This window comes from Silene latifolia, chromosome 3 (genome assembly GCF_048544455.1).
Source record: "Silene latifolia isolate original U9 population chromosome 3, ASM4854445v1, whole genome shotgun sequence".
Taxonomy (NCBI): domain Eukaryota; kingdom Viridiplantae; phylum Streptophyta; class Magnoliopsida; order Caryophyllales; family Caryophyllaceae; genus Silene; species Silene latifolia.
The window spans coordinates 145,207,030-145,279,118 of NC_133528.1; the positions used below are offsets into that span (position 1 = coordinate 145,207,030).

Genomic DNA, 72,089 nt, shown 5'->3' on the forward strand with positions numbered 1-72,089 from the left:
TTTAAAGTAAAGTCAGGAACATTATCACGCAAAATCTTCCATCTTTTTGAGGAAACGGAAAACAATGCATATATATGTTGAACAATACCAAAAAATGAAACAGTTCTAGTACAAGAATGTGCCATATCGCTAAGAGCAAGATTCAAACTATGACAAGCACAAGGCATATATAATGCACTCGGGTTCACTTCAAGTAAACATTTTTGTACACCTAGATGCTTCCCTTTCATATTGGAGCCATTATCATAACCTTGACCTCTTACATCTTCAATATTAAGATCAAGAGACTTTAAAACCTTTTGCAATTTAATAAAAAGTCCCAATCCCGTTGTATCAGTAACTTTCTGTAAATAGAATCTTTCTTAGAGTAAATATCTGCTCAAAATAGAAATCTTATGAAAATAGTAATGTATGATGTTATAAATAATGTCATTCAAGAAGTTAGAAAATATAAGTTATTATCTTATTACCAACTTGGGTAAACCCATTTTAAATACTAATCCATTATTTAAAATGATAAAATAATTTTAGTCAAATACTTCTTATAAAACAGGCTCTCAACACATTCTGGAATCATATGAAAAATTACCATAATACCCTTCTCCATAAATTAACTTGAAAACCATTATTTACTCGGTTTAACCAAAACAGTGTTTTATTTTTATAAAATAGATTTTAACTTCGATACTCATGAATTTAAAGTGAGTACTTTTTATAACATCTCGGACCAGCATGTAAAATTTTGTAAAAATATATGCTCATTTGATATATGAACCGAATTAAAAACCAGATTATCGCAAAAACCGCAAAACACCATTTCAGTTATTAAAAAACGTTTCTGACCAAAACGATTCCCAACAAAATTTGTAAAATCCTGTAATTAAGTAAAAACACAAAAAATAATTTTCCCAACAACTAAAAATCGTAAATACTATTTATTAAAATTGGATTCCAAAAATAGCCAGAACTGTATTTTATTTATTAAAATTATGATTCCACCCAAAATAAATTTTATCAAAATTTATATCATTCCATAATGAATTATCAAAGTTAATAAAATAGGTTTCTTGAATTAGAAAAATCAAAAACGAATTAATACCTAATAAACACCAAAACAGCTGAAACATTGTATAAATCATAATAATTACTAATAAGACTAAAAGATCGAAACTTTTATGATCCTACGTCTTAAAATTTATCATAGGACCAGAATAAAATTATAAAGACGAAATTATACAATGATTAGTAATTTAAAACCCTAGAAATCGATATATTGCGATTATAACAACAACAACATTAGATCTAATAAAAACAATACTAAATATGATAAATTTATAAATAAAATATATTTTGATAATAATTAAATATCAGAAACTTTTATGCCATGAGAACAAAAATTAGAAATATATAAATTTAATATCATAATTGATTAAAACAATGATAATAATAAAAAACAAGCAACTACTCAAAAATAACTAATGAAATTCCGAGTCAAGCCCTTAAGAGTTATCTCTTATTCGCGTTCCAAGTCGATGAAATACTCTTCCTCGTACGCAAAATCTTCCATCTTTTTGAGGAAACAGAAAACAATGCATATATACGTTGAACAATACCAAAAAATGAAACAGCTCTAGTACAAGAATGTGTCATATCGCTAAGAGCAAGATTCAAACTATGACAAGCACAAGGCATATATATTGCACTCGGGTTCACTTCAAGTAAACGTTTTTGTACACCTTGATGCTTCCCTTTCATATTGGAGACATTATCATAACCTTGACCTCTTACATCTTCAATATTAAGATCAAGAGACTTTAAAACCTTTTGCAATTGAATAAAAAGTCCAAATCCTGTTGTATCAGTCACCTCCAAAAATTCTAAAAAGTACTCTTTCATTTTTATTTTTTCAGTTGACATATTCACGCATCGTTTTATCAAAGTCATTTGTTCTTGATGAGCAATGTCAGGAGTACAATCAAGAATAATAGAGAAATATTTTGCCTCTTTGATAGTTTTGATTATTGAACTTTTCACATTATAAGCCAAAAGAAAGATCAATTCATTTTGAATTTTATGTCCAAGATAATGATGATGAATGTCATGATTTTGAATCCTTATAAGATGATCTTGCATTACCACATCAAATTCAGCAATCATTTCAATTAATCCTAAGAAATTACCATTATCACCTTGATATAATTTTTCATTAGATCCTCTAAATGCCAAGTTATGAGTAGCAAGACATTTCACGGCGAAAATATTCTAAGCAACACTTGCCTCCATCGATTTTTCTCTTTCATAATTGTTTCCTGCAAAGTTTTATCAATTGTTTCACACGTATCTAGCCTTACTCTCGTTTCATTCCAAGTAAACATGTTACTCATATGCTCGGTATTATTTTCATGTTGTTTTAATCTTTCAGTTATACGCTTCCAATCATGTAAACCATCATTTGCCAACAAACTTTTAGTAGTAATAGATCTAAACAACTTACAACAAAAATAAAATACTTTGTCAACATGTTTAAAATAAACCAACCATTTTCTATCACTAATCTCACCATTATTCATCGTTCTAGAAAACTAAGCATCCTTAAAATGTCTATTGTTATCATCAAGAGGGTAGTCAATATTCAATTCTCTTATAGGCCCTTTTTTAATTATAATATCTCTTGTCTTGTTATCAATATTGGTCCAATTCATAGGATCATAAATATCAATAAAAGAATTGGATATATTTGGCACATTAGACTCATTTCCAACATTATTTTCGTTAACATCGTTTGGCACATTATTTGGCAAATTAGACTCATCTCTAACGTTATCTTCATCAACATCAATTGGCCCATCAAATTCATTTGGCGAATTAGACTCATTTCCAACATTATCTTCATCAATATCAATTGGAACATCATTTGGCATATTAGACTCATTTCCAACATTATCTTCATCAACATCAATGGAGTCATTATTGTGATCGTTTTCATTGACAACATTTCTAACAATAAATTTGTTCATAGCACCTTGTTGTGATTTTATTAACTCCTTGGTAAGTTTTCTTTTTTTCCTTTTCTCACATCCAGATAAATGCTTTTTAGGCAACATTGTAAACAAGAATTAAAAAACTGACTTAACAATCAATAATTAAAATAAATAAAAATTGAACAATAGCACAACAACAAGAACTGACTTAAACTTTAATAAACATCTCAAATTCTCAACAATACATGCCGACATGCTGTAAAACGGAAAAAAATTTGAACACACATACAACAAGTCAACAACAACACAATTAAATAATAAAAATTAACAATCAAGAATTAAAATAAATAAAAATTGAAGAACAAAAAGGAATTAGGATTTAGGACACCCTGATTAGCGGAGAGGCGAAAGACGGGCGGAGATTAATGAAATCAAGCAGTAGAGACACGGCAACACGGATACTTTACTCCTTACGATAATCCTAATTTTGAATAATTAAAGAGTTGATTTTTGTCTTTTTGAAGAACCCTAGAAATTTAATAAGGAAAATTGATTTGAGATTTGGGGAAAAAAGTATCAATTATTAAAAAGGACAAAGGAGAAGAAAAAGTCAAAAAAAAGTTGCCTTATTTTAATAATTTCTAAAAAGTTACAAATATATTGTGTACGCTTCCTTGCTTTCCTGCGTCTTTACAAATTTGTTATTTTTTAATTTTTTTTACATTGGGCCCATATCAACTTTGGGCTCTTGTCAAATGCCAACCTAAACGGGCCTTAGGGCCGACACTGAGAGGGAGGATAGGTTTTTTTTTAAATGAGTTTTTACAAGATATTTTAGATTATAGACTTTTTTTTTTATTTCTACATTATGCACAATTAAGAAATACAAATAGGCTCGTGCATCGCACGGGGGTTAAATCTAGTAAATATATATTTGAGGCTTTTTTTAAGCGACGTGATAGGCTCCAACTTTTTAAAACACTGAAAATAAATTATAAATTTACAATATTCCTATTAGAATTAAAAAAGAATTCTTATCTATAATTTTCCTAATAGAATTAGAAAATAATTAATTATTTATAATTTTTCTATTAGAATTTGAAAATTAAATTTACAGTATTCCTATTAGAATTAGAAAATAATTAATTTTAATATTTATGCCCTTAAAATTTAAAATTATTAACTTTTTCTAACTTTTTGATTAGAATTAGAAGATTGTTACTTAATATTGGTATTTATATACATATGAAAACTTTAATAACTCAAGTTTTTTTTAACAATTTTTGATAAAATAAAATGGAGGTGTTAAAGGAAAATATGATAGAAGAATAAAAAATTTAAAATCAATCGATAAAAAAAGATTAATAATTTTTTATTAAAAGGAAATGGAAGTATTAATCACTTAATGACAATGAAATAAAAGGGAAAAATGATATCCCAAAAGAACAAACACATGCAATAGATTTCTTTGATTAACAAAAAATAGGAGAAAACATGTATAAACTATATACTTTGTATTTACCATTACTTCTTACAAAGATTTAATAATAACTATTTATCTTTGTTGTAGTTTACTTAATTTAACAAAAAAAAATCAAACATAGGTTATTAAGAACTCTCTATCTCATTGTTCCATGCAATAATGGAACATGGTGAAACCAAGTTATTGTCAAGCATAAAACATATCTTGCTTCTTTTTTCCCTTTTTTTTCTGAAAAAATATTACAACCAAGAAGGGCATATGGTGAATTCTTTTATATACCTTTTTCATTTATGATTATTAATAATAATATTTATAATTTTTTAGAATTTATTTCATTGTGAAAATTTAATGCTCTTCGAATAGGAGATGAGAAATAAATTAAAGAATTTATCTTAGAAGTGACACAAAATCCTCAAAGGGGGTTATGTTAAAAAAAAATGGATAAATCGTGTTCATTGATTTCGTACGTGTACCATAGTGAATTTTATAGCTTGAAACATTTAATTTAGTTATAGATTCCTAAGGCTAATTTATATATTTATTTAAAATTCTGTTAATTTTTTTAAATAAGATAAGAATTATTGAATAAATATCAAGTGAGTTATAAGATAATAGTTTTATTTCCTAAAAAAAATTAATTATAAGAAAATATATATTTCATATTAATAATATTAAAAAAAAGTGATTTTTAGTTGAAGTTAACCTATAATGATAACATATACAAATATTAAAAATTTTAGGGACTCTAAATGAAACTGACCAATCCTTACACGCCATAACAAAAAATACGTCTAGACTTGAGTTACCCATACTAAAATTGCTCAAACCAATAAACCTATTGGCCTACTTCCTCAATGTTTCTTTATTGAATTGTACTTATTGATATCCCATGTTTTTATTTTGTTAAAATGGTACTTTAAAAGGATAAGCGTAAAGTCCGGTGATAGCACGACAACAAAGTCGAGTCCATAATACATAAATGAGATATAAAAGTAGGAGCATTGTCCCACCAAAGTATCCCATCAGCCACAACGTGGTCTTTCCTATAGTACTTAATTAATAAGAGTATATGTGATGGTATTAGCACATCTTGGATCAAAACGATTTTCATGCATATTGAGCCTCTCAATAATTTCCTACATAAAAAATAAAAAAAGAAGGTAGTTGAATTACTCAATATTTCAACACATAACACAAGCTATCATTAGATAGAATGATGTCAGAAAGGCATATTGAGCTGATAATGAAACATCTTACGTGATTGCACCATAAAGAAGGTTAACCTGAATGTCAAGTAAGTCCCTCCAAAGGGGATAAAAGTGGTACACTTGAAAGTCCATCATTCTAACCACCCCAAGCAATACCCACCAAGTATAAGTAATGCAAAAGGAAGTGATTATAGTGACTTTGTGCGAAAGGAAGCCAGAATGGGTCCAATAAAGTGGGATGACAGGTTTTTGAGGGCGGATTTCAATAGATTTGGCGAGAGACCAAAAAGAGCATTGGAAATGAGTAAAAGAAAGCCATTGTGCGTCCATGGAGTCTAACATTAAGTTGACTAAAGCCACCAAGTGATTAATAAAGTAAAGATCAGAGTAAATCAAGACGAGTTGGAGTGATTGAGAATTTTAAAGAGTCTAGGCTAGAGGTTAACTCAAAAGAGTAGAAAATAGATTCACAAAGAGAGTTCCACATTATATAAGTGAGTTGCTTATTACTCATGGACATTGAAGGATGTTTGATTGGAGTAAAGATTCCCGAGATTCATTAGCTCTTTTATTATCCAGACTGAACTTATAATGAAACAACCCATACTATTGTACCAGAAAAAAGGATGGCCAATAACCTGAATGTAAGTAGTTCGCTCCAAAGAGGTAAACATGGTACACTTGAAAGTCCATCCTCTAACCATTGCCTTAAATGATCACGGACAACCCAACTAACACCCACTAGAAGTAGTGCAAAAGGAGGTGACAATATTGATTTTGTGCTAGGGTGGAATCAGGAAGGTCCAATAGAGCGAGTTGACAGGTGTTTGAGGGAGATTTTCAAAAGTGTTGGTAAGAGAGCAAGAAGATCAATGAAAATGATCAGTAGAAGAAAGTCATTGAAAGTTCAAAACACTATTGAAAATGAGTAGAATAAAGTCATTGTAGGCTCAAGACACCGAGCTGACCAGCAAAGCCACCAAATGATTAAAGTAGAAAAGATCAGGATAAATCAAGATGAGTTGGGGTGATTGAGGTTTTGAAAGAGTTTAAACTAAAGGAATAGAAGGCAAATGAAGGTGACAAGAACCTTACACATTGTGAAGTGAGGGATAGTCCCACAAAAAAAAAATATGGATAGTGTTGATCTTAGAATGACGGTGACACATGCCACAAGTGAAATAGCAAACCCCGAGGGGAGAGGGTAACATTATGTGGGAGTTTATCCTCACCAAGAAAGCTACAAGAAAAGAGAAATACGGTGCTTAATACGAGTAAACCATAATTATTTAAGGTTGGACCGAGAAAAGAATGGTAAGTTGAGGTTAAGAGAACATTTTAGAATAAGAGTGCCCAAAGTAGAAACTTTTAAAAAGGCACTTAGAGGTGATATAACAGTCGAGTTAAAAGAAACATGAGTTACAAGAATATTTTGATGATGGAAATATTTAATAAAACTAATTAAACTCATTGTTATAAACTTTCGAACATCTATTGACAATAACAAATGACACAAAATCCGCGCAATTTTGTATGTCACACAATGATAAGTGATTTAAAGTATAATAAATTGTTATTTTTATTTTATTTTACCAACTAAACCCTTCAAAACTACTATCTAAAGAAAAAAAACGTGTCGTCTAAATGTCAATTAGTTTAACTAATAAAATCACAAGTTGAACCAATAATAATGACCTCTAATCAATTTATGTTAGCATTAAAATTGTCCAAAAGTTCTCTTTCCACAATAAAGGTTAAAACGTCCTCACACATTATATATTTAGCTTATTATTTTAGAATCCGTGCAACGCACGGGCAACACACTAGTAAATAATAAAACATGAAGAACAAATCTACAAATTAATCGGACTTTGTTAAGAACGATATTCGGGTTAATTCTTGTGTATCTTTATTCAATAACGACATCACCTTATATAGGCGTACAAAGCTAGTATCCTTCTCAAACAAGGACGGAATAAAAGAGATACAATTCGACAAGTATACGATTTCTATTATTGATAGAAGTTTGACTCAACTTCAATCTAATCCGTCTCGACTTGAGTTTTATGCCATCTCGACTTCTATTCCGTCACAGACTTCGTATAAAGTATGACAAATAAAGAAGAACTTTATACCTAAAATTAAAAGTAGTAGTATGTATCAAACTTGAATTTGGAGTAGTAAAAACAAGTTCAAACCTTATTACTAGGCTCGCCGGAGGGTTTTCATCAATTATTTTCCGGCTCTAAAAAAAAAAGAAACGGTCAATTTTAAATAAACATGCCTTTTCTAGACATTTTTAGTTGTAGTATGTATCAAACTTGAATTTGGAGTGCCTTGAAATTAAGGACGACAATGAGGCATTGAAGGGCTGAAGTGGCTTGAGTCGACTCTTGAGTCGAGTAACTCTAACATGGACACCGATTTCACACACCTAGGCATCTTAAATTGGTTAAAAGTCGCCCCATTTGATATTGCAAAATCCATCATCTTTTCAAATGTCCCGTTACTTAACACTCGGATCTCAAGTGGACCTATGCAATTGCTTTTTCGGCCCGCCTTGTAGTAAAATCCTAGAGACTCCTCCATTGCCAAACAACATTCCTCCAGGATGTTTGCGCCAAGGCCGGTCCCATTTGCTGGAGTTTTGGTTATGAGCTCTAGGTAGATAACATAGTGTCCTGGAATGGTCTCTGTGCATGAATTGCTCGTGTAGTCGAGGATTATTGTGTTAAACGGTTGGAGTACATTGGATGCCTTTTGAATTGCTATATGTAAATCAGATTCAGTTGTTTTGTCGACGTCAATGCTAAGTACCACATTCCTTCTCCTTATGAACTTAAATTGAGGTGTTGAATTGTAAAACCCTGTTAGGCGAATCACATCTCCCATTCGGTACCTTGAATTCATTAACAATTGACTAATGAATGCCAACATTGATATATAAAATCTACTTTGAAACGACTACTGAAATTTGGCCAGACCGAACTCTATCTACCGAAAGTTATAAATTAAATAGCCATGAATGAAATATATAGAATGATTCACAAAATCGTACCTATATAAACCGGTATAGGTTGTGATCACAAGCTCATACTCTTGCCCCACCTCGACATTTGCCATATCCACGGGTTCCGGTTGTGAGCCCGAAACATCATCTTCGGACGTAAGAGGTAAGAACTCGTAATAGGCCATATTTGGCATTAAGGTGTAAGAAATGTTATACGGGCCACACATCGGGTCCAAATTATAACCGAAATCACATTCCGAAGAAACATAAAGTAGAGTTACTAATGGCAATCCTCCACTATAATAGTTTAGCATCGGTATATATTGAGTCATGGAACCCGTTAGAATAGCCTCTATGTACTTTGCATTAGGCCAAATCGTTTGCAAAATCCCTTCCCAATTTTCTCCAATGCACGCACTTTCAATAAACTTGGCCAACTCTGGTTGTGGGTGTTGCATGAAGGTCTCAATCATGCGGGTACGTAGAGACAGGTCGGTTATTTTTGGGTTCAGGTTACCGGATGAGATGTCATGACATAGATCGGAGTAATGACCCTTTAGAAATTGAATGGCCCATATGAGATTTGAACCGAAGACGACTTTGACAGATGTCACATCATGACGTTGGTAAAACCCACATAGTAATTGAGTATAAATAGATTGAAAATGATCGGGACAATGGATGGCCTCAATAGGACTCGTATTGATATTGTAAGGATATGGATTATCATTGTAAAATTGAGGATTTTTTAATATGGCGTTTGTACCAGGCCGAGCAACTAGACCACCTGGTGTTATAGTTTCATCTCTTGTTAGTAACAAGCCTAACATCTTTCCTTTATCGGGCTTTTCCCCTTCAATACACCTACAGATATAGAAACAATTAAGAAGCTCAAATATGAAACCGTTCTACAATGTAAATCATAATTCAGAGACTTGTAATTCTGATAATAACAAGTCTAACAAAATTGAATATAAACCTCTAATCTTAAATCGTTTCTTAATGCCGTCTTAATTTGAGACGGTGTTAAATAAGAATTTACGTAAAAATATTTATAAGAATAAGAAACTGACTTTGTTAGAAAAGGGTAAACGGCATTGCGCAACCTAATTCGCCTTTGCATATCATCATTTGTTATTGGTATCATCTTGCTTTGTCCACTTGATGTTCCTGTGCTGCATGCATGCGCGCACGCACGTAAACCAAAATCATCGTCGATCATCACACTCATAATTATGAGAAAGTTTCCTTTAATAAAATAGATAGATACTTTACCTTTTTCAATATCCTTCATGTATTCAGCATCAATAATTTGTTGGAAAACTTAAAGAAACAAATTCTAATTGAAATTTTATGACGGAACATAATTGTTGAAAAGTTACATTTCTTTTTATAGAGGTGAACTGATATAATAAGACCGTCTCATAAAAATAATCACTATTAGATGAAATATTTGTGTTATAGCAAACGTTGTACATTATTGTACAAAGACTCGATCCTCAATTCTTTAACCAAAAATTTTCAATTATTTAACCAAAAATTCTTTACCATTAGATGAAATATATTACTACACATATTTCATAACTTATACACCTCTATTGTTATTGTTTTACACGAGACCATCTGACTTTCACCAAATTTAGGACACACGTTCACTTTGATCCCAATAAAAAAGACCCTGATGCCCTTAACATGAAAAGTAATGGTTGGTGGAAGTTATTTTAGTGAGATTATTTATGTAAAATATGACTTGATTTTACAATTCACACTTGTGTAAAACGGTTTTAAAAAGGAATTGTTGAATAAAAAACCAATTAAGAATAGTAAAAATGAAACATTTATTTACCTAAGCACTAACTCAACGATGGGTTGAGCACATAATAATGGAGAAAAATCACCATTATATATGCGTAAGATATCCGACTTTATATCCTCATACGTGATTACCGGCACATTGGTCTTGAACGTGTCTCGGTCGATATGTCCATGCGGCATACCATGTCGTTTCAAGTACTCTGTCTCGACGTTTTGGCTTAAGATCTCTGCCAAAACCTTGGATTGAATCTCGTTACACTTACTAGTCAATTCCTCTATATATTGGACAGATGCTTCGTAAGCGCCAGCTTGAACCTCAGCTCCACTCTTCTCCGCTACCACCACCACGGCCTCATCCATTGAATGTATTTACTATACTTGGTTAGATGAAGGTTATACTTATGATGTTTGAGGCATAAGAGGAGAATGACCCTCTATTTATAGGCTAAGAAGGGCGGATTTGTAAAGGCCAAGGACAATGGCAGAATGCCACCGATAGGGTCGTGCCAAGAATTTTAAAGGTCTTAAGGGAAAACTAATTCGGAGGCCTAATTCCTTACTATAACTACTTAGTCCTTGTTTTTCCAGCTTTTTGGGCTACAAAGTCAAATATTAAGGTTCTAAACTTCACTTAATAGTCCAACATTATGAATTTATACCTATTTAGTTTGATTAATCCATTTCAGTATAATCTCGTTTTTTTTTTCATTTTAAATTAGGATTCATATATCTTATTGGACTTCTTAATAATAAATTCAAAAATTTTACCCTAGTACTATGAAAAAAGGAACATGTATGTAATATGAAAAAAAAAAATATTAAGATTTGAAGGAAGAAAAAAGAACGGTGAAATGATATAACCTGAAAATATGTAAATATCATTGAGAAAATGAGATTTCCTAATAATATAATAAACAAAAAGATTAAGGATTGCTCAACTTTTTCCGATTGATTCACAAAAAAGTGGGCCCTTATTGAAAATAATTTTTTAATTAATTGATTCACACAATTAATTGATACACACAATTTCTGAATAAAATCTTCATACACAATTGATTTACAGAAGGTGGGACCGCCTAAATGAAATCTTTCAATCCAATGCTTATTTAATAAAACATTCACACTGCCAATCCTCAAAAAAAAATCTGAAAAAATAAAAATAAAAAAAATATATTAATGTAAAATACGAAAAGAATATACAAGATAAAATCTTAAAGATAACATACTGATATGTTAACAAGATTAAGCATCTCCCTAAAATATTTTACAATAATATCTTATATGTTTCATATTTTAAAATAGAAACAAAAACAAAAAAACAAGGATTATATCTACAAAATCAAAATAAAAAAGATAACATACTGATATGTTAAAAAGATTAAGCATCTCCCTAAAATATTTTACAATAATGGTATTGGTACTGGTATTGGTGTAAGAGATATTTGTTTTTGTTTTTGTCAGGAAAAGATTAGTATATTCACTATATAGGTATTGGTATTTGTTTGTTATTAGTAAAAATAGTATTTTTAAAGACTGTAAATGTATTTATTTATATTTTTATTATAAATAAAAAGTGTTAATTATTTTAAAAATTTGTATATCATCTTTTTTGATGTTTGTTATATTTTGTTTTGTCTTTTTTTTTGTTAGAAAGTAAATACGTTTTCATTACATTTTACACTTAACTTAATTGTACTATTAGTATAATAAAATACTACTTCATCTGTTTACACTTGCTTTATTTTGTGAGGGAAAAATAAAGAAAGTGTAAACTATTAACTAGGACGGAGGAGTAGCATTTAATGAGATAATATTAATTTAATGTCTTATAATTATAGTCATCTTTCGTTTTCTACCTCTTATAACATCAAAGTAAAAGTACAATTAGTTTATAAAAATGTCATCAATTGGAGATGTATTTATATAAATAGATAACCTTAAAAATATCATGCTTTAACACAGGATTTTCACTAGTTATAGTTAATTGTATAAATTTCACAGGTATTTTGGTATTCATCAATTCTAAAAATAGAGAGAGATGTTAGAGTTGAAGTAGAAAAGAGATTGTGTTAAAGTAGGTTAAAGTGGTCATTGATAAACATCAAATATATATGTGAGGTAAGGTCATGTAAAGTGGTCTTGAATATAAAAGTATTATTTATATTAGTGACCTAGATTAAGGGTGGTTATTGATGAACATAGTCTTAAAACAGTGGACCGTTAAATCATTCCGAGACAAAATCCGAACCCTCGATAAGTACTGGAAAGATGGGAGAGAGCCTACTACTGGGAAGGAACATCCTCCTATCATCATACCAATTTTATTGGCTTTCATTAATTATCAGCCACCATCTTCAGTTCTTCATTATTATCAATCTCCGTAATAATGAGCCACCATCTCTATAACAACTTCTAAAATAATTCATTGTTTTTCCTTTCTTTTTATTTACTTCAATATTTCCGTTCCAATCTCTGATAGTCTTTGGAGTAGTTCGACAATAGCCACCAAACAAAGAGGCCCCTGCTTTCTAGCAATTACTGAATTGAGAAGCAAAATCTTCATCGGATACTCCATTAATGTACATAAGTTACAAGAAATTTGGCCTTGCTTGCCTTTGTAATTGAAAATTGACCACCAGTTTCGCGTGAGCCTGTAATCCCCTATAAAATCTAGTGCAAAACAGTGGCGGAAACACTGTCGAATGGGATTAAATACACAATGATAAAACTAAATAACCAAATTGGGATTAAAATAAATATAATTCACTGGAAACATTCACAAAAAGGTAGTCGATACAATTGCCACTTTTGCTAAAAAGGGCTAAAAATTAAAACCTCCAAAACAGGGTTCTACAATCCAAAAGAAACGAAAATAAAAAGAGTAGGATCAACTACTCGCTAGCTCACTCCTCGAATCCCAGCAAAACAAATACCTGTCATGTTATATACATAACAGCCACAATCAGTGGGGAGTAACTCAGGCGTTCTCCCAGCCACATTTCATCAAGTTAAAGACAAGCAAATGCTAAAACCACAATTACTTGAAATATGAAACCTCAATACATTATAAAATGTTAAAAACATAAATAAGCATTTGAACAATTGAAAATAAAAATTAAGTCCTGAAACATTAAAGTATAAGATACAATATCAAATACTCCTTAAGGAAAACCAGCTTAGTGTCTTAGTCTAGATTTTCACTCGGACTATGCTAAAGTACCGCGGTTCCAAAACCATAATAGGGCGGCGTCTTACTCCGCAGTGCGAGGCCTTAGTCTAAGTGTATGTACATAACTCCCGGGGTGCAACACTCCCAGACGACCACCGATGACAATCATCAGTTCTATAGCTAATGGCAAAACTAAGCATATCCTAAGTTTATTATTCTAAACCTTACACCTAACTATTCTATAAGTATTCAAAACCACTTCAAAAGTGTTCATTATTCAAATCCTTTAAAAAGAAACCTTCCCAGAAAGCAACTTCAAAAAATAGTAACTTTCTATAAATAGAATCTTTCTTAGAGTAAATATCTGCTCAAAATAGAAATCTTATGAAAATAGTAATGTATGATGTTATAAATAATGTCATTCAAGAAGTTAGAAAATATAAGTTATTATCTTATTACCAACTTGGGTAAACCCATTTTAAATACTAATCCATTATTTAAAATGATAAAATAATTTTAGTCAAATACTTCTTATAAAACAGGCTCTCAACACATTCTGGAATCATATGAAAAATTACCATAATACCCTTCTCCATAAATTAACTTGAAAACCATTATTTACTCGGTTTAACCAAAACAGTGTTTTATTTTTATAAAATAGATTTTAACTTCGATACTCATGAATTTAAAGTGAGTACTTTTTATAACATCTCGGACCAGCATGTAAAATTTTGTAAAAATATATGCTCATTTGATATATGAACCGAATTAAAAACCAGATTATCGCAAAAACCGCAAAACACCATTTCAGTTATTAAAAAACGTTTCTGACCAAAACGATTCCCAACAAAATTTGTAAAATCCTGTAATTAAGTAAAAACACAAAAAATAATTTTCCCAACAACTAAAAATCGTAAATACTATTTATTAAAATTGGATTCCAAAAATAGCCAGAACTGTATTTTATTTATTAAAATTATGATTCCACCCAAAATAAATTTTATCAAAATTTATATCATTCCATAATGAATTATCAAAGTTAATAAAATAGGTTTCTTGAATTAGAAAAATCAAAAACGAATTAATACCTAATAAACACCAAAACAGCTGAAACATTGTATAAATCATAATAATTACTAATAAGACTAAAAGATCGAAACTTTTATGATCCTACGTCTTAAAATTTATCATAGGACCAGAATAAAATTATAAAGACGAAATTATACAATGATTAGTAATTTAAAACCCTAGAAATCGATATATTGCGATTATAACAACAACAACATTAGATCTAATAAAAACAATACTAAATATGATAAATTTATAAATAAAATATATTTTGATAATAATTAAATATCAGAAACTTTTATGCCATGAGAACAAAAATTAGAAATATATAAATTTAATATCATAATTGATTAAAACAATGATAATAATAAAAAACAAGCAACTACTCAAAAATAACTAATGAAATTCCGAGTCAAGCCCTTAAGAGTTATCTCTTATTCGCGTTCCAAGTCGATGAAATACTCTTCCTCGTACGCAAAATCTTCCATCTTTTTGAGGAAACAGAAAACAATGCATATATACGTTGAACAATACCAAAAAATGAAAAACTTACTCTAGTACAAGAATGTGTCATATCGCTAAGAGCAAGATTCAAACTATGACAAGCACAAGGCATATATATTGCACTCGGGTTCACTTCAAGTAAACGTTTTTGTACACCTTGATGCTTCCCTTTCATATTGGAGACATTATCATAACCTTGACCTCTTACATCTTCAATATTAAGATCAAGAGACTTTAAAACCTTTTGCAATTGAATAAAAAGTCCAAATCCTGTTGTATCAGTCACCTCCAAAAATTCTAAAAAGTACTCTTTCATTTTTATTTTTTCAGTTGACATATTCACGCATCGTTTTATCAAAGTCATTTGTTCTTGATGAGCAATGTCAGGAGTACAATCAAGAATAATAGAGAAATATTTTGCCTCTTTGATAGTTTTGATTATTGAACTTTTCACATTATAAGCCAAAAGAGAGATCAATTTATTTTGAATTTTATGTCCAAGATAATGATGATGAATGTCATGATTTTGAATCCTTCTAAGATGATCTTGCATTACCACATCAAATTCAGCAATCATTTCTATTAATCCAAAGAAATTACCATTATCACCTTGATATAATTTTTCTTTAGATCCTCTAAATGCCAAGTTATGAGTAGCAAGACATTTCACGGCTGAAAATATTCTAATTAACACTTGCCTCCATCGATTTTTCTCTTTCATAATTGTTTCCTGCAAAGTTTTATCAATTGTTTCACACGTATCTAGCTTTACTCTCGTTTCATTCCAAGTAAACATGTTACTCATATGCTCGGTACTATTTTCATGTTGTTTTAATCTTTCAGTTATACGCTTCAAATCACGTAAACCATCATTTGCCAACAAACTTTTAGTAGTAATAGATCTAAACAACTTACAACAAAAATAAAATACTTTGTCAACATGTTTAAAATAAACCAACCATTTTCTATCACTAATCTCACCATTATTCATCTTTCTAGAAAAATAAGCATCCTTAAAATGTCTATTGTTATCATCAAGAGGGTAGTCAATATTCAATTCTCTTATAGGCCTTTTTTTAATTATAATATCTCTTGTCTTGTTATCAATATTGGTCCAATTCATAGGATCATAAATATCAATAAAAGAATTGGATATATTTGGCACATTAGACTCATTTCCAACATTATTTTCGTTAACATCGTTTGGCTCATTATTTGGCAAATTAGACTCATCTCTAACATTATCTTCATCAACATCAATTGGCACATCAAATTCATTTGGCGAATTAAACTCCTTTCCAACATTATCTTCATCAATATCAATTGGCACATCATTTGGCAAATTAGACTCATTTCCAACATTATCTTCATCAACATCAATAGAGTCATTGTTGTGATCGTTTTCATTGACAACATTTCTAACAATAAATCTGTTCATAGCACCTTGTTGTGATTTTATTAACTCCTCGGTAGACCTGACAAACAGATCAGGTCGTGTTCGTATCCGTGTCAACTTTAAACGGGTCATCACTACCCCAAACCTAACCCGACCCATTTACATAAACGGGTCATTTGTCTCAACCCTAACCCAACCCATTTAATTTTTCTATAACCCAATCCGACTTGTTTAACCCATTTATTTTGTAGCAGGTCATTTTTAACCCATTTAACCCGTTTAACACAATAAACTAATAATAAAACTAAGTTTTATAGACTTATTATCCCAAAAATGATGAATGAGAAAGATTATTTTTAAGTTGTTTGGTTGAATTATTGGTTAAACAGAGGTGTATTATGACACTTTTAATTAAATGGGTAATTCGTGTCGGGTTCGTGTCAAAAGAGTTCAACCCTAACCTGACCCATTTACGTTTCGTGTCGTGTCCATATCAACCCAATTACATAAATGGGTCGCAACCTCTCAACCCTAACCCGCTAACTTCGTGTCGGATTCGTGTCTTGTTTTTGGGTCGTGTCAATTATTGCCCACCTCTATGTATATGTATACCGTGCATACATTACAAAGAAGCTATACTACTTCTGGTCAAATTATACATCCTGATATCCAATGCTCAAATTAGGTTAACTTCATTGGATAAAACTTCCACCTATAGTAGAAAATGTTAAAAAAATCCGATTGACCAAATATAAGCCACAGACCACTCTTTTGGTAATCATATTTATTTATTTTTCTTCAATTTCGACCAATCTATTTGTACTATAGTTCCTACTCGATCTACCCCATATAAGCCCCACTTAAATTTTTTATAATTACATTGTATAAGCTGGTTTATACAAATTTATCGTAAAACGGTCTTTTAACAACCATTTTTGCTCACTAGTAAATAAGGTTGTATTTAGCTTCAACCAATTTAGTTTAAAACCGTATTACACAAGACTTACTTTACTATTTTGGTAAACTTTCTAGTTTCCTACTTTCATTAGGTTGAAATCAAACACCCAAACCGATTGAAATTAAAATTTCCATAAATCCGCAACTTCGTCACTATATAAACCCCACCTCACCCCTCACTTTTCTTCCATCACAAAATACACGAGAAAAAAAAAAGCAAGAAGAGCAAGAACAACAATGGCGGAAACAACAACAAAAAAGATCATGTTGAAATCATCAGACGGCGAAGATTTTGTAGTGGACGAGGTTGTGGCATTGGAGTCCCAAACAATAAAACATATGATTGAAGATGATTGTGTTGACAACGCAATTCCTCTTCCTAATGTTACCGCTAAGATCTTGTCTAAGGTTATCGAGTATTGTAAGAAACATGTCGATGCTGCTGCTGCTGCGAAAACCGCAGATACAACAACAACAACTACTGCTGGTGTTGCTGGAGGTGATGATGAGCTTAAGAAGTGGGATAAAGAATTTGTCAACGTTGACCAAAGTACTCTTTTTGATCTCATCTTGGTACGTTCAACTTCTTATCTATCTTTTTTTTACTCCACGTGGTTTATTTGTAGTGTGGGACCGTCTTAAAGTGTGAGACGGGTTTAAGTTTAACCAATAAAAAAATAGCCCTATTCTATAACATGTTGTTAATTGTGTTATTTCAGGCCGCTAATTATCTGAACATTAAGGATTTGCTGGACTTGACCTGCCAAACAGTGGCGGACATGATAAAAGGGAAAACACCAGAGGAAATAAGGAAGACATTCAACATTAAAAACGACTTCACACCCGAAGAAGAAGCAGAGATTCGAAAGGAGAACCAGTGGGCCTTTGAATGATCGTCTCTCGTTTCACTCGCTTCCATGTTTAATTTTTGTTAGAGAAATTACGTAGAATATTATAAGATGATATTACGATATCAGAATAATACTGTTATATGAAATAATATTCGGGTTACCAAGTTTAGCAGATTACGGATTTAGATTAAGAGTATGTCAAGTACTATATATATATATATATATATATATATATATATATATATATATGTGGTCTTCTATTAACAATGTAACAAGAACAAATTATCAATAATAAAGACGATTTGCTTTAGAATTCTTCCCCTTCTCATTTCTAATAATTTTAGTAGTAGTAATAACTAATAAGTAATGATCTTTATTATTTGAAAATTTGAATTGATTTTACCATGGAGATCAGACTTGATGCTTTTTTCGAACTTTAAAACTTGACGAAGGATGAAAGCGAGTCCGATTTCAAGTGCATAACAGTATCAATGAATTATAATTGTAGACTTCTCACATAAGAGATGTTTTTGAGTCGAGACGTACATAATTTGTAATAAAAGAAATCAATAAGAAAAAACATCAATAATCATCAATAAGAAAAAAAACAAAAAATAGAATGAAAATTCAAGAAATAATGTTTTCACAATTTCAAATCCTTAATCTATGATTAGTGATTACCATCCGGTTACTATTTGTGGAACCTCACCTTCACAACCTTTATAAATCCCAATTTCATCAACGACCCACACATATTCTCGATCACACATGAAACCCATCGCATTCACTTGAAAAACCGTCAAACTTTTATCATTCTCCTTCAAATAAAAATGACAAAAATACAAAGTCGTCATCACAAAGTTCACTCTAAAGGTCCAATTGAACTCTTCACCTGATTGTAAAACACGGGTACCAAGATCATCGTCCTTGGATTGGCAACGTACTGTGATCGGATCGGTTACCGTGTGACTAATGACACGAACCGTATATTTCTTAAGGTTATATTGTGACATTGTTGGCTCGAACATGGCGTTGAGTAACGTTACGCATAACATAAGAGTGACCAATTGATTTTGTTTGGTGTAACCCATCAATAAAGCGGACAATGACACTACTATAAGTCAAATTTGAAACTTTTTTTGTTTATTTGTTTATGAAACTACTTGATCTTCCTAAATAAACCGTACCGTATATATAGATTATATATACAAACACGATTTGGGGAAAATTAGAAGGTAAAGAGTCGTGAAATGTGAAAAGTTTATGAAATTGAAAATGTATGATGGAATGATTACCATATGGGAAGGAAAAAGATATTATATGTGCATTGAATACGTTAATTGTGTACAAGTAAATTGAATTTGCTTGAGAAATACACTCATTTTATACTCGTTTTTTAAGGACGTGTGAAATGAGTTTGAGATATGACGATTGAGGATTTTTGGACTTCAGACTTAACAAGGTTGCGTTTCGAGTCAAGAAAAATCAAGAGGTGCGACCGATGTACGATATAACAATAAGCTTACAATCTAACTAATTAGAATGCATCAATTTTAAATTCACTTTAATTATATTATAGTATAGACCCGTGCAATGTATGTACGGTATCTATAGAGTTTTACTTTTCAGTGTATTATTTATGGAATTTAAATTGACAATTCATTTATTTTACATGTTTATATTTTGATCAGAGAATAAAAATTTAAATCGTAAGAATTAATGAAACGAGTTTTTTTTAAAGCATTTTTTTTTGTTTTTTTTTTACTAATAATATATTTTTTAGCTGCAACTTTATATCATAAAAACTCAATGAATTTTTAACAAATATTACTAATAACATACTGTATTTTTTAGCCACAACTTTTTATCATAAAAAATAAATGAATTTTTATCATAAAGCTCTTTAAAAAAAGAATGTTTTTATCATAAAAAGATCAGAGATAAATTTGTGCAGAATGTGAAATATTGAATTTTATCGATATTTAAATACAAAAGATTATGTTCATTTATAACCTATCATGTTCATACCTATAGTATATGCTAAAAATGTCAAGCACTATTATATGAAATATGTTTTAGGCGAGAAAAATTGGAGTTTCGCCTATTCTTTTAGTAAATAGGGGATGCTTCGTTATTTAAATGAAAAGTATCATCAATTTCAATCTTCTCACTAGAGGAGGTGAATGGTGATATGGTATATCGAGTGTATCCACGAATTCCCCATTCCACCAATATTAGACTACTAGCTTTTGAATCCGTGTCCGCGCGGGTTATCTTCAAAAATTTCATTATAAAGATAAATAAGTAATAACTATAATTTAATTATTTTTATGATAATTTATTAAAATAACAATATCATTCACCGACAGGTGGACAATTTCCTTTGCAACTTAATCGATAAACCACGCCTAAGTTTGGTGAGACAGAGATCGAACCTTGATCACTTGTTAAAAAGATGAGACCTCTTGCCACTCACAAGCAACTTACGCCAACAAACTTTGCTTATCGACCACTTCATTCTAATAGATAGACGCACCACAAGACATTTTTTTTCTGCTTACCCGAGTATATCGACCACTCGAGTTGTCCTTTGGTTTTGGCACGAAGTCCAAGGAAAGAGGAAGAGGCCAATTACTAAATGACAAGTAGATCAAATTGTGTGTGATTGATCAAATTACTAATCAAGTTCATTCTTAAAATAGAAAGGACAACAATTGACTTATACACCCAAAAATAAAATAGAACAATAAATGACCGGGACAGAGGGAGTAATGCATAAACATTTTCTGCTTTCTGGTTAAGCCACATTTCATGTCATTAGCTATTTAATTTTTCTAGTTGATTTTTGCAGTTTTAATTTTTTTTTTTTCACAAATTACGCCCTGTTAGAGCATAAAATCGATCTTGGGACTTCAACCATCAGCTTAACCTTTTGGTTGAGATGGTTTCTTGATATGGTATCAAAGTCGTGTGACTAAAAGGTCACGGGTTCAAATCTCACCGCCCCCCAATTTCTAAAGTGGAATTTTATTCCTAAAGTGGAATATTAAGCACCAGATATGCGGAGGCCTGAGTGATGTGTGTAATGTATAAAATTGATCTTGGACTTCAACCAAGGAAGGAGGTTATGTGGATGGTCAAATTAGACTGAGACAGAGGGAGTACGTACAAAAATGAGATGTGAAAAATTAATAAACTGTCAATTTAAATCTATAATTTGTACACTAAAAAATAAAAAATTTATATGCCGTGCATGTATTATACAAGTTTATACTTCATATTTATACTAGTCTATCAATAATACACTAAACGTAAACTGTGTATATCTATCGTGCATGCAAATGCAATGCACCCTTGCAGAATTACAGGAGAGGCCGAGAGGTATACCATTTTTTGTCGACATATTTGTACATACATCTTGGTATATCCTATACTCAATAAAAATTTCCACCAATCTTACACCACACATTAAAAATTCCGATTAACCAAATATAAGTCGCGGTCCACTTTTTTGGTAATCAATCATACAAAAAATTGTTCAATTTTGATCAACCGATTTGGTAAACTTTCTAATTTTCCTACTTCTATTATGTCTTTGTTATTAAATTTCCATATTCCTAGACTTCATCGAATTAAGAATCACTTCCACACTATATATACCCTCCTCACCTCACACTTTTCTTCCATCACAAAACACTCTCTCAAATAACAAGAGAAAAAAAAAAAAAAAGCAAGAAGAACAACAATGGCAGAAACAACAACTACAACAACAAAGAAGATCATGTTGAAATCATCGGACGGCGAGGATTTCGAAGTTGACGAGATTGTTGCATTAGAATCTCAAACAATAAAACATATGATTGAAGATGATTGTGCTGACAATACAATTCCTCTTCCTAATGTTACTGCTAAAATCTTATCTAAGGTTATCGAGTACTGTAAGAAACATGTCGATGCCACCGCTGCGAAAACCGCTGATACAACAACAGCTACTACTACTACTAATACTAGTGCCGTTGGTGATGATGAGCTTAAGAAGTGGGATGAGGATTTTGTTAAAGTTGACCAAAGTACCCTTTTTGATCTCATCTTGGTATGTTTTCATCTTTTTGCGTTTGTTGATTGCCCATGTGATTTGTTTACTTATTTCAATAATTGTTGTGTAAGGTAGGATTGTTTATCCTAATTACTTGTTGATTGTGTCATGGCAGGCTGCTAATTATCTGAACATCAAGGATTTGCTGGACTTGACCTGTCAAACAGTGGCCGATATGATAAAAGGAAAGACACCAGAGGAAATCAGAGAGACATTCAATATTAAAAACGACTTCACACCCGAAGAAGAAGCTGAGATTCGAAAGGAGAACCAGTGGGCCTTTGAATAAATGATCGTCTCTCGTTCGCTACTGCCATGTTTAAATTTTGTTAATTAGAAAATTATAAGTTAGTGATGGAAAATTGGAAATAAAGGGAAATTTATTTTATAATTTTCATGTATTAGTAACGTTTTCAAATTTTGTGATATACTGGTATTCGATACTCTAGCTATACCCTATAATATATAGGGTTATTTAATGCCAATAATCCATCATAAGCCTCTCCTTCCCCATTTAATCCATCCTATTGATTATTCCATATGAATCCTATCTTTACTATCATTTAACTCATATTGCACCAGGCGTAAATTTAACTTGTTATAAGAGGTGAAGTTTACTAATTAGCAGGTTACCCTCTTAATTACCCTTTTCCTCCCTTATTTAAGACGTTCATCTCTATCCTTCATCTCCTCTTCTTGTCTCATTTTTTCTGGGTTATTCATCATCTCTTCCATTGTTCTCTTCTCTCTCTCATCCTCACTATAAAATTTTCGCCCCTAACATTTATCTTGTCTAAATTTGAAAATATTTAACAATGAAGAAGGCGGCCTGGTCTTCTGCTTCTTCTTCTTCAACGAATTCCAGTAGACGAAATCACAAAAAACCATTAGGAATATTGTGGAGGCAGACTGGGGGTTGACGGTAAATGCAATTATTGAAATAATAATTGATAAATATAACTACAAGATCACTTATATGAAGGCATGGAAAGCTAAACAAAAAGCTCTTGCCGACATATTTGGTGATTGGGAGTTATCATACCAGTTGCTTCCTCGATTTTTTGAAGCTCTGAAGGAAGCTAATCCCGGTACTGTTGTTCAATTTGTAAATTATTCAACCGATGATCCAAATGTTGTGATATTTGGCCGGGTATTTTGGGCTTTTGGAGCATCAATCAAGGGATTCCCTCATTGTCGCCCTATAATTACAATTGATGGGACTCATTTGTATGGCAAATACAAAGGGGTGCTTATGATTGCCATGGGAGTTGATGCCAATGATCAACTATATCCTCTTGCATTTGCTATAGTTGAAAAGGAGACTACCGATACATGGTCATGGTTTTTGGCATGTATTAGATGTTTGGTTACACAACATACTGGGCTTTGTGTAATATCTGATAGGCATAAGGGCATCATGAAAGCCATGAATGAAAATGGGAGTGGGTGGGAGGAACCATTTGCATATCATAGGTTTTGTATAAGACACCATGCATCCAACATCAATTCAAAGTTCAAAAATAGGGCGTTGAAAGACTTGTTTAGTTGATGACTTTTCAAAGATCAATCCATCAAGTCTAATACTTGGTTTAGCAAAGATCAATGAATGAATGTACAAGCAGGGCGGAGACTTAGATACATTACCTTTATCAAAGTGGTCAATGTGTCATGGTGGTGCCCTTAGATATGGAATCAAGACAACCAATTTGGCTGAGGTTTTTAATAATGTGCTAAAGGGAGCTCGTTTCTTGCCTATCACTGCTCTTGTCAAAGTCACATTTTTTAGAGTAAATTCTTACTTTGTCCAAAGGCGTGAATTTGCTAAGGCTAGAATAATAGAGGGTTTGAAGTTTTCACCCGTAGTCACCAAGTATGTTGAAAACAATTTTGAAAAAGCAGCCCATCATAAGGTTGAACCCTTTAATTCGAGACCGAGAGTCTACCAAGTTAAACGGGAGAGGTCAAAGGACAAAGCGAGAAAGGGTGGACATAGACATACTGTTAACTTGTCTAAAAGAACTTGTACTTGCAACAAGTTTCAGATCTACCATTTCCCATGTTCTCATGTTGCTGCAGTTTGTAGAACCTACAATCTAACGACGGACCAATTTATTGACCCGTATTTTACTTGTGGGGAATATTTGGGTTCTTACAAGCCAAACTTTCATCCGGTTCCTGATGAACGTCATTGGCCTAATTGGGTTGGGGAGCATGTATTACCAGACATGTCATTGAAGAGGGGACATGGTCGGCCAAAGTCCAAAAGGATTCGTAATGAGATGGACGAGGGTCAAACGAAAACAAAAAATACATGCACCCTATGTCGTAAAAAAGGACACAACAAGCGTGGATGTCCTCTTAAAAATCGTGAAATTGTTGGTTCTTAGGGTAAATTATTTATTCTTTTTATTTATTAATTAATTATTTGTTGCTTATTAAATCATGATAGACTTACCTTTATTTGTGTTGCAGGTCTCATGGATCCGGGTCCACTTAACCCCGAACTTCTTACATTACAAGCGGGCCACCGAAGTGAATCTATATGGAATGGGGTGGTAAGTTACTTTTTTTATATGTTTTTACTAATTATTTTATTCTTTTTAAATTATAAAAGTGACACTTTAAATTATTTTATTCTTTTTATATGTTTTTACTAATTATTTTATTTCTTACCTTACTATGTCTATTGCAGGATCATGGTCCGTTGAAATGTAGGGTACACTTGAAAGCAAAAGATGAGTTTTATGTTCATCCTAGGGTTCGAGCTTTTATCAAAGATACTCAATTTTACGGAGTTCATCGGTTTTGTTTTTTGTATGTTGATCCGGATTTGATTACCGCATTGGTTGAGAGGTGGAGGGAGGAGACTCACACTTTTCACTTTCCTATTGGTGAAGCAACCGTGACTTTACAAGATGTGAATGTTTTATTTGGTTTACGGGTAAGTGGTAAGGCGGTGACCGGTAGGAGTGATCACCATTGGCCCGCTTTGTGTGAGGAACTATTGGGATTAAGGCCATCATCAACTGAGTTAAAAGGCTTGGGTTTGAAATTGACATGGTTAAGTGGTAATTTCTCCGGTTTACCACAAGATCCGACGATGATAGGCTCTATAAGCATGTTCGTGCCTATATTCTCTATTTGATCGGGACAATCATCTTTCCCGATAAAAGCGGTAATGAGGTTTGTATCCTTTTCTTACCTTTGTTGGCTAATTTAGATGAAATTGATGAGTATAGTTGGGGCTCACGCACTATCTTGTTTATATAGAAACTTGTGTGGTGCTTCTAAAAGAGGGAAGAGTGAAATATCTGGGCCAATTGTTCTCCTTCAGTTATGGGCTTGGGAACGTGTTGTTGTAGGTCGTCCCCAAATTGTTAGGTCACATTTTGTAGAGAATGAGGGAGAAGTCTATCCTCTAGGCTCCCAAATGGTAGCGGGAAAGGATCCCTTAGGGTGTAAATGGTTGAGGGTGGATCGTAAGTATAAAGATCATAGGCTTGGTCTTGTGACATATAGGGATATGTTTGATAAATTGACGGAAACACAATTCACTTGGCAACCTTATACACAAGAGACCTTACAATATCTTCCCGATATTTGCCATGAGGATGAGGAGGAGTGGGTTGTTGAAGCCCCTTTGATATGCTTCGAGATTATTCAGATGCACATACCTAATAGGGTTGTTAGGCAATTTGGATGGCATCAAACAATACCTCCCAATTGTAACACCGAGCCTTTACTTCATAAAACTGATAAACGAGGCAAGACAAGGGACTATGCAATCGAGTACTCCATTTATGTGAATGAGTGGGATAATAGGAAGGAAAAAATGTTGGGTGGAGGAATTCCTTATAGTGGTTTCATGTCACACCATGATCCATGCATGGTATGGTATCGGGAGCACACTCGTCGGATTGTTAGTCCTCAAAATCGGATCTTGACTGACAAATACCTCCATGAGCATCACTACACTCCTAGTGCGGTGACTTGGACACTCTTGCGGGTGGTCATTCATATATCTACCATCAAGTGACCGACTACATGAACAATACATCTCTTCATGCAATGGATGCTAGCTATAGAAATTTGCTACTTGACATGCAAAATACATCTCTTCATTGTTTGGAAAGTGCACATTTTGGACATCTCATCCAACCACAAAACATTCCTCACCCAAGTCCACCTCATGCTACAACACAAGTGGAGCAAATTACTCATCTAACTCCAATCCAAGAAGACGAAAATGAAGAAGGATCATCGTCTCAACCAAGGAGATCAAAGAGGAGTCGCCGCCAAGTTAGAAGATAGTAGTGTAGTTTCATGTTTCTAGTTAAGCAAAACACTTTGGTTTGTATAATATTTAAGCTCCTTTTGTTTGTATCAAATGTTAAAACAATTTAGTTTGTGTAATGTTTAAGCTACTTTCGTTTGTATCAAATGTTAAAACAATTTGGTTTGGGTGTAATATTTAAGTTATTTTCAAAACTTTCCTTTGGTCTTGTTTTGTGCATTATTGTTCTTGATGAGGATAATTTCCTTGGTTGTCAAAGAATGAGAACAAAAATATGGAGAACAATTCCGGGCAAGAACGTTTGTTTCTTTGCTTGTTATGTAAATAGCTTCAAGTCGCTCAGTGGGGTGACGACTAAAGGTCAAAACGCTCGTTCCCAAAGCGACTTTTGTCTGAGGAAAAGATCAAAATAGCCGCAAAAAAAACATCATTTCGGATCGTGCAAAGTCGCTATGGGGAAGACGACTTGAGCTCAAGTCGCCCGCTCACCGAGCGACTTTACTCTGGGTGAGAAGAAAAATTTTGGCCAAAAAAACTTGCTACTGGACTACAAAGTCGCTTTGGGGGAAGGCGACTTGAAGTCAAGTCGCTCACCGGGAGAGCGACTTACTTTAAAATGACTTCCTCAGGTTTGGTTAGCATAAATTGTCACTTTGTATAAGGTCGTCGTCACGAGCGACTTGAATCTGTTTTAGGTTCGGGATGACGTGGACCAATTTTGGGTAATAACTTTGAAAAGCTACCTATTTTGTTGATTACTTTGTGAGAAAACCCCATTTTGGCAAATCGTTCCATCTTGGTATGTTCACCTTTTCATCTGTTTTTTTGGTTTTGTAGACTTTGCTGACTTAATTGTTGTGTGAGACCGTCTTATAGTATGTGACGGATTTTTATCCTAACAAGTTGTTAATTGTGTTATATCAGGCCGCTAATTATCTGAACATCAAGGACTTGCTCGACTTGACCTGTCAAACAGTGGCCGATATGATCAAAGGAAAGACACCAGAGGAAATCAGGAAGGCATTCAACATTAAAAACGACTTCACACCCGAAGAAGAAGAAGAGATTCGAAAGGAGAACCAGTGGGCCTTTGAATAAATCATCGTCTCTCGTTTCACTCGCTGCCATGTTTATATGATCGGAGATTAGTCCTTGATATCAATGACAGTTGCTTACCAAATTTTGTTTTTCAAATAAGCGAGCGACATATGTAGTTTTTGGCTTCGCCATAGAATTTAATATAATTGTTCATTGGAAATATAATTATAACTATGTCACTTCAGTTGTTCGTTGTATGGAGTAAAACAGTTAGGGGCTGTTTGGTTTGGGGTTTAAAAGAAAGGGAAAAGGAATTAAAGTAGATGATTCTCTTTGTTTGTGTTTGTTTGACACAAACAAAGGGTATAAGATTTCCTCCCTTACCCCAAAACTCCTTTATTTCCATTCACCTCACCCCCCAAGGGTAACCATTTCCATTCCCTCAGCCACCTTAACCACCCATTTTCAACTCCTACTGCTGCCACCCCGACACCAATCATCACCAAGCTGCCCCTCCAACTACCGCCATGCCGGAGATACTCCGACTTGCCGCTGGTGGAGCAACCACCACCCTGCACGTACAAACAGCCGCCGTTCTCCTAATCGAGATCTCATACCACCACCACCATCGCTGCCCAACCCTCTCCCTAAACATCTGCCTTTGCCGACGGCGCCTCCACTCCACTCGTAGACGGCGAGTCGCCTGGTGGTAAAATCCAAATAGATATCCATCAATACTCCTCTTCCGCCACACGAAACTACTCCTACCACCACTAGAACCACCACCACAACACCCTTAAAAACCCACCCCAACACCATTCTAAACCCTCCCCTACCCACGAAACACCCTCCCCCACCCTCTTAAACACAAAATCTGGATTTTACTACAGTGAGGGAGGGAGTTTTGTGGGTGATTGAGTGTTTTTCGGTTGGTTTCGGGTTGTGGTTAAGGGGAGTATGGCGGTGTGGGACGCTGGGGTTGGCAATACGGCGGTGAGGCGGCTATTGGGCGGAGACGGCGAGTCGCCTGGTGGTGGTGGTGGCGTAGGATAAGGTGGTTTGTGGTGTTGGTGGCGGCGGAGATGGTGGATACGGTTCATTCCTTTTATTTTTTAAACATAGGAACCAAACAACTAATATAATCTAAGGGTAACCCATTCATTTCCCTTCTTTTCCCTTTCTTCATTTCATTCCCTTTCCCTTTGTTGAACCAAACGGCCCCTTATTAATCTCTCCGTCTTGATCGTATCGTTATTTTTGGTTTTAACACAAAGACCAAGAAAGAGGAGATAAATTATTAGATGTTACGTGGAAAAATTGCGTGTGGATATCAAATTGCCTATAAAAACACTCCTAAAATAGAAAGGTAAACAATTAACTAAGACATTTCAAAATAAAGTAGGTAAATAAATGACTGACGTGTATGGCGTATATAAAACCTTGTAGTGATACACATACATTATCACTGTTTGACAACACAAAACCGAGACATTTCATAGTAGAATAGGTAAAGTTTTTGACATAAGCTTATTTTATTTCTAATATATCAAGTTTGGCAAATATCTTTGAATAATGACCATGATACACATTATCACTGTTAACAAAAAATACCAAATTTTATTGCGACATATTGTCTTGTAAGACAGTTTCAAAATAATTTGAATTGAATTGTTAAGGGAGTTCTGAATATGCAATTTGAATTGGATAATTTTAACTTTTGAACTGTATCATTTACCGGCAAGTTCTAAATTAAATATGACGTGGTGGTCTTATAAACTCCTTTAGCATTCTTGTAACAATTAGTTTTAGGAAAATAGGTTTCTTTTTTTCATTTGGTCGTTCCATTGATGGCAGAGATTCATTAATCCTTGGTGTGCTCAGCAATTCTTTTTAATAAATTGTTGCTTTTCAGTTACTTATCAATTCAATTGATTGTGTGCGTTGTGATTGTATGCACTTAGCCAACAACTAGAGCCTTCTCTTAATAGGTTATGGTGTATGGATCATGCGCATATCATAACTAAGTAGCATATTATATTACAAGGTAAAATCCAAATGTTGCTTGAGCATTGTCAGAGAAATGATATGTTTAGCGATGTTATATGTCATTTAGTACGTCCAAACTCCTAATTATGATTATGCGCCTTTTAAAAAAACCCAATACTCACGCCTAAGGCTCCGTTTGACAAGGCATTTTAGGTACCTGATTTGGTCAAAGTAGCTTATTTGACCCAAATTTCAGGTACCTTATTTTTTTGTAAGCGTTTGGCAAGTACCTTATTTAACCAAATAAGCTACCTGAAATGAGTAGCATTTGAGATTCCAGGTACCTGATTTAGTTTGATTTTCCGTTTTTACCCTTTAAATTTATACTATTAAATAATTATCATATCCTTTTACGTCATTTCATCAAAATCAGTTACCTTTTCAGTTAGTTTGTCAAACATTAAAAAATAAAATTTTAAAACGAGATATTAGGGGGTTGTTTGGTTCAAAGTTGTGGAATTGATTAGAATGACATATGCTACTACAGAGCTATAAAGTTAGAACCACATACTTCTATACTCCAATAGGAGATTTACTCCTAATCCCTGCCCCGTTCCCCATAGCTTGTAACGTACTGGACCAAATATGATTTTAATTTAGTATCACTTTATCAAAAAAAAAAAAAAAAAAAAAAAAAAACCTCATACTTCTCATCGTAAATTGGTTGGACCTTATATAATAACGGGGTGGAATGAAGTTGGAAACTCCATATCATCTCTAATGGCACCTGGGCCCTTGACACCTTCGACTTTGTCCTCCCCCCTAACATCATGACCTCCATTTTGGCCATCCCCCTCCCTTCCTCTCGCAAACCTGATTTTTTCACCACCTCCCTTGCCTCCAAAGACAAATTCTCGATTAGTTATGCTTACTCTTCTTTGATCTGGCGATCCTACTCCCCTCATTCACTCCTAATTTGGAGTGGGTTTGGAACCTTCCTACTCTCCCAAAAATTAAAGTCTTCCTCTAGCTTGCCTGGTGGGACAAATTACCCCACAACCTTACCTTATTCAAGAGAACAAATCTCCCCTCCCCTTCTTGCCTCCTGTGCCTTATCCCCTCACTCGAAGAATCCATCATCCACCTCCTTCGTGACTGTAGCCTTGCCACTTGTGTTTGGACACACTTCAAAGTTGATGTGTCCTTCTTCGCTCTCGACCTCCAACCTTGGATTCATGAAAATTGCACCTCCTCTAATCCTTCTTGGCCTACTCTCTTTACTTTCATTTTGTGGCCATCTATGGACACAGCGGTGTGATACCATCTTCACAAGCTCCGCACCTAGACCGTGTAACCTCTTGTGTGACTCCATTTCCACCCAAGCCTCGTCTTAGGCAGCTGCCAACAGCCCAAACCCGATGCCCCCCTCTTATGTTCCCTCCTCTGCCTGTTACTGCCCTAGTAGTTGGCCCTTTCCCCGCATAGTTGGCTCAAAATCATCGTTGATGCGGCCTTTTCCCCCCTCTTCCTCTTTAGCTAGTATTGGATGTGTTGTTAGGAATGACATTGGTTCTTGGGTACGGGGTTGGTCGAAACGATTGCTTGCCCCTAACCCCTTTCATTTGTGAGGTCTTAGCTATTAGAGAAGGACTTCGGGCTTGTGTTGCGTCCATGGATAACTTTATTATTGCCTCTGATTGCCTTAATGCGGTTACCACTATTATGAGCAAGGCTCCCTCTTGTAGCCAATTTGCTAATATTATCCTTGAGTGTAGGGAATTATTGGAGGGCTCTCCCCGGTTGAAGATAGTGTTTGAGATGAGATCGGTTAATGGAGTGGCGGATGCACTTGCCAAGTTCGCCTTAGAGGGACTAGTCTTTGTCACGGTTGTTTAATTGGGACTTGCTCCTCCTTTTGTTCTTCGATTATGTACTAGTGACTTTATGAAGTCATTGAGTCGCTTTCTCCCGACCCGCCCCCTTGATGTATGTGAACCCTTCATCTTTTTAATATTATGCACTCCTTTTCCAAAAAAAAAAAGATAGGTATGAGATTCACGAGGTTGCAAGGGAAATATAATCAATCAAGTGGGTAACTCTTTTTCAAAACCTCCAACCAAAACGTACACTAGAATAGAGAATCCATTCCACATTCCAAAAGTTTCAACCAAACAACTCCAAATTAGCGTGAAACATAACAAGATAGGAAAAAATAGGTACCAACATTATAGACATCGTTACTAATTACAATGTATCATAAGTATATATCATCAAAAAGTGGTACATAAAATATAAATAAGGCCACTTTTCTTACTCACTATAATAAGTTTGCAATTATAGTTTCTAGATTAAAAACATTACTCATTCCAAATCATCAAGAAAGAATAATAACGAAATTTATTTGAGCCCAATACTTAAAACAATCAACTTAATTGAAAGTGGACAACACTAAAGTAGTAAACGACTCCCTCAACCGCGCTTTTAACAAATAGGACATGGTTTATCTAATTCGTAAGTTATGACGACTAATCGCTAAAGATATATGGTGTTTGAGCTTATCATCTATTAAGACGAACTTTTGACTAAGATGTAAAAGTGTCGTAGCAAGCTTCTGATTAAGATGAAAAACATCTTTTGATGTTTGATTGATTATCCTCCGACATTGGCAGTATGTCTTAACCTCATTAGCCCCTCTTTTGATTTTCACGACTCCATTGTCTACTTCTTTTTGTAACGAACTTTTGTAATGTCTTTTGAATTTAGGTCCATCTGTTCCGATAAGAAACCACTTAGCCCAAGCTTTGCATACCTCTGCCACGTTCTTCTTATCATTACAGTCCAACCTTTCAAATATATGACTTCTCATAATATCTTCTGAGTCGAGGACATGGTTGATAGATGAAATTGCTCCTAGACGATCATCTGTTTGAACATGGTGTTTAACTTCAAAATCCATTCTCATACACGACTTCTTCTCTTCTACATAATCTTTACTAAACAAAATTTTGTCCTCTGCTTTTCTATTGAATGAAGTTACGGGACATTCGATATCAGTCATAGTTGAATTTTTTTGTTGGGACAAATTTTGACTTTAAATTTAGGGTCGTTTTACGTTTTACTTTCTAATATATATACCAGTTAATCGTTTTAGGAAGTATAAATAAGGTTTAACTCTTTTGGTAAACTTTCCAAGTCTCCTACTTCCATTACATCTTTGTTAATTATTAATTAATTAAAAATAAAAACCAATTAAAGTTAAAATTTCCATAATCCTAAACCTTTTAGAATTCCTTCATACTAATACTATATAAACTCACCTCACCTCACCTCACCTCACTTCACAATTTTCTTCCATCACAGAAAAAACTCTCTCAAAAAACAGAGGAAAAAAAAAAAGCAAAAACAACAATGGCGGAAACAACAACTACATCAAAGAAGATCATGTTGAAATCATCAGACGGCGAGGATTTCGAAGTGGACGAGATTGTGGCATTGGAATCTCAAACAATAAAACATATGATTGAAGATGAATGTGCTGACAATGCAATCCCTCTTCCTAATGTTACTGCTAAAATCTTATCTAAGGTAATTGAGTATTGTAAGAAACATGTCGATGCTGCTGCTGCGAAAACCGCAGATGCAACAACTACTAGTACAAATACTACTGCCAGCGTTGGTGATGATGAGCTTAAGAAGTGGGATGAGGAATTTGTCAAAGTTGACCAAAGTACCCTTTTTGATCTCATCTTGGTATGTTTTCATCTTTTTGCTTTTGTTGATTGCCCATGTGATTTGTTTACTTATTTCAATAATTGTTGTGTAAGGTAGGATTGTTTATCCTAATTATTTGTTGATTGTGTCATGGTAGGCTGCTAATTATCTGAACATCAAGGATTTGCTGGACTTGACCTGTCAAACAGTGGCCGATATGATAAAAGGAAAGACACCAGAGGAAATCAGAGAGACATTCAACATTAAAAACGACTTCACACCCGAAGAAGAAGCTGAGATTCGAAAGGAGAACCAGTGGGCCTTTGAATAAATGATCGTCTCTCGTTCGCTACTGCCATGTTTAAATTTTGTTTTTGAAAATAGCAATATTATAATATATTGCCGTAGAATTTAATGCCTAGAAATATATTTGTTAATTAGAAAATTATAAGTTAGTGATGGAAAATTGGAAATAAAGGGAAATTTATTTTATAATTTTCATGTATTAGTAACGTTTTCAAATTTTGTGATATACTGGTATTCGATACTCTAGCTATACCCTATAATATATAGGGTTATTTAATGCCAATAATCCATCATAAGCCTCTCCTTCCCCATTTAATCCATCCTATTGATTATTCCATATGAATCCTATCTTTACTATCATTTAACTCATATTGCACCAGGCGTAAATTTAACTTGTTATAAGAGGTGAAGTTTACTAATTAGCAGGTTACCCTCTTAATTACCCTTTTCCTCCCTTATTTAAGACGTTCATCTCTATCCTTCATCTCCTCTTCTTGTCTCATTTTTCTGGGTTATTCATCATCTCTTCCATTGTTCTCTTCTCTCTCTCATCCTCACTATAAAATTTTCGCCCCTAACATTTATCTTGTCTAAATTTGAAAATATTTAACAATGAAGAAGGCGGCCTGGTCTTCTGCTTCTTCTTCTTCAACGAATTCCAGTAGACGAAATCACAAAAAACCATTGTTATGCGAACACCAATTACCTCCAGTTTTTTTTTTTTTTTGATATTTTCTAGAATTTGAGTAATTGTGGCTACAAATTTAGTTATTGCGGTTTTCAATATTGTAGAATAATGGATGCAAGTTCTTTGAGTTAGAAGATGATGAGGCGGTGCTTAATGATCATGAAGATAGGAGTTTGCAAAGTTGTTGATTGAGAAGAGAAGATTGGAAGAGAAGATTGAGAAATTGAAATTGAAAAACTGTTTATTGAAAGAGGAATTGATGGAATCAAGATTTGAAACTAACATTGTTTAGACAAAAAATTAGCCATCACAGGATTACTCATGTCTTGGTTGTTTTTTGCAGTTTATTTGATATTCATGAGTAATGTATGAAAGCTTTGCATCTAGATAATGTAATTTGAATGATGAATGTAATTGAGAAGTTGTTTACCAAACTCATGCTTCTATAAATAAGCTTCTTCAAAATACATGAGCATTTGTTCAAAATACAACATACAATAACCATAACCATAAACATAACACATAACCATAATCAGTTGTTCAAACTTCAAAATACAAATCTCATTAAACTGTTACAGATGAATGTTCACCCTAAAATCAAAAGCTAGCAATTTCAGCCTTTCAAGACTTGTCATTGTCTTCAAACATGGTTTGAAGATACTTGTGTTGAAGGTTGACTGCTCCCTTCACCATGAGTTATGCTCCTAGGTCCACCTTGACTGCCTGACAAATTTATGAAGGCATAACCTTGTTCATTTATTAACACACCTAAGCCTTGTGGTGCCTGCATAACAAGAAACAATATTAATGATTGTTTTAACAGACATTTGCACAAACTGACAGTACAAACTAAAAACAGATTGGCAAAATCATTACCCTTCCTCCTCTTCCACCACCTCTTCTTCCTCCATTTGCAGCACCTCTTCTTCCTCCTCTTGTACCACCCCTTCCTCCTCTTCCTGGCATTACAACTATCCCACCCCTCCCTATCCTGGTGGGGTTAGCAGTAGCACCATGGTGGGTTTCTGAGGTTCCTTCCTCTTCCCTATTTCCAACATTTGAAGACTTAGGTCTCCCTCTTCCTCTTTTTGCAGGTGGTGGTAATAACACTCTGTCCTTTTGAGGACACTTCCTCTTGTTGTGATCTTTTGACCTACATATAGAACATGTCATCTCTAGCCCATGCTTTGTCAATTTTCCTCCTTTTTCTGGGATCCTCATGTGGATCTCTTCTTCTTTTCTTCCTTGGACGACCAGGTCCAACCTTGATTGGTGGAGGAATCATGGGAGCTTGTACCTTAGGCTAGTGCCTTTCCCCTGGACATGGAGCAATTGACAAGTTGTAAGCCCTTAGATAAGTTTCCCTTGTGTACATGGGATGCACAAACTGTTCTGCTTCATCATGTTTGTCAAAAATGGCAGCAATAGCATGACGGCAAGGTATTCCAGTTACATCCCACTTCCTACATGTATAGGTCCTAGCCACCAGATCCACATTCACTTCATCAATTCCATCTTTCACTTGGTACAGTGTAGGCTCTGATGGTAGGGTTGTACAGTAGGCAGCTTTTTCTTTTTCTTTCTCCAGTGTCCCTTGAATATTAGGACATATAACACCATCTACTGCCAACATCTCCTTTTTTTTAGTGGCTAACCTCACCATCAGCATTGTTCTTATGTCTTCTAACATATAAATCACATGCTTTGATCTAGCATTGATTATATATGCATTGAATGTCTCGGCCATATTATAGACAATGACATTGTTCACTGTCACTGTGCTTATGAAGGCTCTACAAAAAAGATTAGGATTAACAGCCATGAATGCATTAGCTGCTCGGATCAGCTTCTCTCAAAGCAGCAATTGCTTCATTAAAATCTGCCTGGCTATATGCTAGAGCACAATTCCAGAAGAGTATCTTCATCTCATCTCCCTTGTAGGATTTATGCCAGTTGGCAAAAATGTGCCTGACACCTCCTATGTTCAGCTTTTGGAAACTCTTGTGCAACCATGGAAATTATGCTCTACAATTAGAAGAAAACAATGTAAATTTTGTTAATACATTTCGAAGAATACAAAATTAATACTTTTAGAAAGCAACAAAATTAATACTTTAAGAGTAAGGTAGTGAGTCTTCTAACCTGATGCTCATCTGAGATAATAGTCCAACCTTGACCATCTACTTCTCATATTGCTTTCTTCAATTCTTTGAAAAACCATTCATAACTGTCATTATTTTCACCCTCCACAACAGCCAATGCCAATAGATACATCTGATCATTCCCATCCCTTCCTGTTGCACTTATTAACTGCCCCTCTAGGAATGTTTTCAAGAAACAAGCATCCACACAAAGCAATTTCCTACAACCATCCAACCATCCTTATCTCAGTGCATCAAAGCAAACAAATAATCTTTGGAAGACAGGTACTGAGCTCACATTTGAGGGCACTGTAGTCAATGTAAATACACTGGTAGGGTACTGTTGTTGAAGGACAGCCATATAGCTTCCTATTTTGCTGTAGTGATCTTTCATAGACCCATGAAGAAGTTTGTGAGCAAAGTGCTTGACTTTATAGGCAAATCCTTTCTTCACCATTACCTTATAAGCTCTTCTAATTGTATCAATTATCTCAGAAGCAGGCCAGTGAGGTCTTGCCTTGAACACTTCAAGTAACTGCTTTGCAAGCCAAGATGACTTCAACTGTCTACTACTCTCCATTGTTCTTTGACAGTTGTGAGCAGGATTTACAGATTTAACAACAAAACAAGCTCTGCTGTTGTCCCAGCTACCATACAACATGAATGCACACCCTTTCTTACATTTCACACCAAGCCTTTTACATCTACTCTCATCACTAACCACAAATGTCAAGTTCCTTCCTTGTCCTATGGCGTATCTAATCACACATTCCCTAAATATCTCCCTTGTAGGGAATCTGATCCCAACACACCATTTAAGTTTTGAGAAGTCTGTCCTCTCATTCACCACATGAACTGTGTATCTTCTCCTCCTTCCTGGAATAGGGTCCTCATCACTTTCACCTGGTGTGATTACCTCATCCTCACTGTCATCATAATCACTTACAATACCATCACCAGGCTCTCTTCTTGTACCACTACCCTCACCAGTAGGTTGAGCTTCATGGCTAGGTAGTAATGTTGTTGCTACTTGTAATTCTAGTTGTTTAGCTACTTAAATCACCTTTGCATTCCAATCTTTCACCCTCTGTCTAGCCTCTTTTAATTCTTCATCCTCTGAGTTGCCATCAGACTTATATTGTGCCTTTGTAAATCCCTGCTCAACTACAACATCAGTTTCCCTTCCATTCCCAACTTCATTTTCACCCTCTATATCTTCAAACTCACCCTCCTCAGCATCAATTTCTGAATCACTTATATCTTCATCAAGATCATGGTCATAACCAGGATCTTCATGCTCACTTATATCTTCATCCTCTAACTCAGCATCTGCATTAAGGCATGCCAAGTCTGCATCTTCCTCATATGAAGCAAAGAGGCTTGATATAGTTATGTCATTGAAGTCAAAAAATTGTTCAGGTGGTGGTTGTGGTTATTCTGGTGGAGATCTGGGTGAGGGAATGGTGGGCTTAGGGTTTGTTTTTAGCTTTTGGGAAGATGATTCTTTTAGGGTTTCACGGCTTTTTTTTTGTTGTTGTTTGATAGAGGGGTGAGATTTAATGTGGCCAACTTTGTTTTGATGACTTTTTTCTGAATATTCAATGCTATCTTTGGGAGGTGGTCCCTCAGTTGTAATCTTACCAGAAGATGCTTCATTAAAAGATGCCTCCTTTACCCTTTTACTCATACTGGATTCCACCCCTTTACCCTCTTACCTTTACTAGATTCCACCTTTCTCCTAGGAGTCAATTTTTTAGCATTTCCTTCCCCTCTAACCACTTCAAGCATATGCATTAATTGGGCCAATTCATTACCAGGAACCAAATAACACTCAACAATCCTGTGTTCAACAGCATATTTAAACATACCACTAACACCAATGTCATCAACTACCCTTCGTAATCCCACTTCAGGAATAAACCAATAAATTGCATCAGATTCTCTATTAAAGCTACCACATTTTTCTGCCTCTTCAAATATTGTAAACCAACAAAATTCATCTTCATCTACAGCAGTCGTCCTAAATATCTTACCCTTATACACCAGTCCTACTTCATTCCTAGCAAATGATCCTCCATACCATAATTTGACAATTATAAAATCATTTGGTGTTCCCTAAACAAAAAATTAATATCAATTGAAAAACCCTAAACCATTTGCGACAAAATAAAAGTAAAATTATAACTAAGTATAAAGTAATTCAAATTCAAAAAAGGGGAAAACAGAGTAAACCCTAAAAATTTAACGCAATAACTACATGAAAACCCTACAAATTTTGTCAAATAAGATATACATACCTGACCAGTGGCGGACGCACCTTGAAGGTATAGGGGTCCTTGGACCACGGAAAGAGCAATTTTTTTTTAAGAAATATGTACTGATGATTGTGAAAGACCCCGCAATCAACACAGTTGGACACCACTTGTTTCTTCTCCTTATCTCATAACCAAGAAGAAAATAATTTTTTAATACCCATCACATGTACACTGCCACAATTTCTTTTTTGGTGGACCTTTTTACTCTTTATAAAATTGATATTTAAATAATATATACATAAGAGTACATTAAAGTGGGGTCTTGGACTCTTCTTATTCTTCTTTATCTACTTTTGTTTATCCCCAAAAGAACACAAAACTAGAGAAGTGAAAATAAACCCTAAATCTAATCAAGTATTCGATCAAACAAAGTTCTAAATCTAACAAATATATTTGAAGTATCAACCTTGATTTCAGTTTTGTGATCAATTATTGAATTAAGTTCCAATTTCGATTTTAATATGTATGATTATGTATTTAAGTTTATTTTTCAGTAAATTGTTAATTATTTTTCTGTAATATATTTTGTTCTTAAATAATATGATTCTTGTGATTCTATAGCTTAATTGATATGATAAATTAAATAGATTAGTTGTTTGACATGTCTTTATATACATGAAATAGAGTAATTTCTAGTGATTGAGTAACCTAAATTACTAAATGCCTCAATTTATTAAAAATTCATGTCTTGTAGCAGTAAATAATCACAAAACTTGTTTATTTGTTCAGTATTATGGATAAGTTTGTGATAAGAAGTACTCGTTTGCCTCAATCTCAAGAAGTGAGGGGAACATCTTCAAATGCGAGTCCTAATATAGAAGTTGATTTTGATAATCTGCCAATGGACCCAGGGGAAAGGAGAAAGATTTCTGAATATCATCCCGATATACAAGATGAGGTAAGAAAAAGGTACATACAAGTTGGTCCTATTCAGCCTAAAAACATGAATTTCCATTTAAAATCATAGGGGGCAGATCTCGGAGATTTAATGCTACATGGTTTGAGACTCATCAAAATTGGTTAGAATATAGTAAGAAAAAGGATGCTTTGTTTTGCTTACCTTGCTACTTATTTAAGCCTGAAGGTTTGAGAGGTGGAGATGCTTTTGTTTTGGAGGGATTTTCTTGTTGGAACAAGAAAGATAGATTGATATAACATGTAGGTGGTGTTAAGAGCGCTCATAATCTTGCAGTGGAGAGGTATGAAAATCTAAAAGATGAGAAGAACTCTATTCGTACGGTGTGTAGTGAGTTTTCCGAACAAGATAAAAAAGACTATAAATGTAACACCCCCATACTCCAAGTGCCTTACCAGGACCACTCAGGTATAAGAATGTCACCATCTCGGTTACCCGAGGCAATGATATTCATAAGACAATAAAGAAACATATTTAAAAGTAAATAGTTTAAGTGATTACATGATCAAAACCAAAACTAATAAACTGAAATACAACATTCTCGGACGGTCTCATGCTAAAACTATCAAAGCTATAAGACACCGTCTCGACACATGTGAAGACTTCTAAGCGCCACGTGATGACTCATCCCGGCTATCCCGTACGCGTCATATCATACCGCTCAATAATCGCTCACCACCCCGAATGGATCACCACAGTTTTTAAAACATTTAAACGGGTCAGTACTAATCACACAATTCAATACATATATCAACGATAAGATAAACAGATGACTTAACCGTCACACACACACAACCACACCAATCCCAACAATCTCAATCACCGATCGTCCTTTGGACCCCGCCATGGGGGACCGCAGCCGTTCCCACCTAAGCCCCGCTCATCATACCGAGCGATAACCCCGTCCATTAATGTGCACATCCCCTCCCGTGGCGGGTTCCACGGAGGGCGAAACTAGGGCGTGAAGCCACTCCCCAAGTGACCCCACTCAGCCGAGAACGCATCTCGAGAACCATCAACAAGCAATCACAACCACAAACACAAGACAATCATTATATCAAACAATGAATACAACACATCACCAACATCCCATTATGGGACTAATACTGAGTAGGAAATCCTACCCGGAAAGCAACACAATCATCGGACTATCTAGCAAATTTGTCTCAAAACCTCTCCTTTACAAATCCTTCTCCTATCACATAATCACATAATCACAATCTAACCTTAACAAATCATAAAAACCCCCAATCCCAAAATTAGGGTTTAAACAAAGTCAACCAAACGCTATAAAATTGGTATGTAGGACTTACCCTTGACGCAAGGAACACTATGATGCCAAGAACAATGAAATCCGACACCTCTAGCTCCGAGATTTGTCAACAATGCGATTAGGATTAAGAACAAACTTGCCTTCTCTCTTAAACAGTAAATTAGGTTTTGCAAAAGTGATTTAGAAACAATGACGGAAGGTTATATATCTTAATCGCATAATTAACAAAACCCGAGAAAAACTCCCCGTAAACCGGCTACTCGATCGAGTACCCAAGGCTACTCGATCGAGTACCCCCTTACTCGATCGAGTACCCTAGTTACTCGATCGAGTACCCAACAGTCGAAACTATTTTATTTCGCAAAACACCCTTACTCGACAGAGTAAGGCCTACTCGATAGAGTACCCCAAGACTCATAAATACGGAGTATTACAGTCTTCCCTCCTTAAAAAGAACTTCGTCCCCGAAGTTCAACCCATACATAAAAAAAACAACCATACTAGCTCGACCAAGACACAACAACATAACTAAGAACTCAAGAACTCGACCAAACATAAAACATGAACTTTTAACACCCACTCCACCAACTATGTTTACTTCCCTAACATGACTCACGATATCGTATCCACCACATATGTATCTCTCACGACACCCACTCCATACATAACCAACTACCATCCTCTAACGCTGCTAGCTCCATAATATCATCCACTATCAAATCCAAAATCAAGACACTCATAGACATCAAACGGAATGTTACATTCTACCACCCTTAAAAGGAACTTCGTCCTCGAAGTTTACTCACACTCATAATCTCATCATTCAACTGTCAACACTATCGAAGTATTCTCGCATTCCTAACATCAACTACTACAAGCACGTCCGTGACCTTTTAACACTATCAACCACAACATATACAAATCCATATCTTATGCTACACCAACACTCTACTTCCAAATATACTACCATATGAACAATCATCAAAATCTCTTTTATCGCATCCTACTCCTCTTAAGATAAATGTTACGTCCTCGTAACCTACTAATACTATATCCTTAGTTATATCTTCTCATTATTCTCATCATCATCACATGTCATAGATAACCACCTATACTCTAAACACTCGTCATGCATGTATCCAAGGCTCTCTTACTTAAACAATTCTCATACTTCAATTCACTCGTCACACCACCTAACCTATACCTCAAAATCTTTATCTTAACTCAAAACTTCAACTTTCCACATTACCGCAACATGATATACCTCTCTATATAAACTATATGAAACTCCCATCATCAAAAGCATAACTCACGCTCCACACTTGTTACGTACACTCACACTAGATCCTCAAGTTCTTTCATTCATTACCGCAAGATTCATACATAACTTAACACGACACTTATTATTCAACACCCTACACTCACTGTCTCAACAAAGGATTATGAACCACCTGCATATATCAGATCATTACCACACATGTTCTACGAATCACTTGCCATTATCATGTCCACTAAAGCCTTATTTAGAACAAGATCAAAATTACTGTAACAACCTCTCACAACCGTGTCCCATCAATAGAACATCACTATAGCATGACAACAACGAAAACATATACGACTCTATTTCATATCATACTATACCCTCATTCCCAACTTAACCTGGTAAAGAAAACATCGATAAACAAGACAACTGTCTATCTCGTAAATCGAAACTCGCAGGGAGCAACATCAAACAAAACAACTAACTATGTATAACTGGTATGTACTTTCGAAACTCGAATCATAATCATCCCGCCTACTCCTCCACAACCGGTGACGGCATCACAATACCGCCACCAACAACCACACCGTAGTGCGAAAATACCCGCATCACAACACTAAATATCGTGCCTGGATCACCACCTGAGGCACCACCACCACATCGATAGACATCACAACTACATACAATTCCATAAATACTGACTCGGAAATAACCTTTCGGACAAGAAAACTTACTCAAATCCACTTTACTTAATCACAACGCAACATATTATATGAATAAACAGATAAGCATCTCATGAACATCATCTCTACCATTTCACGGAATACACATGTTTTATTAATACACATAAAATTATAACTAGCCATGTCAAATTAATCAAATTATTACCTTTTTGGATATCATTCAATTAAATTACCGTGTCCAACATATATATTACAGAACATTCATAAAACAACTTTATAATTATCACACCATACCACTTCTTGTGAGGTCAGAACCTCACACAAACATTTACACATATCATAGACCCGTAATCACAACCAACTAGTCAATCCTGACCACGTAAGTTACCACTCGATAAAGGTTACCTGTCGCCCGAGTTTAACTCATATGCCCCTCATAACATATTCCCCCATTCGCACAACCATCACTTCCTGCCAAATATAACCATACCTTTACTATTCAACTATTAGCATCCGCCTCATCTAACCACATTTTATACCCTCTCACAATCATACACAACAATCAGGTCCCTACCAAATCAAACTCTTTAGAATTGCTACCTTTCTAATATACCATCACTCTTAACCACTAGTGACAACACCACAATACCACCACTGCTCGTATATCAAACCTCTTACACTCATATCAAAATAACACGGTTTTTCTCCTATCTTTGGTTATCATTCCAAATAACGAACATCAAACCCATCCACAAAATTACCTCAACATAATTCCCAATACTATCTTATTTGTGTTGTCATCCAACTCTCCACCAAATACCTCGTATCGTGCCAATACTCCACCAACTTCTTGCTCCCTTAATTCCTCGAAACTCATTATCAATCATGTTGTCCTGAAACTCCTATATAACCTTTAGCTAACATCCTCGTGACGCTATCACACATTTCAATGATTCCTTACCTTTATATCACATAACTCCGGTGAATATTTTCCTCAGCTTACTTTTATCCTTCTTTTCTCTTTACACTCAATAATACCAATTAATAGTTCAACTCCTTGTTCCTTCTAGCTAACTCTTTAGAAATCCAGTTACCCCTTCGTTGCTCCAAAACTCAAATTCCATTATTTTCTACCGACATCATCTCACTCTTTCTTACCATGGATCTTCTCTTATTATGCTATCACCAACACTTGCCACTAATCTATCCATAGAATCAACGTTTAATGCTCAAACAATTGCATCTCCCTTTTTTCATCTCTAGAAATCAGAATTCATTTAATACCGTTAATTACCCAAGGAAATCACACAGTAGTTTCGTCTCTCGATAACACAAATTTCCAAACTCAGTCACTACCTGCAAATCCACGTCGCGACATGTCCCATTAAGTTCGCTATATACCACTATTTCCAAACGACCTTTCATTACATATGTTCTTACTCAACACTGTTTCTAGCCATCTCCCTCCATAATTTATTATACATCTCAGGTTACTACTATCCATATCCTTTCTTTCAATCTTTTCATTCTCACGTTCCTTAAACTTACATCATGCCTTGCCCACATTCACTTACATTTTCATTACTCAACATACAATCATGTCACTCATCTCGTCTCACACAACATGCTCTATGCCTCAATTAAGTCTTACCAATCCCAACACATATAAATCATGTCCTCCCCACCGAACTCATACTCATCATAGGTGCCACTCTTTACACCACAAAATTGGGTAACTTACGCGTCAAGACCAACATACATGTAAAACAATGCATAAAGAAGCAAAATAACGCCTTTGAATTAAACATAATATGCAACGAAGTCAAAAGATAAGCATATGACCCACAATAGGAGTCACTAGATCGAGTACAGGCCACTCGATCGAGTAAGGGACTTACTCGATCGAGTAGGTGAAGATCAGAAGCACGTAAAACAAATTACCAGGGACACTCGATCGAGTAACTGGCGTACTCGATCGAATACCCCCTACTCGATCGAGTACCAAGGCTACTCGATCGAGTACCTACGCATTTCTCAGCACTGTCCAGTTTTCGTAAAACAGCCATAACTCACTCATTTCTTGGTCGCTTTGGGCGTGTGACCTATCGTTAGAATCGTAAAAGAACAAGCTATCACCTCCAATTGGAATCACATTAAAATCATTTACGCATCTCAAGTTATAACAGTTTAAAGACAACTTTGCTGTAATCAGACGACATAACTATTCGATTTTCTCTTTCAAACAACTTAAACATCAACAAAGCGAATAAAAGCGACTCAATACTTGTAAAACCACTATCCCTAACCACATGTTACGACCTACAAAAAGCCAATCAATAACATTTATCATGCACATAATTCATTTAGCTTGCCAATCATAGCTTCCCACATGCTTTTATTCTATCACCTTTCGTAAACAAAATCACAAATACATGACATCAAGTCCCCTATTCACATGTTACTAGCATAATAACATTATAAAATAACTTTCATTATATAACATGCTTAATCATAAATCATATTATCATACAACGATTATTCATCTTTTTCCACTAATTCATCCATCATGCCACATATTTATCCACCACATTCGTTCAATATATTCACCCAACACATGTTCAACTCACACTCCCAACTTTCTGTACTCTTACTCAAAACAACAACAACAACATGTATACTTACGCATCGCTTTATATATATATATATATATAAACAGAACACTTTTCCTTACATAATTATAACATGCCAAATTACATGTATCAATCATTATACTTTCATGCTTTACAATCAACCAACATACAATTCACGTCATCATCATCAATTCATGCAACATACTACTACATAGATACACACAGCACACAATATGCACATAACGATCCCGACACATATCCCATGGTGACCGGTTCAAAATTGTAGGGCGAGTTCGCGACTTTAGGACGTCTCCCAAGTCTTTGCATTAGCTCCTACAACCTTTACCCCGGGTTCATTTTAATTGACTCCCTAGATTCATTAGATTCATTGGTTACAGGTTTCAGGATCGTTGCTCTGATACCATTTGTAACACCTCCATACTCCAAGTGCCTTACCAGGACCACTCAGGTATAAGAATGTCACCATCTCGGTTACCCGAGGCAATGATATTCATAAGACAATAAAGAAACATATTTAAAAGTAAATAGTTTAAGTGATTACATGATCAAAACCAAAACTAATAAACTGAAATAAAACATTCTCAGACGGTCTACTGCTAAAACTATCAAAGCTATAAGACACCGTCGACACGTGAAGACTTCTAACGCCACGTGATGACTCATCCCGGCTATCCGTACGCGTCATATCATATCATACTGCTCAATACTGCTCACCACCCCCGAATGGATCACCACAGTTTTTAAAACATTTAAACGGGGTCAGTACTAATCACACAATTCAATATATCAACGATAAGATAAACAGACAGCTTAACCGTCACACACACACACAACCACACCAATCCCAACAATCTCAATCACCGATCGTCCACTTTGGACCATTTTGCCCGATGGGGGACCGCAGCCGTTCCCACCTAAGCCCCGCTCATCATACCGAGCAATAACCCTGTCCATTAATGTGCACATCCCCTCCCGTGGCGGGTTCCACGGAGGGCGAAACTAGGGCGTGAAGCCACTCCCGCAAGTGACCCCACTCAGCCGAGAACGCATCTCGAGAACCATCAACAGCAATCACAACCACAAACACAGTACAATCATTATATCAAACAACTGAATACAACACATCACCAACATCCCATTATGGGACTAATACTGAGTAGGAAATCCTACCTGGAAAGCAACACAATCATCAGACTATCTAGCAGCTGTCTCAAAACCTCTCCTTTACAAATCCTTCTCCTATCACATAATCACATAATCACAATCTAACCTTAACAAATCATAAAAACCCCCAATCCCAAAATTAGGGTTTAAACAAAGTCAACCAAACGCTATAAAATTGGTATGTAGGACTTACCCTTGACGCAAGGAACACTATGATGCCAAGAACAATGAAATCCGACACCTCTAGCTCCGAGATTTGTCAACAATGCGATTAGGATTAAGAACAAACTTGCCTTCTCTCTTAAACAGTAAATTAGGTTTTGCAAAAGTGATTTAGAAACAATGACGGAAGGTTATATATCTTAATCGCATAATTAACAAAACCCGAGAAAAACTCCCCGTAAACCGGCTACTCGATTGAGTACCCAAGGCTACTCGATCGAATTATATTGAACTACTAAAAGTTGTTGGGTTCTTAAGTCCAGACATAAAAAAGGTGATGATGAAAAAACGCTCTGGTAATTTACAATTAACTTCACCCGGTATCCAAAAAGATATTGTTAATGCCATCTCATTGGAGACTCTTAAAGTTATATTTGAGGAGCTTGGAGATGACTTCTTTGCTATACTAGTTGATGAATCTAGTGATGTGTCTTATAAGGAGCAAATGGCCATTATCTTACGCTTTGTTAATAAAGAAGGAATACTAGTTGAACATTTTGTTGGAATAACACATGTTACCAATACTTCAGCCATATCTCTTAAGTCGGCCATTGATGAATTATTTGACGAGTATAAACTCAGCTTATCTAGAGTAAGAGGGCAAGGATATGATGGGGCTAGCAATATGCGAGGTCAATTTGGCGGGTTGAAAGCTTTGATACAAAAAGATAACTCATCTGCTCATTATATTCATTGTTTCGCTCATCAATTGCAACTTACACTTGTAGCTACTGCAAAAGGTCATGTAGATGTGGTTTGGTTTTTTGATTTGGTTTATGATGTGGTAAATGTCATTGGGTCTTCTTGCAAGCGACGTGGCGTGTTTAGAGAGTTACGAGCTATCAGAATTGCACAAGCTATAAGTAATGGAGAAATTGAAATGGGTAAAGGTTTGAACCAAGAACTTGGTATTAAAAGGTCAGGTGACACTCGATGGGGATCTCACTATAGATCTGTACTGAACTTACAAGCGAGTTTTCTTGATGTTATTGATGTACTTGAATTTTCTATAATGATGTTTCCAACTCGACACATAAGAAGAATGCACGTGGGTTTATGGCATATTTGCGTTCATTTGACTTTGTTATCATTTTGCACTTGATGGTTGACGTTCTTGCAATCACGAATGAGTTATCAGTGGCTTTGCAAAGGGAAAAACAAGAGATAGTGAATGTTATGCACTTAGTAGAAACTTGCAAACTACGCCTTTAGGCGATGAAAGATAACGAGTGGGACGAACTTTTAGAAAAAGTGCATCAATTTTGTTATTCTTGTGATATTGATGTTGTTGAAATGAATGACAATTATGTAGCTCCGGGAAGGCCAAAACGAAGAGCAGCACAAAACACTAATCTGCATCATTATCGTAGAGATGTTTTTTTTTTCTGTTGTCGACTTGCAGCTTCAAGAGCTTAATGACCGTTTTGATGAAGTGAATACAGAGTTACTTCGTTGTGTTAGTTGCTTGAGTCCAAAGGATAAATTTCGTGCTTTTAATTTGTCAAAGATAGAGGAAATGGCCAACTTTTATCCATATGACTTTGATGTTGTTCTCGTGAGAGTTCTATCTGGTGAGCTGAAAAATTATATCGTGGATGTTCGGTGTCATGATGCATTTGCAGGGCTCAAAGGACTCGGAGATCTAGCTAGAGTCATGGTGGAAACTAGAAAGAATATTATTTATCCACATGTGTACTTATTGATAAAACTAGCTTTGATTCTTCCGGTTGCTACTGCTATAGTGGAAAGAGCCTTTTCGGCTATGAAGTACATCAAGACCAAGTCACGGAATCGAATGAGCGATACATACTTGAATGATTGCTTAGTGACTTATATAGAAAGAGATATATGTGAGTCAATTTCTATTGAAAGTATCATGCATCGTTTTCAAAACACAAAAACACGTAGGGTTCACTACGCTTAGATGTAACGATGTACTTGATTTTAAAATTAATGTGTAATATAAGACATGTTTTTTATTTTCTACACTTATTTTTTGTAATTTATGAGATAATATTTAGGGGACACCACAAAAAAATATTTCTGTATTCGCCACTGTACCCGACCCATGGTGGAGCTTGAATGTGCAGATATCGAACCTTCAATGTATCCTTAATATTGACGATAATGGGGATGTAACACCCCGGCCCAAACGAGGTCGGGAGCGGTTACTTATGATAGCTCACCAGGCTGTGTACATGGCCCACAGATCAACACGGGTCCTTTATAGCGCATTTTGTCCTCACTCATGCACATCCCGGAAACCTTCCCAGGAGGTCACCCATCCTAAGACTACTCCCAGCCAAGCACGCTTAACTTTGGAGTTCTTTCGCATGGATGACCATAAAAGAAAGTGCACTTTGTTGATATGAGTAGTACTTACAATCCCTTTAAGCACTAGTCATTTAAGCCTATCACTGGACCTCTTCAATTACCGTGGGTTATTACAGGGGATGCATTGACTAAAAATGAAGAAGATGAAAAAGGAAGAAGATGAAAAAGGGAGAGAAAGTGAGAGGGAGATGAAAGGTTAAAAGTGATTAAAAGTGGGTGAAAGGTGTGTTTAAGAAGTTTTTGGGCGATTAAAATGAAGGGTGACCTTTGTAACAGGTTGCCCTTCCACCGTAGTAATATGAGTTAAATGATAGTAACGATAGGATTAATATGGAATAATCAATAGGATGGATTAAATGGGGAAGGAGAGGCTTAGCATTGATTATTGGCATTAAATAACCCTAATATATAGGTAGACTAATCACACAAAAATTGTTATTAAATCGAGACATATATAATTCATAATAAAAGAACTCCATACAAAAAAAACATAACTAATCATCTTTCAATAACAAGAAATAGAATTAAAATTGAAGAAATGATGTTTTCACAATTTCACAACCTTTATCTTAATAGGATAAATATAATAGTTGAACCCCAACCAAATTCTTAAGGTGATGGTTGAGACCCAACTATTATATTTATTTTCTATTATTATGATTACCATCCGGTTACTATTTGCTAAGTCTCACCTTCACCACCTTTAGAAATCTCAATTTCGTAATCCACCTATAGATATTCTCAATCACACATGAACCCATCGCATTTACTTGGAAACCCGTTAAACTCTTATCGTCGTTGTCCTTCAAATAAAAATGACAAAAATACAAAGTCGTCATCTCGAAATTCACTCTAATCGTTTATGTAGCATAGCGTAGCCTATAGCCTTTTAGGCTAACTAGTAACTCCACTTGGGCCAGCGTACGCGCGCGTGTATGTATTTGGACCCAAACCCACGGGAACAAAACACACAACAAAAGCCCATTTGTTCTCTGAATTAACCAATAAAGCACAATGGTCAATGTAAACAAGAGAAATGGGAGAGGATCCACCAATGTTGGACAAGGAAGAAAAAAAACATTGGCTTTTCCTAGCCAACATTTCCAAGAATCCCCATCTGGTAGCGAAGAAAAGAATGAAAAAGGAGAATTTCTTGACACTTTAATATAGTGAAATCAGGAAACAACTTACTTACCGTAAGTGAATATCTTGCAATTTGAATTCCTAGCTGAGCTTCGGTCAAAACCCCTACAACACATATCATACCTTCAGATTTTGATCGTTCTGCGATTTCAAAGTGCAATATGCCCTTAAGAGCCTTCCGTTTACCTTGGTACTAATAGGTGTATTCACAAGACTTCTCATAGTCTTATGATCATCACACCTAGTGGCTCAAGTGCTTCTTGATAGAATTTCTCACACGAGCCGTTAAGGACATAAGTCCAACCTGGTGTATAATTCATCAAGTGCGTCTCAAAAGCACCACCTTTTAAGGCTATGAATCATACAACACCATAGGAATAGAGACTTTAGACCTAGTCACTCTTGAGTTAAAGGCTTAAGCTTCATTCCCCTCGACCTTTCAACGAATAGTCTCCTAGTCAACCCCTTAGTAAGGGAATGAGCAAGATTGTTTTCAGATTTCACATAGTCCAAACCGATCACTCCATTATCAAGGAGTTGTTTAACTGCAGCATGCCTGATTCGAATGTGTCGTTTTTTCGCATTATAGACACTATTCTTAGCAACACCAATAGTTGCCTGTGAGTCACAACAATGTAAGGAGACCGGTGTCTACCGTCCTCCCCACACTGGTACATCTGCCAATAGGTTTTCCAACCAATCAACCTCTTGTCCTCCCAACTCAAGAGCTATGAACATCGATTCCATGGTGGAGCATGCAATACAAGTCTGCTTAGTAGACTTCCACGATATAGCACCTCCACCCATGGTGAAGACATAACCACTAGTAGAACAGATCTCATCGTTACCTGAAACTCAATTTGCATCACAATATCCTTCTAACACAGCAGGAAATTTACTATAATGCAGATATAGATCATTGTTCCTTTTAGGTATTTAAGTAAACGATGACGAGCAGTCCAATATTCATTGCACGGGGTCTATATTACTTTTGATCGATCTATTTGGACATCTTTACTGAAACACAAATTAGGTTAGTTTTTTTACCCAATATAAAGTTCCACTTTTACTCTCAAAACCCGAATTAAAAATCCGATTTACATACCAAATTAAGCCGCAATCCAAGTCTCTTTTGGTGCACTTTCCAAGTCTCCTACTTCGTTATTAATTAATTAGAAAAATCCGAAACCTAAACCGTTTAAACTTTAGCTATTTCCTAAAATCCGTCGAAGAATCCGTTCAACTATATAAACCCACCTCACCCCACACTTTTCTTCCATCACAAAAAACAAAAAAAGTAAGAAGAACAACAATGGCGGAAACAACAACATCAAAGAAGATCATGTTAAAATCATCAGACGGCGAGGATTTCGAAGTGGACGAGATTGTGGCGTTGGAATCTCAAACAATAAAGCATATGATTGAAGATGAATGTGCTGACAATGCAATTCCTCTTCCTAATGTTACTGCTAAAACATTGTCTAAGGTTATCGAGTATTGTAAGAAACATGTCGATGCTGCCGCTGCGAAAACCGCTGATACAGCAACAACTAGTACCTTTGGGGTTGCTGGAGGTGATGATGAACTTAAGAAGTGGGATGAGGAATTTATGAAAGTTGACCAAAATACCCTTTTTGATATCTGCTTGGTATGTTCACCTTCTTATCTTTTTTTTGGTTTTTTGAATTACGCTTGTAATTTGTTGACGTAATTCGATAACTGTTGTGTAAGACGGTTTTATAGGGTGAGACGGTCTTTTTCATCAATAAAAAGATGGTTTCATACCGTCTTATTATGTAAATTGAAGTTAAGGGTTTCGTTGACTTTCAAATTAATTGGTTTGCGTTGACTTAGGGTTTCTTTTTGTATTGATCCTTGCTAGGTTATGCCGTAATTCTAGGGATTTGAAGTTTAATTCTACTACTACTACTTGAGTATCTTTGTTGTTGAATAATCTAGATAGTATAAAAGCCAAGTTTTTTCTTAATTTTTGATTCGCTGTTGAGTTTCACTTGGGGTGCCCCCATGTTTCCTATTCTATTTAATTACCCTCTCTCTTCAACTTAATTCCTCCTCTTATCTCTTATTCTTATTTAATTACTTATGTTAAAACATATATTAAAATATTACAATTTATATAAAATGTTGCAATTTACATACATTCAACGGGTCTAACATGTCAAATATCTTTAATATAATTCTAATAAAATACGGTTGTTTATTATCTGATATTCAAACCTAATATTTATCAAATATTCGAATCTCCAACACTTATTCACGCTCAATTATATGTTCATGTATTTAATGATAGCCCCTGCTATTATGACCCATGCATTTTTTGCACGGGTATAAAACTAGTACTGTATGAAATTCTTGGCGGATAAAAAATTGTCGAAATAATTCTGGTTTTAAGATGTCGATTTGTATGAGATTGTCTCACATAGAGTCATAGACCATCTCATTCGAGTCCCGGCTTCAACTGTGACATTGTTTATTCTAACATGTTGTGAATGGTGATATCTCAGGCAGCTAATTATCTGAACATCAAGAGTCTCCTGGAGTTGACCTGCCAAACGGTGGCCGAAATGATCAAAAATATGACACCAGAGGAAGTCAGGAAGGTATTCAACATTACAAACGACTTCACCCCGGAAGAAGAAGCGGAGATTAGAAAGGAGCACCAGTGGGCCTTTGAATGAACCCTTTCAGTTTTAGTAGTAATTCTTGTCAAGAATTAGATCCGTTGTAATGATCTTTAATAAGCATTATAAATCCTAGTAGTATGAATGGCAATTCGTTTTTGAAACAACTATCAATTATTATTTTATTTCAACAAGTAATTCTTGCATGAGACGATCTCACTTTGTAAGTGCGCCATCCTTTGGCTCTATAACGACTACATTTTGTGCAATAGAACAAGCTAAGAGAAGCTTGCAAGTTAAGAATGGCCCAATTTAAAACAACTCAGTTCTGATCTTGTTATTGGTCGGGTCAAACGACTACTACAAATTTGTTTTTTTTAAGAATGCGCGTGTTAGAGGAGATTACAGTATATATTTTCCACGTCATAATCTCATTTGAGAAAATTATTTCAATACCAACTCAAATAAGGCATAACACTAAATTTACCACATTTGGGTTATTAATGTATGTCTAAAGGCACATGTTAGAAAAACCAAATTAATAATACTCAGTACCATATTGCGAAAAAAATTAGGATTAATTGATAGGAATACTCTGAACTATCGCTGTACCGCTCAAAATACTCCAAACTTTGTTTTAACTGTCAATATAATCAACTAATACCACCTTTCACTTTGAACAGAATTTGTGATTTTTTAACTTGCTATAGCAGGTAATTTTTTTCGTACCCCATTTTTTTCCCTTCCATCAATCTTCATCTTCTTCCTTTTAGTGCTCATCTTCTTTTTTTACCCCTTCTTCCTTCCTTTACCATTTTTTTTACAAATTTTATCTCTCTTCCATCTCAACAACAATTTATTTCACCCAAGTTTGTAACTTAGATTTGTACATTATAAACTCACCTAGAAAACATTATAATTCATCCGTACACATAAAATCTCTTTCATCAAACAAATATTCATCATCATATTGATAATCTAAAGAACACAACTTTGGAATTTCCATTAAATTGAGCACATATTTGTTGTTTTTTTTAATAGAATGTAAGTATTATATAAGAATTATCGGAAATCGAGAAGCATATACAAAGGAATTGTTGTCTTATCATCACCTTCTCCGACATCAAAGCATCTCCCCAAAAGATCACAAGTTCAGCTATGAAGCACCGGAAATTAAGCTCAGAGAGAATTAGCTTCAGATGCATAATCATCTTTCTATTTTCCAGATCTATAAATGAATCAACTTCTTCACTCACATAAGACACAGGCGTCTAAGTCCCATATGGGTTGCAAAGACGAAGCTAGGCTTTGGCCAAATGGGCCATGGCCCGGGTGATCACTCTAGGAATATATAGACTACAAGTAGAAAACTAGTCAAATTTCTCTAACTAGCATAGCGGCTAAGTGTATGTTGGGAGTGTGGATGCCTTGTTGTTCACGTGTTCGATCCCTGGAGAGCGCCCATCATAGGCTTTTTTTTTTTTTTTTACAATTATACTCCATAGAGGTTAAGTGCTAACGTATTATACTTGACTTTTTTTTTGAAAGATTCTTTATTCCTTGACATATACTCCGTACTACTATACATTTATAATCCGTCCCTTCACTATTAAAGTACGGAGTATAATTTTTATTAAAATTTCATTTTCGTCAACGATTATTCTAATAGAATAGGGAACTGTTTATCATTATGAGCAGTCCTTGTTTGGTACGGAGTAAATAATTTCATAACTTTAGAGGTCTCACCTTAGTTAAACATTACTCTAAATATAATTATCTTATACAAGACTTATTTGCTTTAATCATATAATAAAGCTATTGTTACAATGTTTTATAAAATATGGGAGAAGGAAATGTATAATTATAATAATTTAGTTGTATGTTTAATATAACAGCTAGTCTTGCCAAGCTTGTGACCTCTCACAAAAAGGGAGAGGGGACAAGGTGTGACACCCCCCATGTGCTTCTCACTCACCTCTCAATGGGCATTTTGTGAGAGGAATTGAAACGGTATCCGTCACAAGCTTGTGACGGATATCGCTCGTCTTCAATGAGATTTTGTGTTAATACAATACTCTAAAAATCATACTAGCTATGTTCCAATTTTTATTTTTATTTATTAAAATAGCCTTCACCAAGAATACAAAAAATAAATAATAAAGAGAAATTTTTATGGACCGTGCTAAATAATGGTGTCACGACTTATAAAAAAAATGAGGATCATTGACAATTTAAATCGGCCCAGGTCATTATTTTGTCCTAGCTTCGTCCCTGATGGGTTGGCTGGTAAACCTCCTTGATCCGTTTTCAAATTTGAGCACATATAATTAATACCCAATTACCCATCAACGATAATGGAAGAGAAGGAAGACCCTTACTTTCCGACGCTTGTTTCACAAATTGATCGACTAAATCAGCTTGCTTTTGCTCCATATCCATATTTTCGTACAAAAGTTTGAATCTTGAAGTTGTTGATTGTAATAATTGATCAAATTAGGGTTTCTGATATATGAAGATGATGATTTGAGGGATTTGGTGTGATAAAAGTATTGGGGTTTTCAGAAAGTTATGAGAAGAGAGCTAAGAGAGGATGTGGCCATCCATGGCATTGGTGAATTGAAATCATCAATGGAGTTTTTTTAAGTTGGAGAAGAGAAAGAGAGAGCTCTTTAATGGTGATTACTACTGATTTGGTGAACAAAGAAAAGAAAGGAAAAAGAGGAGTTAGGAGAGTTAGAAAATTTTTCACCTATTTAGCAGGTAACTGGTCACATATTGCACTAAAAGCGAAAGGGATTATTAGTTGGTTTTATTGGTAGTTAAAATAAAGTTTGGAGTATTTTGAGCGGTACGGCGATACTTCAGAGTATTCCTATCAATTAATCCAAAAAATTATTGAGTTTACCATGGAGACTTGATGCTTTTTTCTGACTTTAAACTTCGCGAATGATGAAAACGAGTCCATTCATAAGAAGAGTAAACTTCACACATAACAGTTGTTTAGAGTCGAGACGACGAGACATACATAATTCATAATAAAAGAACAAAATTAAGAAAAAACATCACTAATCATCTTCCAATAACAACAAATAGAATGAAAATTCAAGAAATAATGTTTTCACAATTTGATATCCTTAATCTATGATTATTGATTACCATCCGGTTACTATTTGCGGAACCTCACCTTCACAACCTTTAGAAATCCCAATTTCATTAACGACCCATACATATTCTCGATCACACATGAAACCCATCGCATTCACTTGAAAAACCGTCAAACTTTTATCATTCTCCTTCAAATAAAAATGACAAAAATACAAAGTCGTCATCACAAAATTCACTCTAAAGGTCCAATTGAACTCTTCACCCGATTGTAAGACACGGGTACCAAGATCATCGTCCTTGGATTGGCAGCGTACTGTGATCGGATCGGTTACCGTGTGACTAATGACACGAACCGTATATTTCTTGAGGTTATATTGTGACATTGTTGGCTCGAACATGGCGTTAAGTAACGTTACGCACAACATAAGAGTGACCAATTGATTGTGTTTGGTGTAACCCATCAATAAAGCGGACAATGTCACTACTATAACTCAAATTTGAAACTTTATTTGATTTGTCACTTAATCTTGCAATATACTCGTAGTATATATATATATAGATTATTATATGCACAATTTTTACACACGATTTGGGAAAAATTAGGAATTAAAGAATCGTGGAATGTGAAAAGTTATGGGATAGAAAATGTTAAATGTATGATTACCGAAGAGGAATGAAAAAGATATATGCGTGCATTGAATATGTTAATTGTGTACAAGTAATAAGTTGAATTTGCTTGAGAATTACACTCATTTTTTACTCGTTTTTTGAGAACGTGTGAAATGTCACAATAAGGAAAAAATACGATTTTGTGGATTTTTGGACTTGGTATGAGCAATTAATTGTCACTGTTTATTGAAACTTGGATGAGACTTGAGACTTGAGAGGTTCCGAGTTAAGAGAAAAAAAATAGGATTTTGTATTAGAATCGGAGAGGGAGGAGCGCATTAAGGTAATCGTAGTATTATTGATAATCGTTCGTTCGTATCTCAAACAATTACAATGGTATTACATTTATACTACTCCAAAGATTCTAAAGATAATATCGTATCTTCTAATAATAGTAGCATAATATACCTTATTCTATAATAATAATATTCTTTCGATTGCGGTATATCACGATATACCGTAATATCTCGTAACATTTTGTGGATTTTGTATGAGCAAATAATTGTCGTTGTTTATTAAAATTTGGATGAGATTTGAGAGGTTCCGAGTCAAGAAAAATTAAGGTATATTGAAAAGAGAAGTGTCTGTCTCAAAATGTAAGAATGACATATATAAAATAATAGAGGGAGTATAAGCTTACAATCGGACTAAATGAGAATGCATCAATGCACCAATTGTTAAATTCGGTGCATGGGCTAGGACATCACTCATCGAGGAGGAGAGATTGTCTATTTTATAAGATTAAGGAGGTCCAATCCCAAAATTAATTGATAATGGGTGGATTAGCTCATTGGCTTATAAAGTACACCAAAATTTTAATCAGCAAGTCTTCCTTGTGACGGATTGCGACGGGTCAAGTAATACACATATGGATAATAAGACAAAACAGATTACTACTGTAATACTACGTATTTATGAGTCTTGGGGTACTCTATCGAGTAGGCCTTACTCTGTCGAGCAAGGGCGTGTTGCGGAATAAAATAGTTTCTGACCTGTTGGGTACTCAATCGAGTAACGTGGGTACTCGATCGAGTAACGGGGCACTCGATCGAGTACCTTAGCTACTCGATCGAGTAGCCGGTTTACGGGGGTGGTTTTCTCGGGTTTTGTTAATAATGCGATTAGAGTATATAATACTTCCGTCATTGTTCCTAAATCACTTTTCAAAACCTAATCACTGTGAGAAGAGAAAGCAAACTACGTTATTAGCTTTAATCGCATTGTTGGCAAATCCCGGAGCTTGGAAGGTCGGATTTCACCTTTCTTTACACCGTTGTGATCCTTGCGTCGAGGGTAAGACCTATATACCGTTTTTATGATGTTTCTTTAAAGTTGGTTAAACCCTAATTTGGGGATTGGGGGTTTTTGTTGTTTGTATGCTTGGTAGTGATTATGTGTTTGTATATTAGGAGGAGGATTCGCAGAGGAAGCTTTTTGATATCAGCGGTGAGATCGTCTGATTGTTGTACTTTCCAGGTAGGGTTTCCCTACTCAGTATTACTTACATAATGTGTGGTGATTGTGCTGTAGTTAGTGTGGTTGATTGATTCAGACGGTTGTGATTATACATTGTTGATAGATTCAGACGGTTGTTGATATTGTGATTGTGATTGTTTGTCTATGGTTCTCGAGATGCGTTCTCGGCTGAGTGGAGTCACTTGCGGGAGTGGCTTCACGCCCTAGTTTCGCCCTTCGTGGAACCCGCCACGGAAGGGGATGTGCACATTAATGGGACAGGGTTATCGCTCGGTATGATAAGCGGGGATTTGGTGGGTACGGCTGCGTCCCCCACTGGCAGGGCTGGTCCAGTGGACAGTCGGTGACGGAGATGGAGTGGAGTGGATGATTGTGTATGATTGTACGAAATTTGTATTGTTTTATGTTCGTTGGTTATATAATTTATGTAAATAGTAATCGACCCCGATTATTGTTTTAAAACCTGCGGTGATCCATTCGGGGATGGTGAGCAGATATTGAGCAGGTATGAGTTGAGTACTGGGATAGCTGGGATGTGCCACGATCTGATGATAGAAGTCTTCCGCTGTAGCTTAGTAGTTTTAATAAACATTTCAGTTAAATCAGTAAACAGTCAGTTTGAGAATATGTATTCGTACTTTTGGTTTTGGTTTTGAGATTGTAACCTTTCACTAAGTATTTCTATTTAAACGTTGTTTCATTATTGTTTATTTGATTATCATTGCCTTGGGTAACCGAGATGGTAACATCCTTATACCTGGGTGGTCCTGGTAAGGCACTTGGAGTATGGGGGTGTTACAAAATGGTATCAGAGCGACGATCCTGAAACCTGTAACCAATGAACCCAATGAATATAGGGAGTCAATTAAAATGAACCCGGGGTAAAGGTTGTAGGAGCTAATGCAAAGGCTTGGGAGACGTCCTAAAGTCGCGAAATCGCCCTACAATTTTGAACCGGTCACATGGGGGGTGTATGTCAAGTCGTATGTGTTGTTTGTCAGCTTGTGTGAGGATGTGATGAAGTATGTCGTAATTGTTGAATGCTTGGAGTAGAAGGCTGAAAATATGAATGAAAGATTGATGAGATATATAGAACTGTGTTGAAATAGAAAAGCATGTTGGATGATTACTATGTGGCGTTTGATAATATTACATAACTGTTTCGGTGATTATATGAAAAGCTTGGTAGAATTGCATGCTTAGCTATATCACATGTTGCGTTTATAATGTTGCTTAGTATGTTGGGAGATGTGAGATAACATGCGGGTAGTTTATGCGTGTAACACCCCCATACTCCAAGTGCCTTATCAGGACCACTCGGGTATGAAGATATTACCATCTCGGTTACCCGAGGCAATGATAATCAAATAAACAATGAAGAAACAACGTTTAAATATAAATACTTATTGAAGAGTTATAATTCTCAAAACCAAACCAAAAGTGTAGTACATGTTCTCAAACTGACTGTTCTAACTGAAATGTAAATAAACTAATAAGCTACAGCGGAAGACTCCTATCATCATGTCGTGGCAATCCCAGCTATCCCAGTACTCATCTCATACCTGCTCAATATCTGCTCACCATCCCCGAATGGATCACCGCAGGTTTACAAAACAACAACCGGGGTCAGTACTAATCACACAACTCAATATATATATATATACAATAAGATAAACAGACAACTTAACTGTCACACATACACAACCAACCAATTCCAATCATCTCAATCACTGACTGTCCACTGGACCATCCCTGCCAGTGGGGGACCGCAGCCGTACCCACCAAATCCCCGCTCCACATAGTGAGCGATAACCCTGTCCATTAATGTGCACATCCCTTCTGTGGCGGGTTCCACAGAAGGCGAAACTAGGGCGTGAAGCCACTCCCGCAAGTGACCCCACTCAGCCGAGGGCACGCCTCGAGAACCACAGACAACAATCACAATCACAATCACAACCGTCACAATACAATTACTATATCAAACAACCAATCTCAACACATCAACAATCATCCCATTATGGGACTAATACCGAGTAGGAAATCCTACCTGGAAAGCACACTGTCAGACGGTCTCTACTGCTGTATCAAAAAACTTCCTCTATGAACCCTCCTCCTATCATACAACATATAAATGCTACCAAATCACATACTACTCAACAACCCCCAAATCCCTATATTAGGGTTTAACCAAATTAAAGGAAAGACAATAAAAAGGGTACATAGATCTTACCCTCGACGCAAGGAATTCAACGGTATAACCAACGATGAGAACCGACCTCCCAAACTCCAGGAATTGCTAACAATGCGATTAAGATGGTGGACTTGCTTGCTTTCTCTCTTAAACAGTAAATTAGGTTTTGCAAAAGTGATTTAGAAACAATGACGGAAGGTTATATATCTTAATCGCATAATTAACAAAACCCGAGAAAACTTCCCGTAAAATCGGCTACTCGATCGAGTACCCAAGGTACTCGATCGAGTACCCCCTTACTCGATCGAGTATCCCAGCAACTCGATCGAGTACCCAACAGGTCAGAAATTTTTCTAAAACACAACTTACCCTTACTCGACAGAGTAAGGCCCACTCGATAGAGTACCCAAAGACTCATAAATACGGAGTATTACAGTCTTCCCTCCTTAAAAAGAACTTTGTCCCCGAAGTTCAAACCACTACTAAACTAAGGTACTCCCATAACACTTCTGACTCAACAATCGAAACAAAATTCAACATAAAACATGTTATTAACCCAACTCATGCCGACAAACATACCGACACAACATACAAAAAGGGGTATAAAAACTCTTAAAAACTGCTCGCGATCATCTCCTACCCCCCTAAAAGAAACAAGGTTACGTCCCCGTAACCATACATACCTGATCAAAAAGAAAAGAGTAACTCTCTTTCATAGCTTCCTCTGGTTCCCATGTAGCTTCCTCGGTCTCGTGGTTAGACCAAAGGATCTTAATCAGAACTGTCTCACCACTCCTAGTCTTTCTAACCTTTCGGTCAATAATCTGCTTAGGCACCTCAAGATATGATAAAGACTCATCAAGCTCTAAGCTCTCTGCCTCTAACACATGTGACGGGTCACTCACATACTTCCGCAGCTGCGATACATGAAACACATTATGTACTCTCTCTAATGCAGCTGGTAAAGCCAGACGATATGCAACTTCCCCAACTCGCTCTAAGATCTCATAAGGCCCTATAAACTTCTTACTTAGCTTGCCTTTCTTCCCAAATCTCATAACCCCACGCATAGGAGACACTTTCAAAAGGACCTTGTCCCCAACTTGAAACTCTATGTCTCGGCGATGTAGATCTGCATAACTCTTTTGCCTATCCTGAGCTGCTCTCATCCGTTCCCTGATCATCTTAATCTGTTTCACCATCTCATGCACCATCTCTGGTCCTAAAATCACTGCCTCAGCACTATCGTCCCAACAGATTGGACTCCTACATCTCCTCCCATACAAAGCCTCAAACGGTGCCATACCAATACTAGTGTGATAGCTGTTATTGTAAGAAAATTCTATCAAGTCCAACCTCTGTTCCCAGCTACCACCAAAATCCATCACGCAAGCTCGCAACATATCCTCAAGAGTCTTGATTGTTCTCTCGGTCTGTCTGTCTGTCTGTCGTCGCAGGATGAAATCTTTGTACTCATCTTCAAAGTTGTTCCCAACGATTCGCAACTCTTTCCAAAACCTCGATATAAATCTCGCATCTCTGTCAGACACTATGTCCTTAGGGACTCCATGTAACTTAAGCACGTTCTTTCGATAGGCCATAGCCAATTGTGCCTTAGTCCATGTATCTTTCATTGGAACAAAGTGAGCTGACTTGGTCAGTCGATCCACTATTACCCAAATCATGTTGTTACCTTGTTGACTCTTTGGCAAACCCACAATGAAATCCATGGAAATGGATTCCCACTTCCACTCAGGTAACTCTAAAGACTGAATCTTACCTTGTGGTCGTCGCTGTTCCCCTTTAACTCTTTGGCATGTCAAACAACGGACACAAACTCAAATTTGTCTCTTTCTTCATCCCAGGCCACCAAAACGTTTTCTTCAAATCCTTGTATAGCTTGTCACCACCCGGATGTACTGAATATGGTGTACAATGTGCCTCTGTCATGATAGTATTTTTCAACTCCTCATCATTAGGGACACACCACCTACCATCGAACCTCAAACTACCATCTGTATGAATAAAAAATCGGGACACTGTCCCTTTCTTTACTTCAGCTCTCCACTCAACTATCTTAGGATCCAAAGCCTGCTTACCTCGAATGTCATCATAAAACTCAAGCTGTACTGTCATATCACCCATGGCATCACCTTTCTGCATCATATGTATCCCAAACCTTGCTACCTCATCTCTCAGCCTCATCAAAGATAGAGCTGTACACAGAGAATGTACACTCTTCCTACTCAAAGCATCAGCAACAACATTGGCCTTCCCTTCATGGTAGATGATTTCCATGTCATAATCGCCAATCAGCTCCATCCACCTCCTCTGTCTCATGTTCAACTCCTTTTGAGTGAAGATGTACTTGAGACTCTTGTGATCATAAAATACCTTAAAGATTGCTCCATAAAGGTAATGTCTCCAAATCTTGAGAGCAAACACCACCGCACCCAACTCCAGATTATGAGTAGGGTAGTTCTCCTCATAAGGTTTCAATTGCCTAGAAGCATAGGCAATCACTTTACCATTCTGCATCAACACACATCCCAACCCATTCTGTGACACCCTCAAATCTAGCCTTAATTATATACGTAAATTCTACAGAAAAACTGGTAGGATATGTTTGTAAATGGTTCAACTAGTCCAAAAACCTGCAATTTCAAAAAAAAATTCTAACTAAACCATTCACAACCAATTCCAACTCAAGAAGAGTGTCATAACCCTGCAACAGCTGATAAACTAACTTACATATATAACTAAAGACGCGGGAATATAAGGATACAAACCAAAAATAGAAAGGGAGACATATGTCCCTTCAAATTATATACAAACCAAAAGTATAAAAAGTTTACTAATAGAATAGCCAAAACTAGGTCCAAGGTTCCTTGCTCACTAGCCCGTCTGTGACCCCAACTAAGCATCCACAACCTGTCAATCGCATTTTATACAAACACGAAAGCCACAATTCAGTGGGGAGTAACTTCGAGTCCTCCCAGCCACGAATCGTCAAAATTAATGTAACATGTAATGTAACATGTAAACAATTTGATAAACCATTTACTTATCATGTATTCTAACAAATGACCCTAAACTGACCAAACTAAACTATCATGTGAATCAGATAACAAATAGTAATCCAAACTTTATCAATCAGAACCGCTTACATCTCACCTATTACAGTTCATAAAATCACCATACAAGAAAGGGCAATATAACAAAGACAGGCATAAGTTCTTAGTCCCGTCAATAGTCACTTTGTAACTCAAGTCTATACCACGAGGTAGGGAAGGTAATCGAACCGGTATCTTGGCTCGGCGGTTACTATTAAGAAAACATGGCCAAGAGACAACACAACCCTAGCCTAAAATCACTTGAGACCTAGACATGCGGATACACACCACCGCACCCAAGACCCACAACTTTTTTTAAAACAAAGTGAAGTGAGTACCCTAAGGACACCACCGAAGGGTCGGCTAATACTTAAGCTGACCCCATACTATCAAAATTAGTACCTGAGGTCATGCCCCAACTTGGATAAACATCCACTAGTCAGGAACACAAAGGCTATCAAGCAGTGAACATATACTCGTCAGAGACTATAAAGACCTATCTATGATGAAGGCCGAAATACTCACCTAGGACCTAGTCACAGCTAGTCCCAGCTTGAATATTTTAACCCACACCACCCAAGACTCACCACACAAGTCAAGTAAGACACCCACTTAACCTTAAGAGGGCAAAAAGTCCTACTTACCAACATAAATTCTAATATTCTATCATGTGAAAGGCTATATAAATGTCTATTTACAGCATACAATCCAACAGTTCCTCAATAAGAGTTCAATACTAACTTCCAATTCTAGCAATTTTAACAATATTAAAGGCTTTAGGGAAATCTAGGGCCATTACTACAAAATAAGAAGCTATTTAATTTCAACTAACTAAATAAGAAGTTATTTAAATTCAACTAATTACACATGTGAAATAGAGATATAATAAATGGCCTAAAACAAGAAAAAGGCCGATTATCTAAATCATTCAACCGAATTTTTACCCGCAACCCTGACCTGCGGACAGTGCAGGTCAAATTGCGGCGACGACCAATCACTCAATTAATCGACATCGCATCGATCAAAGGGACTAAGGCTCGGTTTTCGCTGACAATCAACAAAACATTTCAATTATAGCTATAAAATTCATTTTGAGCCTATTAATTACAAATTTCCTTTTGTAAACTACCCTAACATGTGATAACTATTAATATAAGCACAATTTTTTTCCATTAACATAATTTTTGTTACTAGTATACTTCAATTCAAATTACTACTCTTTTTGTTACTTATACTATTCTAATATTAATTAACCCGAAATGACCAATATTGTACGAAAAACCGCAAAACAAGCACGGACCAACCCGGGCCAACCCCAAGACCGGCCGGGGCTGCCGTGGGCCTGCCGGCTGCTGCCGGGCCGCCGCCGCACCATTTCTTCTCTTTTTTTCATTTTTATACATTATAAGACCGTCGAAAATTAATTAATCGTCCCCAATTCAAATTTGATAATTTAAACTACCAAAAGGCACAAATTAAGCTTGCATGCAACTAAGTTTAACATGTGAAAATTACTACCCAAACAAAAATTCACCAAACATACAAAAATCAAAAACATGTGACGATCTTTCGTCGAGTAACTCGAAATATGTTACCTTAAGCTAGAAAAAGAGCAATTAGCACCTCAAAACCCAAACCCTAAACAACAACTAGCCGCTATCCTCTACGATATACGAATCCCCGAACTCGTCTTCCAAATCTTCACCTAATTAAACAATAAAAACACAATAATTAAGCACAAATACCGAATTTCCGAAAATTGGTCTAAAAAAAACTTAATGAAAACTGAAATTAGAACATACTAAGTTGTAGATCGTGGCGAGAGGATTCCGGAAAGGTAAATTTCGCGAAAAACGGACAAGAAACGAAGGAGATATGGTGAATTTGAGCTTGATTTTACCAAAAAAGGTGTTTTGGTCTTTGTGAGATTGAAGATGACGGTGGGAAGCAAGGAAAAACAGAAAAAACTAAAGGGGAAGGGGGTTTGATGCGTGAAAGGGAGAAAGGAAAGGAGGGAGTCGGGTTTGAGTCGGGATTTTTGAAAGTCGGTTTGATTTCGTTTGATAATAATTAAATCAAGTAAGTCAAATGCAAATTCCGTCAAGACCAAAGTTCTTAAACACGAGATTACAATAAAATTGAGTATTCATACGACCCATCTCCAAATTCGTTTACCCAACGTTCACACGAATTGTCATTTTCCCCCGATACTACGCCCTTATTTCGAAATAAAAGATTTTACACGGTTTAAACTATTTTTAAACATTTCAAAACTATCAAAATAAATACTTTTCTCCAAAATATAATAAAATTATATTTCTTTGAATTATTTTTACTTTAAATACATTATTGTCAAATTTTACTTGATTAATTAATTATTTTCGAAATATATTAACGGTCCGAAATTTACGGGGCGTTACAATCACCCCTCCTTTTAAAAAGTTTCGTCCTCGAAACTTAGAAGGAGAAATTATAGTTATAAGAAAATATAGGTATTTTTTCAATGAAACGGTGATACTCTTGTTGATCAGACAAGAACATCCATATTCATATCAAGATATAAAAATATTTCTACACCAATAAATGAGAAAACCCATTATTGGGACGTCACTAACAACGAGATTCAACATTCACTAATGTTAAAACCATTGAAAATCATAAAAGTATTTTCAAAATTTCAGTTTAAAATTCTATAGTAAGAACGATATCTTACTAAATTATGATTAACTAAGGCTTAGTAACTCGGAACAAAAGTAAGAAAAAGGAATACCTTACGGAAATAAATCAAAATTTCATTTTCAAATCCTTAAAAATAGGTTAGGTTTGCAGAAGTGACATAAACTTTCAAGAATGAATCGAACTAGTAGCTTGAAATATTTAGAAATTCCCCGAAGTGAAAAGTAACTTAGACATCATAGGAGCAGTCCGCTAAAAGGATTCAAGCTTAAGCGATCAAAAAGAGCTATGATGAATTTTATGGGGTAAGAATTAAAGTCATAATTACAAGGATGTCAAAGATAGAGTTTCATAGGTTACCAACATCAAACTTACGAGAGGAGTATGATGATGTAAGGAAGAGAGATATGAGCGGTAACGCTCATGATCAAGGAAGAAGGGAGATTAGACACCAAGGAAACGCCAGACACTCATATCTCCAATAACAACATCACTCCCAAGAGAAGGTTCCTCAAAAATTCCACAAGGTTCTCATTTCAAAACAAGGTAGTAACATATCAACCTCAAATTATGAAAAATCAATAGGATCTCAAGTTTCTCTATCCTTTTACTTATTAAGGATTCTCAAAAGCAGAACTACACCCAGCTCCAACATTGTCTCATCATCTCAAGCACTCAATGCGACCTCAAGGTCTATAAAACTATAGGATTAACAAATTCTTCTCAATACTAAGTCTCTCTCAACTCAAGAACTCTCAAGAGCCAACTAATACCAAATCACATCACCAATCCATTCTGGTCATCAACATCCCCAAGGAGTATTCTTTCAAATTTGATATCCTAAACTTACTTACCATCAAATTCTCAAGGAACAAGGTCATAATTGTAACAACACTATATCACCTTAGAGTTCCTAAAACCATTAATTGAAATTATGTTCCCTAGCCTAACAATTGGTGTCAACCATACCATTACCTCAATAGTAATCAATATCGCTCACTAAGACCAACTAATAATCCCACCTTTAACATATCTCACACGGTAACATATACATTATCAAACCCTCATCTCCAAAGTGATTATGAAAGCCCAACCCAAACTCGGCTACTTAGTCAAACCTATATCCTCAAATCACATCTTACAAACTCTGTAAACATGGTCAACAGGGTACCAACTATACTAAGGAGGTAAGGAGTGATAACGGAATAGAGAAAAAGTAAAACATTTCTGAAGGGTGCATGCATGCGCAAGTTAGGAAACTAAGGAGTCGACCGTAAAGATAACGGTTGACAAAAATAAGAGGTATTCGAGTTAAGAAGATATCTCGGGAAAGAAGAAGATACGTAAAATTTAGCATAAAGACAAGGTTCAACGATCGTTAAAGAGAAGGAAAGGAGAATAGAAGCGGCACAATGAAAGGGTTACCGCTTACTAAACACTCATCAAAGCTTATGATCGATATGATAAGGTTACTTCACTAAGGTGCTCAACAAAGCCCTAAATGTCTACTACATCGTAGGACTAACAAGGATTCCACAATGGTAAGTATTCCTCAACTCAATTGATTCTAAGAGCCAAAATCAATTCACCACACAAATTCATTTGTTACCATCCATGTCCCAAAGTATCTCCTTTACAATTCTCGTCATTGAACTTCACTTACTATGTCATCTCCAAGTACCCTGGCTTGTTTACTCCATCATCTCACCACTTAATACTTCTAGTTTCCGATACCATAAATTGGAATCACATCCTTTAACTCACGAACTATATCGAACAACATTCCACCAAAATTCCCAAATTCAGATATGTTTCATAAGGTCAACAAGGGCTACTCTATACTAGATTTGGTCAACTTAAAAGGTTTAACAAACTAACTAATTCCAAAGTACAATACCAATCCATTAATCAACATCAATGTCCTATTGTATTCCTTTCAAGGCCCACAAGGATTAGGGCTAACTATCATACCTTTAATTCTCCACAAGAAATATTGAGACTCTCAAATGAAGTAGCTTAGGTTCATTCCATCCTATGTTCTAAGGTAGTACCCATACTGAATCATCTATAACAAACAAGCTCTCTATAGACATAAATCCCAAGGTATTTCTCAATTCACTAAATTCTCATATCAAGCACAACTAACAAGACTAACCAAAGGATCCCAAATTATATTCTCCTATACAACTCAAACCTTAAACAATCAATTTCTCCACTCGTTCACGCCCTCCAATGATACACTCTCTCAACACTGGGTTCTCTTGAACAAGGGAACTATCCTGCGGTATAAAAAGAAGGTGTCCACATGGACTTTATTATAAGAAGAAAACGAACCTAAGATGAAACGGGAGAAAGAATTGAAAGGTAGTTACCTAGGCGAGATAAGAGGAATTTGAAAGACGAATGACCAACGAAAATGGAAGATTAAGGTAAGATACACTGAATACGAAAAGAAACATCAAGAAAGTGGAAGCATTCTACATTTGGCATAACCAACCTTTAGTGGCACCAAAACTAATAACTAACAATCAACAAACCTAACAATTAACAATCACAAACAGACTACCACATAAAATCCTAATTCTACCCATCCTACCCTTCTCTCAAGTTTATTATTTAAAGGTCAAGTGATTCTAAGTGGGGTGCACAAACGTGCATCGGGAGCAATAGGCTCTGATACCAACTGTGACACCCTCAAATCTAGCCTTAATTATATACGTAAATTCTACAGAAAAACTGGTAGGATATGTTTGTAAATGGTTCAACTAGTCCAAAAACCTGCAATTTCAAAAAAAAATTCTAACTAAACCATTCACAACCAATTCCAACTCAAGAAGAGTGTCATAACCCTGCAACAGCTGATAAACTAACTTACATATATAACTAAAGACGCGGGAATATAAGGATACAAACCAAAAATAGAAAGGGAGACATATGTCCCTTCAAATTATATACAAACCAAAAGTATAAAAAGTTTACTAATAGAATAGCCAAAACTAGGTCCAAGGTTCCTTGCTCACTAGCCCGTCTGTGACCCCAACTAAGCATCCACAACCTGTCAATCGCATTTTATACAAACACGAAAGCCACAATTCAGTGGGGAGTAACTTCGAGTCCTCCCAGCCACGAATCGTCAAAATTAATGTAACATGTAATGTAACATGTAAACAATTTGATAAACCATTTACTTATCATGTATTCTAACAAATGACCCCTAAACTGACCAAACTAAACTATCATGTGAATCAGATAACAAATAGTAATCCAAACTTTATCAATCAGAACCGGCTTACATCTCACCTATTACAGTTCATAAAATCACCATACAAGAAAGGGCAATATAACAAAGACAGGCATAAGTTCTTAGTCCCGTCAATAGTCACTTTGTAACTCAAGTCTATACCACGAGGTAGGGAAGGTAATCGAACCGGTATCTTGGCTCAGCGGTTACTATTAAGAAAACATGGCCAAGAGACAACACAACCCTAGCCTAAAATCTGCGCAGACCTAGACATGCGGATACACACCACCGCACCCAAGACCCACAACTTTTTTTAAAACAAAGTGAAGTGAGTACCCTAAGGACACCGCCGAAGGGTCGGCTAATACTTAAGCTGACCCCATACTATCAAAATTAGTACCTGAGGTCATGCCCCAACTTGGATAAACATCCACTAGTCAGGAACACAAAGGCTATCAAGCAGTGAACATATACTCGTCAGAGACTATAAAGACCTATCTATGATGAAGGCCGAAATACTCACCTAGGACCTAGTCACAGCTAGTCCCAGCTTGAATATTTTAACCCACACCACCCAAGACTCACCACACAAGTCAAGTAAGACACCCACTTAACCTTAAGAGGGCAAAAAGTCCTACTTACCAACATAAATTCTAATATTCTATCATGTGAAAGGCTATATAAATGTCTATTTACAGCATACAATCCAACAGTTCCTCAATAAGAGTTCAATACTAACTTCCAATTCTAGCAATTTTAACAATATTAAAGGCTTTAGGGAAATCTAGGGCCATTACTACAAAATAAGAAGCTATTTAATTTCAACTAACTAAATAAGAAGTTATTTAAATTCAACTAATTACACATGTGAAATAGAGATATAATAAATGGCCTAAAACAAGAAAAAGGCCGATTATCTAAATCATTCAACCGAATTTTTACCCGCAACCCCAGCCCTGCGACAGGTACGGGTCAAATTGCGGCTGACCAATCACTCAATTAATTGACATCGCATCATCAAAGGGACTAAGGCTCGAGTTTTGCAAGCACAATCAACAAAACATTTCAATTATAGCTATAAAATTCATTTTGAGCCTATTAATTACAAATTTCCTTTTGTAAACTACCCTAACATGTGATAACTATTAATATAAGCACAATTTTTTTCCATTAACATAATTTTTGTTACTAGTATACTTCAATTCAAATTACTACTCTTTTTGTTACTTATACTATTCTAATATTAATTAACCCGAAATGACCAATATTGTACGAAAAACCGCAAAACAAGCACGGACCAACCCGGGCCAACCCCAAGACCGGCCGGGGCTGCCGTGGGCCTGCCGGCTGCTGCCGGGCCCGCTGCCGCACCATTTCTTCTCTTTTTTTTTCATTTTTATACATTATAAGACCGTCTGAAAATTAATTAATCGTCCCCAATTCAAATTTGATAATTTAAACTACCAAAAGGCACAAATTAAGCTTGCATGCAACTAAGTTTAACATGTGAAAATTACTACCCAAACAAAAATTCACCAAACATACAAAAATCAAAAACATGTGACGATCTTTCGTCGAGTAACTCGAAATATGTTACCTTAAGCTAGAAAAAGAGCAATTAGCACCTCAAAACCCAAACCCTAAACAACAACTAGCCGCTATCCTCTACGATATACGAATCCCCGAACTCGTCTTCCAAATCTTCACCTAATTAAACAATAAAAACACAATAATTAAGCACAAATACCGAATTTCCGAAAATTGGTCTAAAAAAAACTTAATGAAAACTGAAATTAGAACATACTAAGTTGTAGATCGTGGCGAGAGGATTCCGGAAAGGTAAATTTCGCGAAAAACGGACAAGAAACGAAGGAGATATGGTGAATTTGAGCTTGATTTTACCAAAAAAGGTGTTTTGGTCTTTGTGAGATTGAAGATGACGGTGGGAAGCAAGGAAAAACAGAAAAAACTAAAGGGGAAGGGGGTTTGATGCGTGAAAGGGAGAAAGGAAAGGAGGGAGTCGGGTTTGAGTCGGGATTTTTCGAGTCGGTTTTGACTCGTTTCAATAATAATTAAATCCGTAAGTCAAATGCAAATTCCGTCAAGACCAAAGTTCTTAAACACGAGATTACAATAAAATTGAGTATTCATACGACCCATCTCCAAATTCGTTTACCCAACGTTCACACGAATTGTCATTTTCCCCCCGATACGCCCTTATTTCGAAATAAAAGATTTTACACGGTTTAAACTATTTTTAAACATTTCAAAACTATCAAAATAAATACTTTTCTCCAAAATATAATAAAATT

The 72,089-nt window shown here is 35.5% G+C and overlaps 6 protein-coding genes, 2 long non-coding RNA genes and 1 pseudogene across 9 annotated transcripts; 5 read left to right on the plus strand and 4 right to left on the minus strand.

Annotated features, from left to right (window-relative positions):
• Positions 1-1,506: 1,506 nt before the first annotated feature.
• On the minus strand, positions 1,507-3,104 carry LOC141649881 (uncharacterized; annotated as a pseudogene).
• Positions 3,105-7,542: 4,438 nt separating this feature from the next.
• LOC141648283 (indole-3-acetic acid-amido synthetase GH3.4-like) lies at positions 7,543-10,945 on the minus strand. The gene is made up of 4 exons (XM_074456829.1): positions 10,529-10,945; positions 9,756-9,857; positions 8,731-9,546; positions 7,543-8,571 (listed from the first exon to the last, which is right to left on the minus strand). The coding sequence occupies exons 1-4, from the start codon at positions 10,855-10,857 to the stop codon at positions 8,016-8,018; spliced, it is 1,803 nt and encodes a 600-aa protein (XP_074312930.1). The 5' UTR covers positions 10,858-10,945; the 3' UTR covers positions 7,543-8,015.
• Positions 10,946-17,761: 6,816 nt separating this feature from the next.
• LOC141648285 (SKP1-like protein 1B) lies at positions 17,762-18,651 on the plus strand. Its single transcript, XM_074456832.1, has 2 exons — positions 17,762-18,164; positions 18,311-18,651. The coding sequence occupies exons 1-2, from the start codon at positions 17,829-17,831 to the stop codon at positions 18,482-18,484; spliced, it is 510 nt and encodes a 169-aa protein (XP_074312933.1). The 5' UTR covers positions 17,762-17,828; the 3' UTR covers positions 18,485-18,651.
• A 3,375-nt stretch (positions 18,652-22,026) lies between these two features.
• LOC141648284 (SKP1-like protein 1A) lies at positions 22,027-28,083 on the plus strand. Of its 2 annotated transcripts, none has more exons than XM_074456830.1 (2): positions 22,027-22,535; positions 27,757-28,083. In XM_074456830.1, exons 1-2 carry the CDS (start codon positions 22,188-22,190, stop codon positions 27,928-27,930), a joined length of 522 nt encoding a protein of 173 aa, XP_074312931.1. In that variant the 5' UTR covers positions 22,027-22,187; the 3' UTR covers positions 27,931-28,083. The 2 variants fall into 2 exon arrangements, with proteins under 2 accessions (XP_074312931.1, XP_074312932.1); XM_074456831.1 differs by lacking the exon at positions 27,757-28,083 and adding an exon at positions 22,654-23,106 and having other exon boundaries at positions 22,028-22,535.
• Positions 28,084-33,222: 5,139 nt separating this feature from the next.
• On the plus strand, positions 33,223-34,039 carry LOC141646412 (SKP1-like protein 1A). Its single transcript, XM_074454309.1, has 2 exons — positions 33,223-33,606; positions 33,725-34,039. The coding sequence occupies exons 1-2, from the start codon at positions 33,265-33,267 to the stop codon at positions 33,896-33,898; spliced, it is 516 nt and encodes a 171-aa protein (XP_074310410.1). The 5' UTR covers positions 33,223-33,264; the 3' UTR covers positions 33,899-34,039.
• A 13,428-nt stretch (positions 34,040-47,467) lies between these two features.
• LOC141649882 (uncharacterized) lies at positions 47,468-49,111 on the plus strand. Its single transcript, XM_074458551.1, has 2 exons — positions 47,468-48,181; positions 48,590-49,111. Exons 1-2 carry the CDS (start codon positions 47,468-47,470, stop codon positions 49,109-49,111), a joined length of 1,236 nt encoding a protein of 411 aa, XP_074314652.1.
• A 2,667-nt stretch (positions 49,112-51,778) lies between these two features.
• On the plus strand, positions 51,779-53,501 carry LOC141646413 (SKP1-like protein 1A). Its single transcript, XM_074454310.1, has 2 exons — positions 51,779-52,312; positions 53,190-53,501. Exons 1-2 carry the CDS (start codon positions 51,977-51,979, stop codon positions 53,361-53,363), a joined length of 510 nt encoding a protein of 169 aa, XP_074310411.1. The 5' UTR covers positions 51,779-51,976; the 3' UTR covers positions 53,364-53,501.
• A 9,835-nt stretch (positions 53,502-63,336) lies between these two features.
• Positions 63,337-65,795, minus strand: LOC141646414 (uncharacterized). Its single transcript, XR_012545544.1, has 3 exons — positions 65,663-65,795; positions 65,456-65,565; positions 63,337-63,678 (listed from the first exon to the last, which is right to left on the minus strand). It is a non-coding gene; the product is annotated as an uncharacterized LOC141646414 (long non-coding RNA).
• A 3,458-nt stretch (positions 65,796-69,253) lies between these two features.
• Positions 69,254-71,714, minus strand: LOC141646415 (uncharacterized). Its single transcript, XR_012545545.1, has 3 exons — positions 71,582-71,714; positions 71,375-71,484; positions 69,254-69,591 (listed from the first exon to the last, which is right to left on the minus strand). It is a non-coding gene; the product is annotated as an uncharacterized LOC141646415 (long non-coding RNA).
• Positions 71,715-72,089: the final 375 nt, after the last annotated feature.

Excerpts from the sequence above, each read along its gene's own strand:
- LOC141646413 (XM_074454310.1), top strand. The coding sequence starts at position 51,977 with ATGGCGGAAACAACAACATCAAAGAAGATCATGTTAAAATCATCAGAC. Across the intron at positions 52,313-53,189 it reads CCCTTTTTGATATCTGCTTG|GCAGCTAATTATCTGAACAT; the intron begins GTATGTTCACCT and ends GTGATATCTCAG.
- LOC141648284 (XM_074456830.1), top strand. The coding sequence starts at position 22,188 with ATGGCAGAAACAACAACTACAACAACAAAGAAGATCATGTTGAAATCA. Across the intron at positions 22,536-27,756 it reads CCCTTTTTGATCTCATCTTG|GCCGCTAATTATCTGAACAT; the intron begins GTATGTTTTCAT and ends GTGTTATATCAG.
- LOC141646412 (XM_074454309.1), top strand. The coding sequence starts at position 33,265 with ATGGCGGAAACAACAACTACATCAAAGAAGATCATGTTGAAATCATCA. Across the intron at positions 33,607-33,724 it reads CCCTTTTTGATCTCATCTTG|GCTGCTAATTATCTGAACAT; the intron begins GTATGTTTTCAT and ends GTGTCATGGTAG.
- LOC141648283 (XM_074456829.1), bottom strand. The coding sequence starts at position 10,857 with ATGGATGAGGCCGTGGTGGTGGTAGCGGAGAAGAGTGGAGCTGAGGTT. Across the intron at positions 9,858-10,528 it reads ATCGTTGAGTTAGTGCTTAG|CACAGGAACATCAAGTGGAC; the intron begins GTAAATAAATGT and ends GCATGCATGCAG. Across the intron at positions 8,572-8,730 it reads ACCTATACCGGTTTATATAG|GTACCGAATGGGAGATGTGA; the intron begins GTACGATTTTGT and ends AATGAATTCAAG.
- LOC141649882 (XM_074458551.1), top strand. The coding sequence starts at position 47,468 with ATGAAAAAACGCTCTGGTAATTTACAATTAACTTCACCCGGTATCCAA. Across the intron at positions 48,182-48,589 it reads GTTTTCTTGATGTTATTGAT|CTTCAAGAGCTTAATGACCG; the intron begins GTACTTGAATTT and ends GTCGACTTGCAG.
- LOC141648285 (XM_074456832.1), top strand. The coding sequence starts at position 17,829 with ATGGCGGAAACAACAACAAAAAAGATCATGTTGAAATCATCAGACGGC. Across the intron at positions 18,165-18,310 it reads CTCTTTTTGATCTCATCTTG|GCCGCTAATTATCTGAACAT; the intron begins GTACGTTCAACT and ends GTGTTATTTCAG.